The 72,089-nt window shown below is 42.3% G+C and overlaps 1 protein-coding gene across 1 annotated transcript; it reads right to left on the bottom strand.

Annotated features, from left to right (window-relative positions):
• Nucleotides 1-50,689: 50,689 nt before the first annotated feature.
• Nucleotides 50,690-60,899, bottom strand: LOC134285786 (uncharacterized). The gene is made up of 9 exons (XM_062847339.1): nucleotides 60,390-60,899; nucleotides 59,511-59,735; nucleotides 59,171-59,383; nucleotides 58,857-59,108; nucleotides 54,476-54,685; nucleotides 54,194-54,412; nucleotides 52,942-53,166; nucleotides 51,695-52,871; nucleotides 50,690-51,127 (listed from the first exon to the last, which is right to left on the bottom strand). Exons 1-9 carry the CDS (start codon nucleotides 60,897-60,899, stop codon nucleotides 50,874-50,876), a joined length of 3,285 nt encoding a protein of 1,094 aa, XP_062703323.1. The 3' UTR covers nucleotides 50,690-50,873.
• Nucleotides 60,900-72,089: the final 11,190 nt, after the last annotated feature.

Below are 72,089 nucleotides of genomic sequence, written 5' to 3'. Positions count from 1 at the left end.
AAGATAGTTGTCAAAGGTATGAAGTAAATAAAAACAGGATAGGAAGAAATTGAATGAGTTTGAAGATACCATTTTGCGATTGTGGATAATCAGTATATTAATAAAAGTAGAATTTGAGGATAGTTGTTTGGTGATTAAAAAGGAAGTGGAAATAGAGAAAGGCGTGCGAGTGATTTGTAGACGAGAGGTTTGGTCAAACGATCACAAGCAAACATAGTAAGCAAAACTTATGAACAACTAGATCGCATAGTAAGAAAACTGTAATCCGTAGTATTCTTCGGACCACGGGGACAAATTTGGAGAAATTGAGGCCCGACGGAACAAGACATATTGGACAGCAGACTAAGGAATCAGGTAAATGATTTGTAAGAGATAAACGGAAAGGACAGTAAACAAAATATTGATAACAGATATCAGATACGCACGACGAGGACGAGACAGTCGACACAGTGGTCCAAACTGAATTTGGTGAGGACAAAATTTGTAAGTTTAATTTTCTTTATTTGTTATCAATATGGACAAAACAAAAATGTAACATTTCAATATGTGATTGCGTCGCCTGAAACGGAAGGTAGAAGGAAAGCCGTTTAGAGAAATAAAGACAAACTAAAATTGTAAATGTATTCATGCGAATCAAGAAAATGCTAAATTGTAAGATTTTGACGAAATATTTCAATTTATTACTTACAGTTTGATCTGCCAAAAATAAACGGCCGATTCGCAAAAATTGTTTGTGCCGATCTTGATCCGATCAATGATGATGATAATGATGATTACGATGAAGAATGAAGAATCAAGTTTGTAGGATGAAAGACGGAAGATGAAGGATGATGATGACGACGATAGGACTGATGATAATTTTGATGAAGGATGAAGGGTAAAGGTTGAGGTATGGAGGATCCGGCAAGATGAGCATGAAGTATGATCATGATGATGATGATGATGATTGTGATGAAAGAATAAAGGATGAAGAATGTAGGATGAAGAATGATGATGATGTTTATGATTATGATGATGAAGGATGAATAATGAAGGAGAAAGGTTGAAGGTTGAAGGATGTAGTTTGGAAGATGAAGGATAATGATGACGATGATATTGATGATGAAGAATGAATGCAGTAGGATGAAGGATGAAGGAAGATGATGATGACGATGTTGAAGGATGAAGGTTAAATAAGGGCAAGGGATGAAGGATGAATGATGTAGGAATGAAGAATAAAGGATGAGAGAAGAAGAATATACCTAGGATGAAGAATGAAGGATGATGATAATATCAATAATGATGATGAATATGATAATGACGATGAAGGATGAAAGATGAAGGTAAAAGACTGAAGGATGGAGGTTCCGACGAGTCTAGCATGAATGATGGTGACGATGATTATTATGAAGGATGTAGGATGACGGAAGATGATGTTGAAAAGCTTACTTGGAAGGATCTGATCACCAAATGTTTTTTTGGAAAGCTAACTTTCCCTTAAATTTCAAATAGTTTATAAGAGATTTGCATGAAAATGTGGCCAAAATGGAAAGAATTTTTAGATTTAATAAAGGTGTCAAAGAAAGTGGATTCGGCTGGTGTGCTGGTAAGTGTCCATCCGGACACTACAGTAACGCTTGAAGAAACTGAAAAAATCTTTCTAGCGAAATCATTGAATGATCTGCTCATAGAGGGATTCCTGAATAAATTCTTAACCAAACCACCTACATTTGGTTAGCTTCTAAGAAATCTTTGGTAGGAATTATCAGAGAAAATTTTGGACAATTTTCTTGTTGCATTTCTGATCATGGAGGAATCCCAGAGTAGCCCAATATCAGTCTTGTCAGGTGACTACTGATATTGCACCATTGTCAGTATCACTCAAGGCCGTTCAAGATCAAAACGACAATGACAAGCAACGACTTGATAATGACTCGCACTCTAGATCACAATCATTGTAACTGATGTGATATTTTAGTGATTTTCGCCAAAACTCAATTTTTTTTTATGACCAACATGCAAAACTTGTTATTTTGTACCACATATTAAAATGTCATCTTGGTAAATCTTCATTTGGATTTTTAAACGAATTTCAAAGATGGCCTATCCACACACCATCATAGTCAGCTCAGATCTGATGGTACAAGGACAGTGACGGTGACTCAACAGAGCGCACGCTGACTTGGATCGCAGTCGGCCTTTCAAAATCAGCTATTTGCTTACCACTGACAGTGACAGAGTGCAACTCTGGGAATCACTTAAGAAACAGTTCCTAGAAGACGAAGGATGAAGGGAAATCTGGGGAACTCCAAAAAATATTCCTGAATGAAATCGACAAGCCTCGTGGGATAAAAATACGGCTTGTGCTGAAAAAAATATCATTTAGCATAGCCTGCTATCTCGTACTATCATGCAAGACGACACATGTTTACATTGATATATGTTATTTACACATTACACGCGAAAATGGCCTACCTTGTTAATGTTCTACACCGTAACGATAACGTGGCTTTTGAAAGGTGGCGTCAGGAAAAAGGTCGAACACTCAATTCGAAATTAACTTAAATCCCTATATGGGTTCGAAAAAGTCGCCAATCTAAGTGAGCCGGTTTCTATATAATCGTGGCCACCCTTTACGGGCCCAAACTAAATCAGAATCCGACTCGGGAGCCACCTTTAGCTTGTTCCGAAAGTGCGGCCGATGATGTTGTTATTGCGAAATCTAGTACCTCCCGCCGCCATTGCGCATCAACGGCAGCCATCAGTCCACGGAACGGCCGCGGCAGCGGTGCATCGCCAGCCAACAGCCAGCAGCGCGGCGGTTGCTCTCGATGTTATGCTGTGGCCTGCTACTTTTGATTTATGGTTTCGGCTTTCCCATTAACGATTCACGATTCCAACATTTTCTGGGAGAACCGACCTCCCCCCGACCAATCAAACCGAGAAACAAAACAAGATTATCGGCGCGAGGGAGCAAAACTAAACCATCCAGTCAACCGGGCGCAGTGCGCAGCGGCTTCAGAGGATCGTGGATTACCTTTTTAACGCTCGGCGAGTTACATTGCAACCGCGGCGCGCAGCCCATTTCCGAGAATTTATTAGCCTTCCTTATTTTAGAGCAACCGTCGCAAAGAGGTTGTGGATGGAGGTAGGGAGACAAAAAAACATCACGCAACAAGTCGATGATGAGTTCCGCGCTTGCTGTGATCCCTCCGGTCGCGGCGCCACCGCTTCATCAGCAGTACCACCAGGCTCACACGCGGTGATAAAACCATTAGCCGAAACAAAACGTCCGGGATGTCCTGGGGAGCCTACTGCGTCGCGTCGTCTTCGTCGTCGTCGCGATTCGGTGATTGCATTTCATCTGCGACTGGCTGGGAGAAAATTAGGTTCGCTCATTAATCCTACTGCTGCTGTAAGTTGTGAATTCGGCGCTTATCACGGGCCATGATCTTTCGATTGGGCTCATCACAATGAGCGTATGTGGTTCGAAAACTGCAAATTGGGAAAATATACGGTGGGAGGTTTATCGCACGGTGAAGATCACCCTCACTCGTCAAGAGCGAAGGGAACACGGTCTCGTAATAATTTGTAAACTGGGATTAATGGGCTGCATCCGATACAGATCGTTCAAGTATACATAGTTTTAAGTGGGTGGAAAGTTATTTTGAAAAACCAATTAAAAATTTCAACCCTCCTTGTACATTAGGGCCATTTTTGACCTAAATCATGCACTACGCTAGCGAACTGTTCCAACCGTGATGCACTATGAGGGTTGATAATGTTGCAATTTCATTGATGCAACTGTCTTCTACTACTACCTACTACTTGCAGTTCTTAGCGCCCATAGTGGTGTAGACTGTAGAGGGCCGACGTAAAACTTCTTAATCCTAGGCGATTGTCCTCCACCGGCTTTACTTGTTAGCCAGGTCAAATTAATTTCATTTTTTAGTTGAGCCTGCATTGCCATCACACTCTGGACGCTTTGCTGCGTTGTCCTACTGGGTTCCAGCAAAGAATAAGAATATCAAGAAAGCCCACTCCGCTGATGCTCGGGGGGACACTACCGCAGCCCTAACTGCGGATGAAAGTTCAACCTTTATGCGGTAGTGTGCGTTACTGATTGTATGCGAATACCAAAACATACGCACACCACCTTCTCTTATGACAAACCACGAACACTGTTACATAAAGCTTCCACCTTGAAACCACGGGGGAGAATCTTCGTCACGAAAAGCACTGCCCGTTTGATAGCTCAACACTAGCGAACCTGGTGGTGGAAGCCAAGCTTTTTCCTACAGCGAGCATAGGGAGACGACGTAGCACGCTTTGATGATTTTTTATTTTCCCATGGAAATTCATTCCAATCTAGTTCTCCAAGTGACAATTTCCCGACTTCCACCTCGAAACTTCAAATTTGCTCGAAGATACACATCTGTTCTGTGTTGAAACGCTTAGAGAGCGCCACTTGTCTTGTCGCTTGACGTTTATATAGAAAAAGACAAGAGAGGGCATTCTTTCTATTTTTATTCTTTGGTTCCAGTCTAATTCTTGCACGCAAAAAAATCCGTTCCGATATATGGGAGGTATGCACTTCAAACGGAATCGCTCAAGTAATTTTCGTTCAGTGCATTATTTTTCCGTGACCGGAAAGGCCAAGAAATTTCTTGCGATCAGCGTACTACCACAGACAAATAGACGTAACACCTTGAACGATTTTCATGGAAATCCATCGCCCAGTTCACACTATCATCACCTGGTGGAAAAGTTGCACGAATCACTGTGTTGTGCAATATTGTCAACAGAAGGCGCTAGTGTGAAACGTCAAACGCATAGAAAAACGATGGCACAAATGTCCCAAATGGAGTATAACGTGCCTCTGGAGCCGGCCTTCTGATGTACACCGTGAACTAGATGTCACGTTCTCAAGAACGCCCATATTGACAGCTGGAACTAGTTTCAGTTCACTATGTATATTTCCCAGACAACCAACTTGCACGTATAATGAAGTTTATGTTCATGTTATACGTACTTTTATGCGTTAAAGTTACATCGCATAAGATGCAGCAAAAGTGCCTTATGTGTACAAAAGTGGAGGCGCTATACGTTCATTGACGGAACAATAATAACGCTATATGACTTGAAGCGATATCTTATGCGATGCACCGTGTGCACTATTACGACGTTACTCAGCATCTTATGCGACATAATAATTTAAAAAAAAACAATTCTTGTCAGCTCGATATTGAACTAATGACCTCTGGATTGTCGAGCCACACTTCACACACAACACCAAACGCTACTTATGAAACAAGCTGATTAATTATCATGATATTGTAACTCACCTCAGTATTTGTTGGAATGCACTTGGATCACTTGCGCTGTGCGTGTTTGGCAGGCTAAAAACGGCAAAGCACCATTTCCCGTACAGTTTTCACTGCCCCACTCTGGCTAGCGACTCCCATTGTTGATTATCAAGTCAACAAAACAAATAATGACGGCTTTGCAACCATAATTACCATACATTCACTTTCTTGTAGCTTTTTGGCACTGCATCCACGGTACAACAGAAACTCTTATTGTTATCACATATCAAATCGCATAATGTCAACATAAATGCTTCTAGCTTATGCGAGTTTGTATGCACAGTTTACCGAGTTTATTTGTAATTTTATGCGATTTCATCCATACACCCATGCGAGGTAAAATGACACAACAAGAAAAGTACCAAGCGAAGTCGTATAATCATCGCAGTACGCAATTATGCGAATTCAATTAACACTTTGCGAGATCGCTCGCATGCTTTTGCGAATAAGTAAAGTTCATCGCACTACGATGTACTCATAGCTTATAAAAGTTGATTTGTATTCTTATACGACTTAACTTGATACATCGTAATAAGTTCAAAAAATAACCTCATTTGCGATGAAAATTTTCAGTCAGCCGTACATATATGCGATAGTGACTTAAAATAATACTTTATACTATGCCCTAATGTGTAGGGCCCATATAGCCGAGGCGGTAAACGCACGGGTATTCAGCATGACCATGCTGAGGGTGACGGGTTCGATTCCCGGTCGGTCCAGGATCTTTTCGTAAAGGAAATTTCCTTGACTTCCTTGGGCATAAAGTATCTTCGTGCCTGCCACACAATATACGCATGCAAAATGGTCATTGGCAGAGGAAGCTCTCAGTTAATAACTGTGGAAGTGCTCATAGAACACTAAGCTGAGAAGCAGGCTTTGTCCCAATGAGGACGTTACGCCAAGAAGAGAGAGAGAGAGAGACTATGTACAACGTGGTTTCTTATGCGACTCCTGGTTGTCTGGGGTTTATTCACGTTTATCAGAACGGATTTGTTCGCGTGTGCAAGTACATTTCTTCCCGCATAGAGTGTGCAGTTCCATTTCTTCACACTCCGCTTCTTCCAGGCGGCGCTTATTCTCCCAAAAGAGGCGGGTCTGCTGTTTCCGCTTCTGTTTGTAACATTCCACGTTCTGTCGGGTCCCTTGCTGCAGCATTACCGCCCGCGTTCTTTACCTCCAAAACCGTTGTGCACTCCTCGACGAACCATTCGTTCTGTCGATTCCGTTCCACGTACCCGATGGTACTCTCGGCCGTGTCGTTGATGGCTGCTTTCACTGTACTCCAGCAGTCCTCTGGAGGGGCCTCATCGAGCTCGCCCTCGTCTGGCAACGCGGCCTTGAGATTCTGCGCGTATGCTGAGGCGACATCTGGTTGCTTCGGTCGCTCTAGGTTGCACCGTGGCGGTCGCCGGTACCGTACATTGTTGATGACGGAGAGTTTTGGGCGCAGTTTGATCATCACCAGATAATGGTCGGAGTCGATGTTGGTGCCACGTCGATAATATCGGAGAAGTGCCGTCCGTCAATCAGAGCGTGTTCGATTTGAGATTCCGTCTGCTGTGGTGATCTCCAGGTGTAACGATAAGGGAGGCTGTGTTGGAAAAAGGTGCTACGTATGGCCATATTTTTGGAGGCGGCGAAATCAATGAGTCGTAGGCCGTTTTCGTTCGTCTGCTGGTGGGCGCTGAACTTACCAATCGTCGGTCTGAACTCCTCCTCCTGGCCTACCTGAGCGTTTAAATCTCCTATGATGATCTTGACGTCGTGGCTTGGACAGCGATCGTTCTCGCGTTCGAGCTGAGCGTAAAATACGTCCTTGTCATCATCATTACTTTCGGAGTGTGGGCTGTGCACGTTTATTATGCTGAAGTTGAAGTATCGGCCCTTGATCCTCAACCTGCACATTCTTTCGTCGATCGGCCACCAACCGATCACGCGCCTCTGCATGTCGCCCATCACTATAAAAGCTGTTCCCAGCTCACGTGTGATGCCGCAACTCTGGTAGATGGTATGATTACCTCTAAACGTTCGCACCATGGATCCTGCCAACACTCCTCCTGCAGCGGTACGATGCCGAACCCGCGGTCCTTCACTAGATCGGCGAGTATGCGGGTGCTCCCAATGAAGTTGAGAGATCGGCAGTTTCACGTACCGAGTTTCCAATCGCAAGTACTTTTTGTTCGCTGGGGTCGTTGCCATTAGTCTCGATTCGTATTATTCTGTTGCTGATTTTCCGTTACAATGTTTTTTACGGCTGGCTCGTAGGGCCTGACACCAACCCCCTACTTTCCGGAGGACCATAGTGCACAGTTGAGCTTAGAGTCCTTCCCTGGCACTCGGACGTAGATCAGCCGCCCCTGACATGGGGATCAGACGCTGTTGTGAGCCGCTCTTCCTGGAGAACAGACGCTCAGGTTTACCGAAGCAAACCCCCCCCCCCTTCCCTGTCAGCCTACGACCAAAGTTCCCATCGGGGTTGGTTACCCGATCTTCCCTTAGGTTGCTCGTAGTTTCCGGCCGGTACCACGAGGAGGTAGGGATAGGAGTTGCTGGGCAGAGGCTAGTAGATCACAATGGGATCTGAATTGCGCAGCATATCCAGCCTTTACCGTGCCAGGAGCTCTTGCTATATTTCAATAAATAAGCATAGCTGCGTATGGTACAAAAGATGTGCAATTTTCGAAGACAAAACATTGAATTGCCTATGTAAACGAACGAATTTCACCTTATCTCACCTAGCGCCGCTACAATTAGGGGTCATTCGAATGAGGCTGTTGGATATTGCAACCAAAGAGAAACAGAAACCAGCTGAATAGGAATATCCGGTGAGTTCATTTCTACTTATTCACTTTCTTGTTTGGGAGATTTTGGCTTTCTCAGTGTAGGGAATCCAAACGATTAAATTGGCATTGCCCGACGTTTCGGCCTAATTTATTTGGCCTTTTTTAAGGGTAAAGCTGTCTATCGATAGACAGCTTGAAAAAGGCCAAATAAATTAGGCCGAAACGTCGGGCAATGCCAATTTAATCGTTTGGATTCCCTAGACTGAGAAAGCCAAAATCTCCCAAACATTAAACTTCCAGTCGAAAATCTTACGCTTATTCACTTTCTTTTATAAACATGGCATATACTTGGGGATTTCGGGAGTGGCAGCCTAAGGAAGCTAAATGAACTGGTGTCCGGGCAAAAGTTCGTTGGGTGGTCAGGATTTTGTCACGAGATAACAACCATCATGTTGTATTCTGCCCAAGTAACATTTTTTAGTCAAATAGACTACAAGAAGTTCTAAGAACCATTATTAAACCAAAATAAAAGCTATGAGGTTTTATGACGGTTCTCAAAACCTCTACAAGACTGATTGGTCATCAAAACGTTACTTGGATGAAAGTCTCCTGTGAATTTAGCTCATAGGCGTTTTCAGAAGGTCTGATATGATTTCAGAGGGGTACCCGGTGATCTCAGGAGCGTTTCAGGGGTGCCCGTGCCAGGGGATATCAGTAGCGTTTCAGGGGCTCTGAGCGGGTTTCTGAGGGGTACCTGTAGGGCTCATGGTAGTCCAGAGTTTTTAGGTGGTACCAGGAGGTTCCCCGAGGGCTCCACTGGAACTCAGGGGCATTTCAGGGGTGTTCCAGTGTACTCAGAGGCATTTCAAGGGGTCTCAGAGACGCTCCAGGGGATTCCCAGGGTGTCTCAGAGGGATCCAGGGGTGTTTCAGTGGGTCGAAAGGGTGTTCCAGAGGCGTTTCATGGGGCTTCAGGGAGTACACGGATATCTCAGTGAAGTTTTTAGAAGGTCTCAGAGGATTTTAGGGGGTACCGAGAGGTCTAGGGGCGTTTAAAGGGTCTTAAGGAGTTCCAGTGGTTCGCAAGGTGTTTCAGCGGCGTTTCAGGGCTTCAGGGGGAACTAGGATATCTTAAACTTCACATACCCGACCACCAATTTTCAAAATGCTCGCATTTCGTCAATTTTCATCCGATTTTTTTGAAGTCGACCTCAATCGATAATAAATTGGTACTAGATTATTATACTCAAGTGGCCGTGTAATATCCGGAGCCATTCCGGAGATATTGTGGATTGTACTGGGGTCAGGGAATGGGGGAGGCGTTCCAACTGGAACTTGGCATGCCTCACTTCAACTTAGTGCTCTTTGAGCACTTCCACAGTTATTAATTGAAGGTCTTTCTTTGCCTGCCATTGCATGAATTTGTATATTGTGAGGCAAGTACAATGATACACTATGACCAGGGAGTCGAGAAAATTTTCCCGACCGAAACGGGAATCGAACCCGCCGTCTCCGGATTGGCAATCCACAACCTTAACCACTAGGCTAACTGGAGACCCATGGGGGAGGCGTCTGTTTTGACAAATGGCTAAAAGTGATTATTTTGTGTGCTATTGTGTTTGAGAGGCCCCCGCGGAACCTGTTCCAGGTGTTCCGGAACGGCCACATCAGTTGATGCATACTTCAGTCATTTTTTTCTGCCTCATTCTCTCGAAATCGAAATATGTCGCACGGCATGTTTAGGTTGAAAACCAGAAGTGTCCCCAATGGGGCTTCGCGGAACCTGTCACAGCGATCCGGATGGGTCAAATTATTCAAATCTGGTTATCGCAGTTGTTTTTACTGTTCGCAGTAAAAAAAATTGCTGAAAATCGATGGTTCAAACACAATAACACACAAAATAATCACTTTTAGCCATTTTGGCAAAGCTCCTGACCCCAGCACAATCCAGAAAATCCCCGGAATGGTTCCAGATATTGCAGGGCCACTTGAGCATAATAAACTAGCACCAATTTATGATTGATTGACGGTGACTTCAAAAAAAAACGGATGAAAATTGACAAAATGCCAGCATTTTAAAAATTAGTTGTCGGGGGTCAGGTACGTGAAGGTTAAAGGATACCGAGAGGTCACAGGGGCGTTTAAGGAGGTCAGGGAATTGACTCAGGAGGCTTCAGATTCTAGGGGGATTCAGGGGGTTCCAAGAGTACTTAAGAGTCCTTTGAAGAGGTTTCAGGGGTTTCAGGAAATCTTAGAGGCTCTTCAAGGGGACCAAGGGGGTTTCCGGGAGCTCCAGGAAACCCAGGGGGTTTCTGGGGCATTTCAGGTATTCTTAGGAGGTTTCAGGAGCGTTTTAGACGGTGTCAGGTGGTCGCAGAGGGTTCCAGGGGGGCCCAAGAGTGCTTCAAGAGGTCTCAAGGAATTTTCATGCGACGCGTGCTACACAGATAAAAAAAAAAATCGTGTGAATTTCAGAGATATATGATGTATATGGGCCCATATAGCCGAGGCGGTAAACGCACGGGTATTCAGCATGACCATGCTGAGGGTGACGGGTTCGATTCCCGGTCGGTCCAGGATCTTTTTGTAAAGGAAATTTCCTTGACTTCCTTGGGCATAGAGTATCTTCGTGCCTGCCACACGATATACGCATGCAAAATGGTCATTGGCAGAGGAAGCTCTCAGTTAATAACTGTGGAAGTGCTCATAGAACACTAAGCTGAGAAGCAGGCTTTGTCCCAGGAGGACGTTACGCCAAGAAGAGAAGAGGAGGAGGATGATGTACATAATTTGGACGTGAAATTTCATAGAAATGCTTTGCAAACTTCATAAAATATCATGTAAATTTTCGTTATATGTCATGTAACTCAGTATGACTCAGAGTGATTATAAAGCAAATGTTCATGGAATATCATGTAAACCATCACAGCTGGAAATTTACATGACTAAAATGAAGTATACATGACGTGTAATCCTCATAATTTTTATTTGTGAAAGGGTGATCTTCGGCTGTGTGCGGGAAAATGGTGTGTGACAGAGTAGGATAAACCACGAGATCGCTGCACTTAACGGCGAACCCAGCATCCAGAAGGTGGCCCAAGCCGGAAGGATACGGTAGGCAGGGCATGTTACAAGAAAGCCGGATAACAACCTTGCACCAACCAAGGGGTCTCAGAGGTTCCATGGGGTTTTCGGGAGGATACCTGGAGATATCAGGTATGTTTTAGGGGGTTTAGTGGCTTGAATTTCAACGTTTCATATGGTCTCAGTGGATTTAAGATGGTCCCACGGAGTATCAAGAGGGAACTCCTCATAATATTGAACCGCACTTAAAGTCCCCGCAATACCTTCGAAATTCCCCTGAACGCCCTTGAACTCGTGAAACCCCTTCAGAAAAACAATTGAACGCCCGTGAATTGCAATCAATCGTCCTAATTCCATTGATACGTCATTGAAATCCCCATAATCCATTTGAAATGCCTCTGTAAAACCCTTAAAAAGTTCTTGAGATCCACTGAAACAACTCTGGAAATCCCTTGAAGTGCCTCTGAACGCCCCTGAAACCTCCATAATCCCATTGAAATGTCCTGGAAATCAATTCGAAATGCCTCTGAAACCCCTTTGGAATGCCTTAAAAAGGCACCAGAAACCTTCTGAAACGCACCTGAAAACCACTTGAAACGTCCCTAAAATGCTATCAAGAGTCTTTAAACCTCTCGGAATGCCCCTTAAACGTCTCTGAAAGGTCTTGAAAGTATCTGAAATGCCTTGAAACGTCCCTGAAACTCTTTATAACGGCCTTTAAAGGCTCCTGAGTCCTGAGAACCCCCTAAATTGCCCTGAAAGTCCCTTGAATCGCTCTTAAAACTCCCGTAATGCTATTGAAGCACCCCAGAAATCCCATTGTAACGCCAATGAAAACTGTCGGAACACAAGACTCGTGATATCCCGAGAAACAGCCCCCTGAGATGCCCCTGAAACCCCTTGGAATCCCGTTTTTTTTGGCTCTGTGTGAATTTTTTGGAAACCCCCTTGGCCCCATCTCAATTGCTCAGGAACAAAATCTGTTCGTTCTGGAACGTTATCCTCCATTTGGGACATTTGTGACCTAAATCGCTCAAGTAATTTCCGTTCAGTGTATTGTTTTTTCTTCAGCGGAATTGTCAAGAGATATAACGCGATGGGCTTGGTGGACTAGTGGCTACCGCTTCTGATTCTCATGCAGATGTTCCTGGGTTCAATCCTTGGCCCGTCGCTTCCCTCCTACTTTGTGTTTTTCTATATACTTTCTCCATGCTCTCTACATATACAACTTATGTATATTCACATGTTCATAGCCATCACTAGAACCGAAACGGGTTGAAAAAGCCGTTTTTTTTTCTTCCAACTTTCACAGCACAGTGTCAATCTATCATATACAACGCATACGAGTTATGCAATCGAGCGAACTGTGCCGCATTCTCTTAAGAGTAACAAATGCACTAATCTATCATATTACGCCTGGCATCCATGCACCAATGTGTGAACTCATTGCCAATCATATCACACCAACACTCCGACATCCACATGAATTTGTGCAGAAGCAGAGGTATATTCTGTCTGCTGTGGATACAATCGATTGTTATCACTACTTCCTCCCCCTTCCTCATTTTGGACTGAAACCTGACGTGGCAGGCGCCATTGTCACCTAAAAATAGAAGATCACCAACACTCATACACATTTAGCAACACGACATTCGTCAATCGTCGATGGTCGTGTGGATAGGACACGAGCTCAGCGATCCCGACGTTCATGGATCGGTTCCAGTCTGCATCATTTCACGATTTTACTGTTCTTTTCGTAAATTGATCTTATATAATTAGTAATAATAGGCATGATCAATTTTCATAAGGTATTCTTATGGCAGTCACATTTTCCAGTTATGAGCGGTCAATCAAGCTCAAGCTCAAGCCCAAGCTCGGAATTGTCAAGAAATTTAACATTGCAAGCTTCATTTGATTTGATGTTTCTTCTCAGCTCCGTACTGGGGTCGAGAAAAATCAAATGCTTGCTCATTTCTTCCACGATTCCTTACCTTAATTTTCCACGCGTCCAGATAAGCCAAGAAATTTCTTGCGATCTGCGTACTGCCCATTAGGCTGGAATTCTTGAAGTTATTTTAGTACAATTCCGTTGAATAATCTCACATAGGGCCGATTTCTTCACCTCGGCTTAACCGGTAAGCCAGGCTTACCCATACAGTTAAACCTGGCTTAACGCTTAAGCCAGGATGAAGAAATCGCCCCATAGGTATTCTAAATTTTATTTAAACGTGACGATCTCCAAGGTCATCTTTGATTATTTCTTTCGCAATTTCACGAAACATTTAATCATGGCTTACGCGGTTATTTCATTTGTTTAATGAATCTTCTTAACATGACAGGAATGTTCTTAAAAATATTATTTCTACAAGTGAACGTTCCCATTGCCGATCAAATCAAACATTAAGTTCTTCGCAAAGCCATTCGCTGAATTGAAGAAATTTTGTCGAACATTTATCCCTTACAAAACCAAATCTAACGGAATACCGGGACACAGAGTATCAGCAATTATCTTAATAATTTCTTTACCTTTAATTCTTCAAACATCGAGCATCAAGTCGATCATTAGGTGTGGTCCAGAAAACTTCTGTTCCCGAGCACAAAATTGCCCGTTTGGCAGACATTGTCCAACAGAGGTCAGCAGACCCCGGCCGGATGGTCGGCGCTCATCTCCGATTATTGACACATGTGTTGCTGCTGCTGCCGCCACTGCAAAAAGAACGAGCGAACGAACGGGTTCTTCTGGAAATGAGAAGAAAAACGCATGCATTTATCAGAAAAAAATATTCATTTATTCCCTTCACGAAATGATGCACTGCGCAGTCTCTGTGTTCTGTTCCGCATTCGGGCGGTGGTTGGCCCAGTAGGCCCTGACGTGCATGCATGAGCAACAGAGTCCTGCCACGTCGATCGACCAACCGACCGACCGACAGCATCCATCGCAGTAAGCGGCTTCAGGGAGCGATAAAACGAGATGACAGAGGAAACTGCTTTCTGTCAGTCAGTCAGAGGCCACTTGATGTTATTACCTCGCCAACTGCGTGTATTTCTTTCCAGTCCCGCAGCAGTGATTTGCATTTCAAATGTTGCACTTTTCCACCAGCTGGCGGCGGCGTACCTCCCGACCCGACCCAAGAGCGACCCTAATTGAATTTTTATAGTCTATTATTGACGTTGACGTCACCCAAGTCTCTCACGCGGCCATCGCTAATAAAAGCCGCCCATCCAACACCGTCTCCGCCGGCCGGGCGGGTATCACTCAGGTCTAATTATATGCGACAGAATCGGGTGCCCTCGGGGGACCGAAAATTGATTATTAAGTGATTCACACCTGGATGCAAAAAGAAAAGGATCGCTTCTGGGTCCTTCCTCGGTCGGTCGGTCACAGAGGTAACCATGGTAACAACGCAACGCATCACCCTTTACGACACACTCATAAAAGATGCTCGCTAATTATAGTTCCATCCGCGCGCCGCTTGCTGTGATCATACACCGTCAGAAAAGAACCTTCTTCTTTCACCGTTTATCACCGACCGTGATGCTGCTGCGCTGCCTCCGAGCTCGCTCTTGGGCTGCTGGAAATTGATACCGCCCGGTTGTTAAATTGATAATTTATGGGTGGCAATGTTTTATTTATTTTGTATTTATTTTTAATTGAAGTCCTTTTTCTTGCACAATCAGTTCGGGCTCCCAGGTAGAAGTGTCCCCTGGGTATATCAGGTGGCCACACGGACGGGCAGAACAGATAGGTACAGAACGCCGGCCGGCCGCTTGGTGTGCGCGCGCTCTCCTTTGCATGGTCATTGATTTTGATTTACGTCGCTTTAGCCATCAGTGCGCGCGCACACACTTGGGTAACTAACATAGGGTCAATGTACTAGTTATGGATATGACTGATAAGACACGCGATGTCAATTAGGTCTCAGTTTATCTTTCTCTAATACACTTTGGAGTACTTGATACAAGTATTAGCACTAGCATTAATTAAGTCACACAAACTCGTAGGTGGTACACACTCAGACCGCTGTTATGAGAATTGCCTCCTTTCCGTCTGTAACCAAAGCACAGAGATTTGGGGCTAATTACTGACTCCAAACAAGATTGACGCAACTTTCCAACGGTCGAAATCTGTTCTGGCCACGTCCTCGCAAGGAAAAGAATGATTAGTTGGACACCTGAGAAAGATACACGTGCCAATTTTGAAAGGGCAGCCGCTCGCGCGCACAGCCTGCTACCATCTCCTACATCACGATTAAGGCGAAACTGGAAGCATTTTTTCATTTTTTTTGGTTTTTTATTTTTCATTAAATAACGAAGCAATATTTTCAAAATCGGTTTTCGTGCACATGTAGAGTATGGATCAAGGTATCTTCTGATTTTTTTTTGAGGTGGAAAATGTTTTCCATTTTTGCAGAAACCGTTTTTTCGTGGAATTTTGTTCAAAAATGGTTTCTGCAAAAACGAAAAACATTTTCCACTACAAAAAAAAAATCAGAAGATACCTTGATCCATACTCTACATGTGCACGAAAACCGATTTTGAAAATATTGCTTCGTTATTTAATAAAAAATCAAAAACCAAAAAGTGAGGAAATGCTTCCAGTTTCGCCTTAAACAAAGTGTACGAAAAACGCATTTTATTGTGGGTTCAACCCAAGCAACCAAAAGTTCGGATTCCACTTGAAGAACGAACTCAGAAGTTCAAGTTTGATTCAATTCCGGTTTCGTAGAACTCAATTCTTCAAAAAGTTACTTATGTATTGTTTATGAATTTGGAAGTACATGTACAAGCTTTTGACTTCTCTTCAAAACGACATTAAAGTAGAAAAAAGGTCCAGAAAAAACTTACTTTGAACTTTTGACTAGAGTTTAATTTAAATTTAACTGAACTCATGTTGAACTTTTGCGTGCCTCTAAAGCTCAAATAAAGTTCAGTTGGACATATTCCAACAACTTGAAAAGTTCCGTTTCGAACTTGTTTCGTACTTCTTTTGAGCGTACTACTCAAAGTTCAGATAAATATTAACCGTACTGTTGCGGACACTGGCAGCACTGCCATAAATGACCCCCCGATCGGACACGTCTACCGGCGGAACCGAGAAGTTCGTCTAATCTGACGTCTACCGTCAGAACTGTGATTATCATCTTGTCATTGTAAAATTGAACCTAAATATCAAAAAGTGAAGACACGTTTGTAACACGCTAGAATCTAAAATCATTATTACTTGTTGGGATCGATTATCTATAGAAATTTTTTGGACACCTTAACGTAAAAGGAATAAATGAATTATAACGTGAACATTATTGAATAAATATGCTCTTTCCACAGCTTGAAAAGACCAAAAACGGCTTTTACGAGGTGGATCCGAATCATCTTTCTTCGATCCAACAAATTCAAGGTTAAGTCCACGATCGGATTAACCATTCGCGATGCCCGAAACTGATCGCAATGACTGCAAAGTCTGCAAGCAGTCCAACAGCCTGGACAATATGGTCCAATGCTCGAGTTGTATGGAATGGATCCATTTCGGATGTGCGGGAGTGAGGAACTGGAAATGCGAGACATGCAATTCATCGATTGCCGATCAGCCTCCACCGTCAATCCTTCCCCTAACCACAACCGTCGGAATTTCTTCAACATCAGCGTTATCAATTGTAACCACTGGGCTGGCCAATGTGGCAAACTCTCCGCTGCGGCGGCAGTGATTGTCGGCGATAATGTTATCAGCCCCATCGGCAGCAGTTCTTCCCAACTCTGCGAGAAAACGAAAGCTACTCTACGACACCTGCAAGAGCAGCAGGCCATTCTGGAACAAGAGATGCAGGCGCAGCACATGCTGGAGTTGGCAAGAAAGAAGCAGCATCTGGAGTCGGCAATTTCGAAGGTGAGAGGTCAGATTCTGCAGAGCGGAGAGGCGGATATACCAACAATGACCACGATCGTGGAAGATTCTGGAGTAGGACGAGTAGAAGAATGTATGAAGAGGGTGGACAATCAGCTCACGAACCTGTCGCTAATACAGCCAGCTGTGTCGGAGGTCTGTGCATCGGCGGCCACCCCGTCCAATTCAACGTCTACGCCCATTTCCAGAACGTTCGTCGTAAACAGCTCGGCATCTTACGCCCCCGTCACGGTTCCTGCGCAACCGCCTATGGCCCAAATAGCTTCGATACCGATATCAGCAATACCATCCGTGTCATGCGCGATACCACCAGCAGTGGTGTCATATAGCTCCGTGCCATCCGTCTCGTTGTCGGCACCGGGGCTCGAGCGATATGTGAGCCAAGGAGCGATTCCGAGAAATCGAGTTATGACGTCACTTTCGATGAACATACCACCGGCTCCAATCCCAGCGTGCAGTACGGTTCCGATGATGACACAGCCCCAACAATATCATGGAGCAACGATGAGCGCAGTATCAATAAGCGCCACGATGCCCCCGCCTTCATCGGTATACCAACCACCAAGTCAAATATTCGGCATCCCGCCGATCCAAAGCCAACCGTATGTTCCTGTCCAGCTACCTCTCCCGGGCCAGCCATCAATACACGGTCAGCAACCTCTCTCAGGACAGCCATATCTCCAAGATCAACCGTCACTCGCCGGACAGCCCGGCGCCTTCGCGTAGCCGTATGCTCCAGTGGGACCTACACATCAGCAACTATTGGCTCGGCAGGTTATGCCGAAGGATTTGCCACCGTTCAGAGGCAACCCGGAGGATTGGCCTCTGTTCTACAGCGCCTACATCAACTCCACCACGGCATGTGGCTACACCGATGTCGAAAATCTGCCGCGACTGCAGCGGGCACTAGAAGGTAAGGCGTACGACGCAGTCAAAAGTCGGCTGCTTCTACCGGCATGTGTACCTCAGGTGTTGTCCACTTTGTATATGCTTTTCGGACGCCCTGAGCTCATTATCCATAATTTGCTAAATAAAGTAAAAGAGGTACCGGCTCCTAAGCCAGATAGGTTAGAAACAAATTTCCTTCGGGATGGCTGTGCAGAATCTCTGCGACCATCTAGAGGCTGTGGGTCAAGTGACACATTTGTGCAATCCAGTGTTACTCCAAGAGCTGGTCGAGAAAGTTCCAGGACAGTTGCGCCTGGATTGGGCACTGTACAAGCGCCATTTTCCAGCAGTGGACCTCCGTACGTTCTCGGCATACCTGTCTACACTCGTCGTAGCCGCTTCGGATGTCACGGTGATGTCGGATACCAAACCGCCGAGGTCGACCAGAAGTGAAAGCAGAAACGACAGGCCAAAGGAAATAAATTTTCTCAACGCTCATTCGACAGAGGAAACAGCGAAGAAATCCCATTCGTCGAAACAGGAGTCATCTTCATCGGTCTCGTGCCTAGCATGCCAAGACCCGCAGCACAAGGTAAAGGACTGCACGATCTACAAGAAGATGGATCCGGAACGTCGTTGGAAGGTCGCGCAAGACAATCATCTTTGCCGTACGTGTTTGGGAAAGCACGGTCGCAGACCGTGTAAAATGAAATCCAGCTGTGGCACAAAGGGATGTTCGATGCGCCATCATCCTCTTCTACACGCAGTTCTTCATAAGCAAAACAAGGCGGTCAACGAAGAAGCGAAAGAAACAGAGATGACAAAGCAACCAAGTGAACGGGTAAACGCACACCACTCCACGATGCAGTCTGCTCTATTCAAGTATCTTCCGTTGCGCCTGTACTGGAAGGGAAGGTCGGTGCAAACCTTTGCGTTTCTAGACGATGGTTCGTCCATGACACTAGTAGAAAATTGGGTGGTGGAGGAACTTGAAATCGACGATGGAGAAGATCTTGCGCTTTGTCTATCATGGACGAATAACGTTACACGGCATGAACCAAAATCTCAACGAATCCTGAATCAGCGAGGCCACGCATAGTTCGAGGTATGCCTTGAATGACACTCGTACGGTGAGGAACCTCAGTCTACCAGAACAGTCCTTGAACTACGAGGAGCTAGCTAAGCAGCATGCTCACCTACAAGGACTCCCTATCCAGAGTTATCGCTCAGTTTCGGCCGGAATCCTCATAGGTTCCAACAACGCTAGTCTGATTGCAGCGCTGATACGTGAGGGTCAACTAGGCGACCCCATCGCCAGCAAAACACGGTTAGGATGGACAATCTCAGGAATAGCGGCTGGCGCCATGCCATCGGCTAATGCTAGTTTCCACATCTGCGAATGTAAGAAGGACGGGGAGTTGCACGACCTGGTCAAAGACTTCTTTTCTGTCGAGAGCGTGGGAGTAGCAGATGTCCAGCGCCCAGAATCCGATGAAGATAAGCGAGCGCGGTCAATATTGGAGCGGACGACTCGGCGCGTAACGAAGGGGTTTGAAACGGGGCTTTTGTGGCGTTACGACCACTTCAAATTTCCAGATAGCTTCGCCATGGCTAAACGGAGATTGGAATGTTTCGAACGGCGCATGAATGCAGATCCAGAACTTCAGGACAGCGTACAACGGCAAATCAGCGAATATCAGGAGAGCGGGTACATACATCTAGCTACACCAGAAGAACTGAAATCAGCCGATCCAGCAAGAGTGTGGTACGTGCCGCTAGGGGCAGTGCTCAACCCCAAGAAGCCGGGCAAGATACGTCTCGTCTGGGACGCTACGGCGACGGTCAAAGGAGTCTCCTTCAATAGTATGCTCATAAAGGGCCCTGATCTCCTAACGCCGTTGCTGCGAGTACTATTCGGCTTCCGTGAACGCAAAATTGCGATCTGTGGTGATTTGAAACAAATGTTTCACCAGTTTCGCATTTTGCCCGAGGATACGCAATCACAGAGGTTTTTGTGTCGCAAGAATCCCACGCAGCCCATCCAAGTTTTCATCATGGACGTAGGGACCTTCGGGTCTACATGTTCACCACGTCAGGCCCAGCACATCAAAAACGTTAATGCCGAGGAGTACAGGAAAACCTTCCCTAGAGCAGCTTCAGCGATCGTGTTGAAGCACTACGTCGATGACTATTTGGACAGCTTCGGCAGTGAGGAAGAAGCCATCGAAGTCGCGCTGGAGGTGAAACAAGCTCACGCTAACGGAGGTTTCACTATCAGAAACTGGTTCTCTAGTTCTGCCACCGTTCTTCGACGGGTCGGGGACCCTGGCTTGCAGGATTCGAAGCAGATTGAGGCCACCAAAGAGAAGATTGTTGAGCGAGTTCTTGGGATGTCCTGGGTGCCAAGCGATGACCAGTTTACGTTCGTGGTGGACGCAAGTGTGGGTGACATGATGCCAACAAAACGCAACCTTATACGATGCGTCATGAGCATATTCGATCCTCTGGGACTGATGTCCCACTTTCTGATTCATGGACGGGTCATTATACAGAATGTTTGGAGGACGCAAACAGGCTGGGACGAGGAAGTTTCTGCAGATATTCAACCAAAATGGCAACGCTGCAGCGATCGCTGAGTTTGCAGAACTGTCGAAAATTCGTATCCACCGCTCATATTTTCCTGGATTTTCTTCGACTGACATCGGTGAGCTTCAACTCCACATATTTACCGATGCAAGCGAGGACGCGTACGCCGCCGTAGCATATCTTCGGGCAGAGATTGGGAATCAAGTCTACAGTGCCCTCGTGATGGCTAAGGCAAAAGTGGCGCCACTAAAGGCTCTATCTATCCCGCGATTGGAACTCCAGGGTGCTCTACTGGGCGCTAGGATGCTGCGGACCGTTATCGCAACCCACTCGTTACCCATTGCTCGACGAGTGTTGTGGACGGATTCGGAGACGGTGCTCGCCTGGATACGGTCTGACCATAGGCGCTACCGTCAGTTTGTAGCCTGCAGAGTGGGTGAAATAGTGTCAAAAACGAATCCAGAAGACTGGCGATGGATACCCTCGAGGCAAAACGTGGCCGATGAAGCGACTAAATGGGGAAAGGGTCCCTGCCTCAGCTCGGAGTCCCGATGGGTTCAAGGACCGGATTTCCTGCGATATTCTGAAGCAGAATGGCCGAAAAAGATGGAGGTGGAGTCTGCGGAAACTACAGAAGAACTGCGCGCTTGTTTGGTTCTTCGGGAAATTGTGATCGACCAGGTGTTAGACTTCAATCGATATTCCAAGTGGGAACGCTTGGTAAGGGCCTTGGCGTACGTGATCCGTTTCATCGATAATGGACGAAACCGTAGGCTAGATCAACCGAAGAAAACTGGCCGCCTATTGCAGGACGAAATTCAGCGGTCTGAAGTAGCTCTTTGGCGGAAGGTGCAAGCCTCAGCCTATCCTGATGAAGTAGTCGTGCTGCTCAGCAAGGACCAGACGAAGACGATCGACAAGTCAAGCGAGATCTACAAGCTTTCGCCGTTTGCAGATGAGCAGAGCGTTCAACGTGTGGACAGCCGTATTGGAGCAGCTCCGGACCTAGCGTACGACTGCAAATTTCAAATCATCCTCCCACGTAACCACCGGCTGACTGAACTTTTGGTTGATTGGTACCACCGGAAGTTCCTACATGCCAATAACGAAACAGTGATAAACGGCAACGCTTTCAGATATCGAATCTCCGCACAGTGGTACGTAGAACCGCCACGGACTGCCAGAGCTGTACGGTCAAAAAAGCATCCCCCGTTACACCTAAAATGGCTCCGTTACCCCTAGCAAGTCTGGAACAGTGCGGCCGACCGTTCACGTACGTCGGCCTCAACTATTTAGGGCCAGTAACGGTGAAACGTGGTCGTTCGATGGTGAAGAGGTGGGTCGCCTTGTTTACCTGCCTCTCGGTGAGGGCCATCCACCTTGAAGTTGTGCATTCTCTCTCAACCGAGTCGTGCAAGTCGGCTATTCGACGCTTCGTTGCAGTGCGAGGAACACCTAGCGAAATTTACACAGATAACGGGACGAATTTCCAGGGTGCTAGCCGGGAACTGATCCAGGAGATCCGGACGATCAACAACGGACTAGCCGACACCTTTACCGATGGCAATACTAAGTGGTTTTTCAACCCGCCATCGGCTCCACACTTCGGGGGTGTATGGGAGCGGCTTGTATGCTCCGTCAAGGTCGCTCTCGTATCGTTAACCAGCTTGAACAACCCCAATGACGAGACTCTGCTTACGATCATCGCTGAGGCGAGCGCAATTGTCAATTCGCGTCCATTGACCTTCATCCCTATCGAATCCGCAGAACAGGAGGCACTTACACCAAACCATTTCATCCACCTCAGTTCCAATGGCGTTGTGTGAGCCAAAAAGCCCTTGACAAAGTCAGAGGAAATGTGCCGCACTAACTGGAACTTGGCACGGCAGATGATCGATCGATTCTGGAAGAGATGGACATGCGAGTATCTACCTAGTATCTCGAGGCGGACGAAATGGTTCGAAGATGTGAAGACACCGGAAAAAGGGGACTTGGTTGTACTGGATGAGAAGATCGTACGCAACGGCTGGATTAGAGGCCGAGTAGTCTCGACAATAGCAGGACGCGATGGACGCGTGCGTCAAGCTGTCATTCAGACCTTCAACGGAATCCTTCGTCGTCCTGTTAGCAAGATTGCAGTGCTGGACGTGAAGCCAAGTAGTAAAGCTGCCTCGGATACGGACATGCAGCGTTACGGGTCGGGGAGTGTTGCGGGCACTGGCAGCACTGCCATGAATGCCCCTCGATCGGACACGTCTACCGGCGGAACCGAGGAGTTCGTCTAATCTGACGTCTATCGTCTGAACTATGATTATCATCTTGTCATTGTAAAATTGAACCTAAATATCAAAAAGTGAAGACACGTTTGTAACACGCTAGAATCTAAAATCATTATTACTTGTTGGAATCGATTATCTATAGAAATTATGGACACCTTAACATAAGTGGAATAAATTAATTGTAACGTGAACATTGTTGAATAAATATGCTCTTTCCACAGCTTGAAAAGACCAAAAAAAAACGGCTTTTACGAGGCGGATCCGAATCATCTTTCTTCGATCCAACACGTACCAAAACCCGGGTAGAGGTAAAATACTGACGATCAAAACATGATATTGGTTTGATTGATATAAGAGATAAAAGATCTGAAAATAATATCTGGAAAATGTTCCTGGAACATCTAAACAATATCAAAATTTGATATTTCAAGATCATACGAATAGCTCGCTGCTATTGGTTAGATCTTACCAAATCTAAATATGATTTGATGATGATGTACCAGTAGTAAATTTTTGATTTTATTTTTAGATATTTTATCTCTTATGTCAATCAAACCCATATAACTTTTTGATCTCCGTATCAAAATATGCTATTATTGAGCTCTTTTCCTCTACTCGGGAAGTGAACTTCACTTGAACTTCGGCGACAGCGGAGCTCGTGAGAAGTTCTCGTTAGATTAAATCACTTGGAAATCGAGCCCAGCAGCCACAGCTCGTGTTAATTTCACAAGTGCACTTTGTTTCCCTATAATATTTCAACGTACTTACTTGTAATCAACGCAAAGCATCCGTATTGTGTGGCTCAAAGGCTGCCCCCGCAGCGGACAACTGTTCCACCTCGGATTCCGCCGGAGTTTTTTTTTTTTTGGCTGTGCATATTTTTTTTCAGCTTTGCTGTATATTTCCAGCACCGTCTCACTTGTCGCTGCAGCGCGCCGGTAATCGACGCGATCGTAGTCACTGAAAACCAAACTGGAAACTTATAATCTTTTCTGAAAGTCGATACACTGGCCCAAATTTATTGCTTTGCACTGCGAACCACAACAAACTGAAAATGTCAAACTGTGTAAGTTCACAAGAAGTTCCACGTGAACTGCTTTCGAACTTTCGACTTCAAAAAGCATTCCAAGTTCAGAGAAAGTTCACACGCGAACCTGATTAAGCTCTACTATATGATATCAACGCATTGAGTAAAATCCCACAGTGCCTAACAACATATACATGGAGTATTGGTTAGGCACCGGCTTTCAACGAGGAGAACCCGAGTTCAGATCTCAGTAAGTAAAAAACATCAAAAAATATATCAAGGTATTAGTCAATTTGGATTCCACATGAACTAATGTCTCTTAATAATAAATTACTTTTGAGGACTAAACATTTTTTCTTTCATTTTTGCGAAGTTTATTTTTTAGCTGAATAGCGTTCCTTTCAGCGACATAAGTGTACTTTTTTGTGAACTCAAGTTCGGTTAATTACTTAAAAAGTGAGCTGAATAGAAGGCTATTCATGTTCCTTCGAATAGCTGATTAAGCCCAAACATGCTATTTTATCCGAACCTCTGGTTGCTTAGGAATAACACATCACGTGAATGTTCATTATGAACTAAACCCGAAAAAGACTAGAAGAGGTGCTAAGAACCATCACGAAGCTAAAATAAAATATATTAGATTTTATGACGAATCTGAAAAACTGACTGGTTGATCATCAAAATATTTCTTCGGTCATGTTTTGTGTTTGATTATTCCTGAAACACAAAATTGCTAGTCGAGTAAACTAATCCCGTTTTTTGAGAAATTTACATTTGTCCAATTGATTTGAAATACCGATACACAATACATCCGCAACTGCTGCATTCACCCTACTCGTACGGTAGATTTCCATCGAGGACCCAACAACGGCTACCAACCAACCCGGGCAGGGCAACATCAGGATTCGAGACCGTGGATCTCTCGCATACATAACTGTGTCGCTGTTTGTGCACATACAACAACCCAGAGTCCCAGAGTTGATAATCAGCTGCATCTACCCGTGTATAATTTTCGAGATTTTCACCGGCTATCAGTTCTTGGAATCTGCTGGCGGAACTTGCCCTTGCTCCGGACGGAGTCCGGTCCGGTTTGCGTCTTCCCATTTGTGCCAGTGCAGTGCAGCGTGGCTACTTGCGCGTCAGGTTCGAGGAGTTGTTTTTTTTTTCTACGTGCAAATTCGATGTTATGCAACGACGATGCAGGTTGGGGAGAATCATTTATCTGTGTTTACTGCGATGGGACCTTTTTTTTTCGGGACTCGGCTGTGCGATAACAATCATGAATCAAGTTGACCATGAGGGCGATGGCCATGAGTGTATTTTTTGTGATATCTTGCAAGAGCGGTGGTCTGGGCGAATCAACATGATTTAGATCATTACTATTTCATATGTATATTCCAATCAATTACACACATTTTTATAATTTAAATTGGAAGACAAAATTTGAAAAAAAAAAATGGCTAAATGATCTGAGAAAACAAGTAGACAATTCTTTTTGAGTAATTTCTCGGCTGTAAAATTCAAGGTTTACCCTCCATTCAAATGTGAATTCTTGAAATTCCAAATATGAGTAAAACTTAGTAGAAAAACTTTCAAGATTAAAAAAACACTAATATCAAGCAACGACTTTGAGATTGTCCACATCCACACTGCATAATACAATGTTTGTAAGTTGATTAAATTGTTTGCTTCATAATGGCCAGTCGTCGGTGGCCACCATTTCCTGCTCAACCATCCACCTCGAATTCGACGGGAAGATTACCTAGTCATTTGCCCAATGATAGAACAACAACAATCAACTGTTTCCAACTTTGTTCGATTCCTATAGATACCTATAGCCCAGTTCGAATGGAATCCAAGCAATAATGCCGTGTCATCGGTGGTAACAAGTTGTCTATTTGCTGCCAGCTTCCAGAACCAGAGCCTTCTTGAGTCAGAGGCAATCGATTGACGATTCCCAACTGCTGCCTACTCTTCTCTTTATTGATCGTTAGATTCCGATCTCTCTCCCTCTCGGTTCCAATTTCCTTCTCTTTCCTCTTCGTCGGCGCACCACATAGTGAGTGCGTTCGCCTTTTCGAACGATATTCAAATAATTCTCGATCCATCAGACGCGCATCAAATCGTGTCAATTAAAATGACAATGATACAACAACGCAGCAGCCAGCAGCGGCCCGGGGTGTGAGGCCACTGCCATCCCGCGGGACCACTATGGGCCAAGCTCCTGTGCGCACAATCCGTGAGTGAAGTCTTCGTATATGTATAATATTCGCTGGGCCTGCAATTAAGGGTGCAACTAGGCTCAGTGTACCAGTTGTTTCTTGGAAAGTCCCCAGATGTTCCTAGGAAATTGTTACATAATTTCCTTCGGAATTCCTCTTCAAGGTTTCCTCGGGAATACCTTCAGGAGGTTTCGGGCGATATTCGCCCCTTCTTCGCCCGTCTGGCGTTTCTTCAAGAGTTCCCCTGGATTTCTTCTAGAAAATGCTTGGGAAGTTCTCCATGAATCCTGTAGAAGTTCAACATGAATTCATTCAGAAGCTCCGCGGTAATATCTCCAGCAGTTCCTAAAAAAAATCTGCCAGGAGAACTCTTGGAAGTTTTTCTAAGGAATCTCCGAGAAACTCCTTGAGAAATTCCAAGGAACTGAATTCCCAAGGAAGATGTTCCGAGGAGTTCCTGGAGGAATTCTTGAGGAACTCCTGGAGATATTTCCGAGGAACTCCTGGGGGTATTCCCTGTTACTTTCGGGAGGAATTCTCGGAGAACTCCTGGAGGCCTTCTCGGGGAATTTTTGGAGGCATGTCTGGGGAACTCATGAAGCAATTTCCGGGGAAATCCTGAAGAAATTCCCGGGGAATTACTGAATTCCCGGGGATTTCTTGGAAGAATTCATGAAGGAATCCTGGAGGAATAATTTCCTGGGAACTCCAATAGAAATACCTGTAAAACTCCTGAAGGAATTCTTTGGTGATTTCAGGAGGAATTTTCGGGAAACTTTTTCGGAAATTCCTGGGGAACTCCTGGAGGTATTCTCGCAAAATTTGTAGAGGAATTCCTGTGGAACTCGTGAAGTAATTCTAGGAGAACTCCTGAAGAAATGCCCGGGGAACTCCTGGAGAAATTCCTAGAATACTCCCGGAAAAATCCCAGGGTACTCCTGGAGGTATTCCCGGAAAATTCTTAAAGGAATTACTGGGGAGCTCCTGGGGAAATTGCCGGGGAAATTCTAAAGGAATTCTCAGTACATTCCTGGAGGAGTTCTCGGATAACTCCTGGAGGAATTCCCTGGGAACTCAGAAGGATGTTTTTTGTGAGAAACTTGTGCAACTTTTTACGAGAACTGCTGGATGAGTTTCCGGGCATTATTACTAGAGGACTTCTTGGGGAAATCTTGAACTCCTAAAACAAACTTTCTTGCAAATCCTAGAGAGAATTTTATGATCATTTATGAAGGAATTACCGTAGCGGAATTACCTGGAAAATCCTGGAGGGGTTTGGCCAAAAATGCTGGAGCAATTCTCGGGATATTTCTAGGAACTCCTAGAGGAATTCCCGTGGAACTCCTGATGGACTTCCCGGGGTACTTCTGGAAGAAGTTCTGTGTTGGTAAACAACTAATTTTAGCAAAAAAATACGAAGCCTTGAAACCTTTCATGCTATGCTATGAATACCAATTTCGTCAACTTTCGCCTTTCTGGCTCAGGCTCAGACCGAGGAAACTCAAGAGACTGCCCTAACGTTTGCCTGCTGTGGAGGCTTCGTGGAGGTGGCCGACTACCTGATTAAGCATGGCGCCGACATCGAGCTGGGAGCTTTAACGCCGCTGATGGAGGCGGCCCAAGAAGGTCACATCGATCTGGTGCGCTTCCTGCTCGAGAACCGAGCGGACGTGCATGCCCAGACGCAGACCGGCGAAACGGCTCTGACCTATGCTTGCGAAAACGGTCACACCGAGGTGGCGGACATTTTGCTGTACTACGGAGCAGAGCTGGAGCACGAGTCGGAAGGTGGTCGATCACCGCGCTGATGAAGGCATGCCGTGCTGGCCATTGGTGTATTGTGAAGCTCCTTATCGAGAAGGGAGCGGACGTGAATCGGCATACAACCAACAACGATCACACTCCGCTGTCCTAGGCTTGTGCAGGAGGTCATCAGACCATCGTGGAACTACTGCTCAAGAATGGAGCAGATCCGTTCCATAAGCTGAAGGATAACAGTACGATGCTGATTGAGGCGGCCAAGTGTGGCCACATCGATGGCGTTCAGCTTCTGTTGGACTTCCCTCACTCGCTGATCAGTGTCAATACAGCAGGCCAGCAAAACCTTCTCAACAACGGAGAAATCCAGCTCAACAACAACTTCAGCAGCAAGCAGCCCAACAGCAGTTGATCATCGCCCAAACTCAACAGCAGCAACAACTGCTTGCGGCACCCCCAGGCCTGCATGAGGTTCCCGAATCGATCCGGGTGTCCAATAAGCAAATGTTCCAGCAACATTCAGTGTCTAAAGATGGCCTCGACCAGCAACAACAGCAAATCTTGGCCAACAATCAGATGCTGGCCAATTCGAACGTGTTCCGGCAACATTGCTGCTTCAACTGACCGCTCGATTCTCCACCAGATGCGAATGATCCAAATGCAGGGCTTCAAAGATGGCCTGGCGCATGGTTTATCGCGAGCACCTGGTCAACAGCAGCAACAACAACAGACTATCCTCTCGTAGCAAATCTCATCCCACTAAGCGGCTGCCCAGCAGCAACAGCAACGGCAAATTACTAGTAAGGTGCCGTATTTGCACGGAGGTATGTCTGGATTATGGTGGAATGGCCTCATTAACAATTTTGCTAAATTTATTCCCCATTAATGGGGGTTTTCACACTGTTCGACGTTCGGAATTTTGTACTTCGAACCTTTTCGGATGTTTCACCGTCGAAGGAAGTTGATTAACTTTGAGCCCTGAAGAAGATCCTAACCCGCGGATCGAAACGTCGGCGATGAACTAAAAATATCAACGCTAATTTCTGTGACTGCAAGCCGAAACCATTAAAAGTTCAACCAAAATCAGTCAACCTAGTAACAAATTCCTATACAAGTTCCGTCAGGGATTAGTCCAGGAGTTCCTTAAGGGATTCCCCAAAAGTTTTTCGTATTTTTTTAAAGGAGGGTTCTCTTCCTTGATGTAACTCCTGGGAGCCTCCAGGAGTTACATCAAAAATTTCTTCAGAAGTTCCTACGAGCATTTTGCTATAGCTATAATCAGTGTTACCGTTTCGGGTACTTTACCCTAAGATCCAACTCCGAGCCAATGCTATTTAAGAAGAGAGCCATAGGGTTTAGTTGATTAACTGCTCGTTTAGTTTGTAAGTCACTCATTTCTTGTAAGCAATATTGTGTGAAAGTCTATACATCAGCAATACCCAATTAGAATAACTATAAGACCCACTCCCCAACTGTTAGTTCAAATAGGAAGGAAAAATAACACCATACACATACACGTAAAGAGGTGGGAGGAATGAAGGAGTGACGATTGAAATGATCCGAGGGAGGGGCGGAGGAAGAATTAATAATGGTTAGGAAAAGGAAGGGGAGGTTTGGATTAAGGTTTGTCAAGAGAAAATCGGATTGCGGAGTGCTTTTCCACTCGAGACTTCAAGTGTTCAACATCGTTAGAAAAGTTTATTCTACACCGAGAGCTGCCTTTTAGGGCCACATGTTCAGTGAAGTGAACTAAAGTCAGAAGTAGCCACAGATATTGGCCATTTTGTGGAGAAAAAGAACCTAGTTAGAGCGAAATCCAATTGAGTCATGACCCGTGGAGTTCCGGCTGGGACCTGGTTCCTACCTCTGAGCCATAGCGTCCGCTCCGAAACAGCTAGGAGCAAGTAGCCAGTGAAAACCGTGAATAGTGACCCACGTGGAGTGTTCATCCTAAGGCCAGGTGTACTCAAACCCTGTCTGGCCGCTCACGTGGTGAGAACGTACTGCGACAGCCGTCTCGACCAACGGCCACGAATGAGAGTCATCCGAAGAACCGCCTACGCCATCCCCGATCACCCCGAACAGCCCACCTCCGCCGGCCGCCCCCCTACACACCCACATCGACGCAACAGTAAGTTAAATAAAGTGATTAGGAAAATCGAATATAGTGGTTTTGGACTTTTGATCAGTGCGAAGAGCCGAGCCTGTGACCCAGAGTTTGGGAACCCCTGGTGGCCAGGCCTGTTAGGTTTTGTCCCCAGCGAGCGTCTCGAGATCATCCCCTTTGAGTAATAACATCAGGCAAATCTCCACGATTTCATTGAATAATCTCTCAAGGAGTTCCTACGAGAAGAATTTCTCCAGGATTTCCTTCTGGGAATCCTCCAGAATGTGCTTCTGAAATTCCTCCAGGAATTCTTTCGGGGATTCCTCCTTGACATGCTCTGGGGCTTCCTCCTGAAAATCCTTCAGAGAATCTTCCAGGAAATCCTTCAAGGATTCGTCCTGGAAAGGCTATGGGAACGTCCATAAAATACGTCACGCTTTTAGGGTGGAGGGGGGGTGGGGGGTTCAGCAAAGTGTGACGACTCATACAAAAATTTCAGAGGTCTCATACAAAAAGTGTGACATGGGGGGAAGGGGGGGTTGAAAATGGACATTTTTTACGTGACGTAATTTATGGACGCTCCCTTTGGAGATTCATCTTGAAAAACCTTCGAGGATTCCTCTTGCAAATCCTTCGAAGAATCCGCCTGCAAATCCTTCAGGGGTTCTTCCTGAAAAACATCCAGAGATTCCTCCTGAAATTCTTTCGGGGATTCCTCTTGCAAACCATTTGGGGATTCCTCTTAAAAAAAACTTTTGGGGATTTCTTCCCAGAAACCCTTGGAGTGTTCCTGCTGGATATCCTCCGCAGATTCCTCCACCTATTCCTTCAGGGTTTTCTTCTGGAACTCCTTTACGGATTCCTCCTAGAAATCCTTCAGGGATACCTCCTCGAACTCCATTGTAGATTCTTGCTGGAATTTCTCTGAGATTTATACTAGAATTTCTTCACTCATTCCTGATGGAATTATTTCGGGAATTCCTTCTGGAATTTCTTCGAGGCTTCTTTCTGGAATACCTTCGGAGATACTTCCTGGAATTTCATTGGGATGAATACTGGAATTCCTTCAGGGATTTCTGCAGGAAAACCATCGGGAGTTTGTCTTACAGTTCCTTCGGGGATTCCTTCTGGAAATCCTTTGGGGATTCCAATTCCAACTCATTTGGGGATTCCTGTTGTATTTCCTTCGGAGATTCTTGCTGGTATTCTTTCGTCGATTCTTCCTAGAAATTCTTCTGGCATTTTTCTTGGAATCCCTTTGAGGAATCCTCTTTGAATTCCTTTGCTGATTCCTCCTGGATATTCTTCGATAATTCCTCCTGCAATTCCATCGGTGATTCCTTCAGTAATTCCTTGGAGGATTACTTAATTCTTTGAGGATTCTTCTTCTTTTTCCTTTGGGGTTTCTGCCGGAATACCATTGGGGATTTTAACTGAAATACTTATGGGGATTCCTCCTGGACTTCCTTCGAGCATTTCTGCTAGAATTCCTTTAGAGATTCTTCCCGGAAACACTTCGGAGATTCCCCTTGAAACACCTTCAGGGATACCTCTTGCAAATCCTTCGAAGAATCTGCCTGCAAATCCTTCTGGGAATCCTCATGGAAATCCTTCAGAGATCCTTCCCATAAATCCTTCTGGAATGCCTCCTGGAGTTCCTTCGGGGATTCCTCTTAAAAATCTTTTAGGGATTTCTTCACAGAAACCCTTGGAGATTCCTGCTGGATATCCTTCGATAATTCCTCCACCAATTCTTTCGGCGTTTTCATCTGGAATTCCTTGAAGGATTCCTTCTGGAAATCCTTCAGAGATACTTCCTCGAATTCTTTTGTAAATTCCCGCTGGAATTTCTCTGGGATTTCTTGCTGGAATTTCTTTAGGAAATCCTGCTGGAATCCTTCTGCAGATTTCTCCTGGAATTTTTTCGAGGGTTCTCTCTGGAATTCCACCGGGAATTAATCCTGGAATTCTTTCAGGGATTACTTTGGAAATTTCTCCTATAATTCCTTCGGAGATTCCTGTTGCATTTTCTTTGCAGATTCCGTAGGGATACCGTGAATTCCTGCTGGAGTTCTGTCAGGGATTCTTCGTAGAAATTCTTCCGGCAATCCTCCAGGATTTCATTTGGGGTTTCCTCCTGGATATCCTTCGATGATTCCTCCAGCGATTCCTTCAGTGATTTCTCCTGTAATTCCTTCTTTCTGTAGCTGCCTCCTACCAACACCCCGATATTTTCAAAGGAGACCTTGCTAACTCACTACTTGCGAAGGGGTTAACCTCGCCACTATCACTAGATTTTCGATTTTGATATACACAGGCACAGGCTCCGTTAACGATCGAGCATCTATTTCACCCTCTCGATCACTCATTTCTCGGCACGGGTCGTTTGATACCTTGAATTAGGGTTAGTAGTCCTATTTATAACCAGAAACTACACTGTACGAGGCTTAGAACAAAGCTTTTGTTCTTGTGCCCGTGGTCCGTCCATGCATATCCTGAATATTTCCAATGTTGGTGAAATAAGGGATAACCCTGGCTTCAACAAGCTAATAGGGGCATTTAGGTGTGGCTACAGGGGGGTTTGAGAAGGCAGTCGTTGGTTTCAAGGACTTTCTACTGCTTTTCAGGGGCATACCAGATGGAGTTTATTGGGTTTCAGGAGCCAGCGGTTTAAAGTGTTAAAGCGGTGTTTAGGGGGTTTTAAAGGCGTTTCAGGAGCATATCAAGCTACTCAAGAGCAGTTTTAGAGGGATTTAGCAAGCTTAAAGACTCTGAAAACCTCTAAAAACCTTCTAAAGAAACGTCCTGGAAACTGCTAGAAACTTTCTGAAACCCACTGAATCGCCTTCAAACGCCTCATGTAAACTCACTGAATAACTCTGAGATACCCATTTATCTTCTAAAACGTCAGAAGGGTCCTCTAAAACAACCCCATGAAACACCCTAAAACATCCCTGAAACCTCCTGTAACGTCTCTCAAACCCTCTGAGATCCCCTTAGATGTCCCTGAAACCCCTGAAACCTCCATAAACGAGTTTGAAACCAGCAAAAACTCTATTTAAGGCCCCGAAGCACTCTAAAACGTCCATTGAAGCCTTCCTGAAACCTCCATGAACCCCCAGTGTACGATTGGGCCTAGGATACGATTTTCTCCAGCTTTGCTAGTGAATAATCCTACGCTGCTGCTGCTTCTTTTTTGGATCAAAGATAAAGGAAAAATATATGTTCTTCTCCAGTGGCATCGAAAACGACACTTGCCCCCGCTGCATTTCCTCTTGATACCTCGAGTTGTGCTGATGGTAGCCCTGATAGAAGCTCGACAGAGAAAGACTGTCACAGAGTATCACTTGGTAAGAGTTACTCGCTCCTTTCTTTGGACTGATTCTACAAACTGCCATTTTGTGGATAAAATCCTATTCATGACGCTATCGGCAGTAATGTAGCATTAGGAGTTAACTATATTCTGAGTTTATCCTCGGTGAATAGCAGAATGGAGAAGGATCAGAACACGACAAAACGAAGTAAATGAAGCAACAGAATTGGTAGGTAGAAAGGGCCTTCTCTCAGACTCGTGAGTCGCTGGCATCGATGATCTGCATTTCTATACGACTGGATGGAGGAACAAGTGGAGACAATTGTCAGTTAACTAATGCAGAGCTGGAAGCTGCCTATGTCTGTCCACACTGCATCGTTCAATCGATATAGATAAAAATTGTATGGTGTTTGTATGTCACGAATAGGCTCGGGAACGGGCCAACGGATCTACACCATTCTTTCAGTGTTTCATTCGTACAGGGCTCCGACGTGTTCGTAGGAAAAAATATTTGGGAAAATCGACCGGGAACGCACCGAAAACGAGAAAATTTGAAATTTCATTTTGTGGGCGTTTTCTGTGTAAGATTGGATGTCAAAAAAACACAGTAGGCAGGCAGTACGACGTTTGCCGGGACAGCTAGTTAACAATAAAAATGAAGCATTTATTTCAAAATTTGAATACCTGAGGAGATATATTGCATATCATAAATAACAATCGCAGTAATATACATAATGCTGCTTGTCGTAATCCTCGAAATATTGGAACTGAATTGAGCCGTAAAGAATTGCTAGAAGCGGAATAATCAATATGGATTCTGTGCAATTGGAAAGTTTTCCTGAATCTTTATGAAGAAACAGCAATCAACTCGGGACAAAGATGAAAGCATTGGAGAGCTCCAGAATAGCCACCAATGAAGACGATCAGCTAGTGCTACGTGTCGATAAACGGATTACCGCTGCAGAATATTTACATTTCAATGCAAGTTGTCAAATTATAGTGCCTCGAGAACATCATGCGCCGGCTTTTATTGAACTGGTGAGGATGGTGGCTCCAAAGAGGATGAGATACTGACGAAACCAAGTGCGACATGTGAGGGAGGTTGTAACTTGCAAGCTTGTAAAAAGCCGCTCTTAAGTTTGATTTAGAAAATTTTTGCTGAACAAGCTGTTATACAGCTGTCATTGTTACTTGGGAACGAAACGGAAACCGAAACGTTACTGGTTTGGGCAGTATAAATAATAACATACTTTTGGGCTGAATCGCACAATAATGATGACAATGTCGTAACTTGCATTTTTTTTTGTTGGGACAATCCACCAAATGTGAAGTTTTTTCCACCTTGAACAGTATAGAGTACCGAGCCACTTGGGCAGTGGCTTCTATTTTGGGCACTTTCCGCTTCAACTCAGTCAATTTTGAAGCAATTGACACAATTTTCGGAACGCGGAGAGATAGGTATAGTTTCTAGCCGTGTACAAAATTTCAAGTCAATTGGTTGAAATTTTACTGAGTTATAGCGCAAAAGTGCCCAAAATAGAAGCCATTGCCCAAATACCCTATGATTTACATTGTACACCACGAGTATTAGAATTTTTGAGCCTTGTATTGCGATGTTCGAGGAGTTAGTCGAAAAACATTGCAACACTGTTGAAGCACCACCATCAAACAGTCTTGATTTTGGGTTCATAATAATTGATTATTCACAATTTGAAAAGTACGCAACAAATTTAGATTCTGTTATGGAACAAACAAAAGTTTTCGAGATCATGTCATTATCTTCAAAACTTGAGACAAAGGATAAACTCTGCGCCATCTTTGTCATTTGTTTTGTTTCTCTTCTATCCGGAAATTCCATTCTCTGTTTCAGCCCGATGTTGCTCCATATTAATTTTTAACTAGTCAATGTGCGTTGAAAGATCATGCTCCATACATTGTTGACTACTATCTAGCCCACAGTCGCACTGGACGAACGCATTGATGATACTCAGCCCAATAAAAGGAAAAAGAGAAGCTCTGGCAGTTTGAACCACGCGGTAGGAATTTCACACGCACCCCCTGATACTCTTTTGCATCTAATTAGGTGAGATATAATTAACTGAAAATTTGATTCTACCGCCGCATCGTTGTTGTCGTGGCCCACACTACTGCCCTGAACTAAACATTCCATTCCGATGAATGGATTGCTCGATACGCGTTACAATAAACCAATTCGCGTGTGTTTGTGAATCTCCAATTGAGACAGGCTCGTTCGTCTCTCATTCCGGTGCTCTAATCAGGCTCGCACCTCGCGACGGAGTGTAGTCTGAGCCATTTCCTGTGGCCTGCTGCTGCTGCCGCAGTCCGGGGGGAAAAGGTCATCACATCGTCTCTGATCTTCGTCATCACATTGCGCCTGCCTAGTCATCCATTGCACAGCATCCTTTGATCCATACACGATCGCTGGCTGGTAGGTTAGGGAATCGCGCGCGATTGCCATCTGTGCAGCAACAACGACCAAAGCAACCGAGGCGTTGTCAGTTTTAATTTTCGTTTTAAATCTGCCTACTTTGGTGTCTGCCCCGGCGCGGCGTGGAGGAGAGACCCACCCAACCGAGAGCACGATCAGAGATAGATGAGGAGAAGAGGAGGTAATTAGAAGTCAAAGGTCGAACTTGGCTAATTCTTCGATTTTTCAAACCATTCAGCGAAGACAACGGCGCGGTGCGATGGCGGCGAATAAGGAGTATGGTTGGCTGTTGTTAATTCATTCATTGGTTCGGTTCTAATGGATGAGCAACGTCCGTCAGCGTGAAGATTGCGATAATTAATGGTTTGCCACTCTTGTCAGATGGAATCTCTTAAAGGGGTGAACAAAAGCCACAACAGTAACCAGAAAAACGGCGGATTGAAGAAGATGTGCTAAATAAAAGAAAATCGGGTTAAGTACGGTTCCTTTGAATTCCACTAAGAATTTGCTGATGTGCTGTTTTTTGGAGTCGTTTTGCTACAGCGTATGAAGGGTTTAGCAAGTCTGACTTACACAGTGGAAGTGACGAATATTTTATTCAAAGTTAGTCCAAGTCCACTACGATATGTTTATCCTGCGTTACTGCGCTAGACTATCGATTTCTATCCAACACCAATACTCATTATTGCGCATTTCCCACCCCACTGGACCCCTTTCGCAGTTAGTATAAGTGCGGGATCTTAAAAAAAACTGCGATTTTGCTTCAAAACGTGTCGGTATCTTCTGCGCACTTATGCATTACAATGTGCTGAATAAGTACGCCAGAAGACGCCGAAACGATTCGATACAAAATCGCAGTTTTATTCACGATCCCGCACTTATACTAACTGTGAAAGGGGCCCAGTGGGGTGGGAATTGCGTAATACTCAACCTTAGAATCCTAGTTTGGATCTTTGCATCTCTTGGTGAACAAGCCTACTACCTGTTCAGTTGTTAAAATGTACTTGATTTTTAACGATCCATCGCACACTGGTTCCAGCCCCATGTGAGGACGGTCATATTTAAATATGATGTTCTCTAGTTTCATGATGAAACCGCTCAATTTGATGCATATTTGTATCCCATATGTTTTTTGTAAGGTTTATTAAAAATGGGCTCAATTGAGTTTTAGCTTTTCGAAGGCGAAGTTCATTATTTTGCAGTTTCGGATACCAACTGATTTGTAGGGTGGATGTACCAATTATGGCACTACCTTAGGAAAACTATTCGTACAAAAATAACGAGAAGACCAACGAATGTCATCAATATGTTAAAAGATAGATAAGTTTCCATACTTTACAGGAAAAATGTAGAAACGGAGCCAAAACTACTTTTAGTGTTCATTACAGCGTGTGCCAATGATAGGAACCCTGCTCCATTTATGGATACACTTTAACTCAGGTTCCTTTTCGCACTATTTGCATGCGTTCCTCATGGGATTAGCCATAACAGGTACACTATGACGATAAAGGGTGCAAGGAAGCCGAAATTTTAAGGAAAATAATTTATTTCTACTATAATTTGAGCAAAATGTGGAGTTTAAATGAGTGCAACCATCTTTTGTGAACGTGACCTGTTGTTCACAATTTTTTTCATGTTGATTTACATCGTTAAAGCGTGAAAATCAACTATGGCGGATAATTGGTACTATAGCCATCATTGGAACACTTACCCTATATAATAATGTTAATTTAGGTGGTCCACGGTAGTCAAAAATGCGCAAAAATAGTGAAACACTTACATATAATGTGATGGATAGAGAGCGTAAAAGCTAGGAAAAAGAGTTACCAGCAATGCAATACGGTAGGTATTTGTTAGTTTTTGAGTATATTGAAGGTCCGACACTTAAGTGACTACCGCCAATCTGGTTGAAAACGGTCGCAGATGAATTCGCCAGTAAATCATTGTTTAAGATTATAGGGAAGTTTTATAGAAGCACGACCGAAGAGTGGTGAATGCATAGGACTGAAATTAGAAAAGTTCGATTGAAATGTCTTCTCAAAAACATCTACTTTCATGAGCTCTACGGAAAAGTTTCTGCATGCATTTGATAAAAGTAATGATTGACCCTGGTTATTGAAGCATTAAACCACAGAACAGATGTGTATCTTCGAACAAATTTGAAGTTTCGAGGTGGAAGTCGTGAAATTGTCACTTGGAGAACTAGATTGGAATGAATTTCCATGGGAAAATAAAATATCATCAAAGCGTGCTGCGTCGTCTCCCTATGCTCGCTGTAGGAAAAAGCTTGACTTCCACCACCAGGTTCGCTAGTGTTGAGCTACCAAACGAGCAGTGCTTTTCGTGACGAAGATTCACCCCCGTGATTAAACTTTATGCTACCGCAATGATATCACAGTTTCTTGTGGTCAAATTTTTGGATTAATTACTTATAGCGGAACCAATGTGCATCGTGAAACTTCTCACAAATGAAATTATAGTGGGGTCTATGACTCTATGTGGTTCATCCTTTTATGGTCTCGTGACTCCTGAGCAATGCAGATGATAGACGACTTCATACAGAACTATGTAACTAGTGTGATTCCGAGCTCGAATATGAGATTCCTTAGCCAGATTGCTTCACATACCGCATGACGTACCCCGCGTCGGTAGTGCCACGGTGTTCTGTTTGCGGATCATCCAGGAAGCAGTAGCCCCGAATAGTCAGCGTCGGCGTACTAGTAGCGGATCCATTTAATTCGTACAAAATTCAAGCCATGGTTCGTTGTTCGGAGAATGCACTTCAGATGACTTCAGTAATTGGTATCTTTTGAAGAAGTTGATGGTCGCACTAATATCCTGTCCAAATACCAGAACCAAATACGTTGAACAGCTTATCAGCTCGCGATACGGTTCGGTGGTTCATGCTTGCACAGGCTTATACAACCAAGTACAGTCAAGTCCTTAGTCAAGTCAAGTGTTTAAAATCTCCAAGAGCTCCCTTGAGTAAAGATCATAGAATCTGCACGAGGAATTAGTCTTAAACATCTTGAATTCATTCTGCAACTACCTGAAATACCCATCAACGCCTCCGGAACTCTCTGAACATCCTCTGAAACTTCCTGAAATACCTCCGATAACTCTCTGAAACCTTCTCAGACCCTCTGTAACGCACACCCTTAAAAATCCCCGAAACGTCCTTGAAGCCCCCTGTATCGCCTCTAGAACATGTCTTTATCGGTGTGAAGAATTAGCAATAAGTTAAAATTCACAAATACAAAGAAATTTAAAAAAAAATGTCTTTATCGAACAGGCGGGCTTTATAGCGATCGATATTACCGGATTCATCTCTCTTGACCTTGAATGTCCACTTGCAGTCGACTATTGTGTTTCCTTTTGCTTCCGGAAGAAACTCCCATGTTTTGTTTTTCCGCAGCGATTCTAGCTCGATTGCGATGGCCGCCTCCCAGTGCATTCAATCTTTTCGCTGGCGTAACCCATCGATAGCCCTAGTTCTCCACGAATGATTCGGCATTCATCGCAAACGAACGCAATGCAACGAATGGTCATGGTCCTCGGGGTTTCCTACAGAACATTCAGCAACAGTAGCACTCCCGTCCGCTTCGCCTCGTGATAACTTCTGTTGATCAATTGACACGTTCTGGTTGCGGAGGGAGTGCGGTTCCAGCATCGTCATCTTCGTCAGGTGACAGACAGTCTTCCCGTACATCTGGTACTGCCTCGTCATGCGGAACATCGTCCGCTACCGGGACGAATTTGGAGGATTCCTGCCTGGACGAATGCCACTGTTCTATAGTAGAGTTGAGTCTATGACAAAAGGTCGAAAGACATAAGGTCGAAGGACAAAAGGTCGAAGGACAAAAGGTCGAATGGACAAAAGGTCGAATGGACAAAAGGTCGAATGGACAAAAGGTCGAATGGACAAAAGGTCGAATGGACAAAAGGTCGAATGGACAAAAGGTCGAATGGACAAAAGGTCTAATGGGACAAAAGGTCGAATGGACAAAAGGACGAATGTACAAAAGGTCGAATGGACAAAAGGTCTAAAAGGGTAAAGAGGTTAAATAGACTAAAGACAAATTGGAAGACATGAAAAAGTGATCAGCATTCGACAGAAAAACGACGATTAAAAAATAGAACGAGTGATAGCAACATTATTCAACAACTTTAAAACAATCATTATTGGAGAATAGGAAAGTGTCTTCTAAAACTTGCAATAGCTTATATGCAGCAATTTTTACCGCATTGCAATTCGAAATAGATGCCCATAAATGATGAAAAGTAATGTTATTCATTAAGGTTAAATATGGAAAATAATATTCCTTGCATGGCATGTCACGCAGAAATTGTGCCCATTTACGCTCATCTTTCACTGAACTTCTCAGTTTCATTTACCTTACAAAAGAGAAAGAGAAAAAAAAACGCACAATAAAATGTACATAATTTCTCTCACGCAGAGTTTTTGTGCGAGTGATTAGAGTGCAGCGTGAGAGCAATGAGAGCCCGCAGATCATAATCCCAGTGCGCAATTTCTGCGCGCACGCAGAAAAAACAGAACTCAGTGCACACGCAGTGTGTTTAAAGGGGTCAGTGTTGTTTGAGCATTTGATGAACCGAAAGCATGCCAGTAAGTCCAAAACCTGCTAAGGGGTATCAAATCCTGTGATATCAGAGACAAGCAGACGTCTTAAGCTGGTCAAGGACTTACAGTTGATGAATATTTTGGTTCCAAATTCCACCAACAGGTGGTGCTAGTGAGCTAACAAATTTTGTTTTTCATATATATCAGGAAAACTTGCAAAAAATTGCAACTAGCGCCACCTAGCTGCAGAAACTCGAACCAAACGACAATTATCCTGAAAGCCCTTGATCTACCAAACAATTTTGCCGAAGACACCATCTTTTTAAAGAATCAGAATGCTGAGATATGTGACATGTAAAACTTGTACGCTATTTAGCGCCGCCTAGCGGTGGAATCACAATTCACACGGCCCATATTCTGAAAGCCCTTGACCCGCTGAACAACTTTGCCGAAGAAACCAACTCTCTAAGTAATCAGGTTCCTGAGATATATGGGATGGAAATTTTGTCAGTGTTGCATCTGCTTGTCTAAGATATCACATAAATCACAGACAAGTAGATGTGATACTAGCGAAATTTCAATCTCATATATCTCTTGATCCTGATTACTTCGAGAGTTGGTGTCTTCGGCAAAGTTGTTTGGCTGGTCAAGGGCTAACCGATAATAAGACTTAAGATTCAAAATTCTACCACTAGGTGGCGCTAGAGAGCAAACAAATTTTAAATTTCGCATATCTCAGCATCCTCATTTTGTAGAAAGATGGTGTCTTCGGCAATATGGTTTGGTAGATCAAGGGCTTTCAGAATAATTACCGTTTGCTTCAAGTTTCAACAGCTACGCGGCGCTAGTTGCATTTTTTGGCAAATTTTCCTGATATTTATGAAAAACAAATTTTTTTAGCTCACTAGCACCGCCTAGCGGTGGAATTTTGAATCTTAAATCTTATTATCGGTTAGTCCTTGACCAGCCAAACAACTTTGCCGAAGACACCAACTTTCTAAGTGATCAGGATCATGAGATATATGAGATTGAAATTTCGTTAGTGTCACATCTATTTGTCTGTGATTTATGTGATATCTTAGCATGCCATCTCTGTCCTTGAAAGAACAGCCTATAGGTTGAAGAAGGATGAATCATAGATCGGAATATTCTCATTCGAAATTCCAATCATTAATGCCATTAAATAAAGTCAAGCAGTCTATAAATTAGAAAAGGACAAATCTCTGGGTATTATAGGGGTGATCCATGAAGTACGTCACGATTATAGGGGGAGGGTGGTTTGCAAAAGTGTAACAAGCAATATAGTTAGTATAGGACAGGGAGAGGGGGATCGAAAATTCTCAATTTTTGGCGTAACGCCTGTATGAGCAAACAAAATGTTTTTTTTTACTTATACAGTATAATTATTTGGATCTACCTATCAATCCAAGAGGGGATGATCACTAAGCACAAGTAGTTAATGAATGTTTCTGCAGTACAATTAGAAAGAACAGATATTGAAAAGAAGAAGGCAAAATTTCTGATTGAAAAATAAGTCCCTAAGGAGTCAATAATTATTTCACTAACAAAAGTTAAAAGAACAGCCTATAAATTTAAGAAGGAAAAATTCCTGAACAAAAAACCAAACTAAATTGCCATTAAATAAATACTACATTAACAGAACTTTAAAGAACAGCCTACAAACAAAAGAAGGAAAAATTTCCTATGGAAATGTTAGTGACTGAAATGCATATGATTTCTATAACAGCACTACAATGTTTCTTTCAATGAGCGGCAACAAAGACTTCTCAAAAATGTTTGTCTTATAAGCGAGAAATACCAGCTGGTAAATTGGTCTACTAAAATTCGACCTTTTGTCCCATTCGACCTTTTGTCCCATTCGACCTTTTGTCCCATTCGACCTTTTGTCCCATTCGACCTTTTGTCCCTTCGACCTTTTGTCCATTCGACCTTTTGTCCATTCGACCTTTTGTCCTTCGACCTTCTGTCCCAAAGCCGTAGAGTTCACCTTATTCTCTCTGACATCCCATTTTGCTGGGGCTGTACGGGGCGGTTGCTTCCACGCTGATGCCTGGAGACAAAACTAACGGAAGTAATCCCCGGTGTACTCTCCGCCATTGTCGCACCGCAGTCGGGCCACTCGATTACCAAAGAATGAGGTCACTAAAGGACAGTATTCTTCAAACTTCGATTGCACCTCTTCCTTGGACTCCAGAAGATAGACGACCATGAATAAGGTAAAAGCTGTTTACTATTCCATTGAATGCTTCCAGTTGGCGCCAGCAGTGAAAATTGCATGCAAGAACTTTTATAGCATCAAGTTTCCAGCGCTGACAGCCCGGCGGCGACACCATCACTTGTATTCAATGCATCGTCTGTGCGTCTGTGCTACTCTCGGTTATCAACTTTCTCAAATTCTCACCTCAAGCTCACGGAAGCATGGTAGTCAAGAACTGTCAAATCGTATGGCAAAATCGCGAAAAACATTAATTCGACACTGATTTTTCATAAGGGCCAATGTCACAACTAGCTCCAATGGAGAAAATTGGAATTGAATATTTGCAGGTGGTTTTTCAAATTTAGCTTTCTCGAAAAAACTAAAACTAACATGTACGTATTTTTTATAGTTGTTTCAAGTTTCCAACAATACAGTAATGAGTAGCGAAATTTAAAAATCTGTTTTATTTTTACGGTAGAAAATAAAATATGCAATGCGCCCATTGATTATATTGTTTATGATTAAGCCCTTCAGAAACTCGCCGTAATGTTTTTTGACAAGCTGATTTCGCCCAAATAATTTCGCCGTTCTTTTGTTTTCCGCCCAAATGTTTACATCTTATTTTGATTCATTTTGTTTGAATCGCCCTTTTACCGTGCAGTATTTCTGTGACTAAGGGTGCTATTACACTCTTTGCCCAGACGCCAAATATTTGACCACTTTTGACAGATAAATTTTGGCAGGTTGTTTGGCTCTGTTTGTCCCTATTCGTTTTTCGAGAGTGACAAATATTTTTGTTTGCCAGGTACACCTTGGTCAAAATTTAACTGTCAAAAGTGGTCAAATATTTGGCATTGGTCAAAGAGTGTCATACTAGCTTAAAACACATTACGAAGCAAGTTCCCTGCTGATGGAACGTCTCTCGGTTGACTACGGCAAGAAGTCCAAGCTCGAATTCGCATCTACCCTGCTCCTCAGGTTTCGACGGCCGTCGTTGAGCCATACAACTCGATTCTGACGACCCACACCACCCTGGAACATTCCGACTGCGCTTTCATGGTCGACAACGAAGCCATCCGGAGCTATGGAAAGATTGGACAGTACATCTTTTTGGCGCAAGGAACAGCTTACGGAGTTAATGAAAAACTCCCCCGGGACCACGAATGTTGGCTGCACACATCACCTCCAAAACGGATGCCAAAAAAGTTGCGGATACGATTCAGGAGAACGGCATCGACTGTGACTGACTGCTTTCGGTAGATGTCCGCCAGGAGGAGCGACCAGATTGGGTTTTGAAACGGACGGAAGACGTGTGTGGAGCTGAGACGGATCGAAGGATCGGCAGGATGAATGTTTTGCATAGGGAAGTCCGTGAATAGCTGGAAGTGAGGGAAACTCAACGATTGAAAATCAGGAGGCTTGGCGACTCCAGAAGAAAACGTTAAAAGTTAGCAGAATCTAGCAAAGAACCTCAATGGAACTCAGACCATTTAGAAGGAGTTTTTCAGATAGTAACTGTTACTTGTTGAACAATTGGATTACCGGAGGGTATATACATTAAATGTACCCTCAACAAATTTTGTTGACAAATTAAAAGGAAACCACAAAACTGAAAACCCCGTAGTTTCTATTTTATTCTTTTTTAATATTCTTGGTTTTAAAAATATTAAAAATACTATTTAAAAGAAATTCACTACTATTTATTGCGGTTTATTACAAATTCTTTCTTTCATCTTTGCGTAAAGTCCCAAAGGACTTGATCTAATAGTAAACAAGGTTGAGACGCAGGCTATAGTCATTCGGGACGTGCTGATCTAATAGAACACTAATCTGAGGCCAATGACCATTTTTGCTTATGAGGAATTCCACGGAGTCATGTCAGTCGATCCTGAGCGACCATTTCAAAAATATCTGAAACTTTGCACAGTTTTTCAATTTCATATAAATCGCCATTTTTTGATATTAAACCTTCATATTCACTCACGACTAACTTTTCAAAAGGGTGTATGCGAAAATAGTTCTAAAATATTCTAAAAGCTGTACAGCAAAAACGGATTGTTCGATTGTTATAAATTTTTCAGCAAAGTTAGATAACTAAATGATGATTCCTTAGAAAATATACACTGTAAAAAATTTCTTTTTCTACTTTGAAAAAATATGATATTTGTCACAAAAACTCAAATATCTCAAAACCCTATCTTTTTACCAACTTCAATTTTTTAGGGGAAATGGCCCATTATATCAGCTATCTACCATAAAATTTTGGTGATGGTAAACTGATAAACAAAAAAGTTATGACATTTCAAACATTTCACAATTTTTACATTTAGTAACAAAAAAAAATTTTTTTCTGTGTAAATTATTTCGAGAATTATATTTTGATGCTGATTTTATTGTAAAGGCTACCGCCTGAATTAAACAAGTTGTTTTCATGATACTTTAGTTTGATTATTCGTAATTACTATAGTATCTATTTGAAACTTAGACGCGATCCAGTGTTGTGATCAAAAATATTGAGATTGTCATACTTTTTATTGTACGTGACTGGTGAAAAAATCCCTTGATAGTGTTGAAAAGCTGTTGATTATAAGAAAAATGGAATTGAATTTATTTTTAAGACAAAAGCTGTATAATAAAAGTTTTTTTTATACGCGTATACGTCTAGTTTATCCGCAAAAAAAATCCCTCTTACACACTTATTTCTGAATTGCCTGTTCGGTACTTTTTTGACGAGATTATAACAGCAGTACGATCTCGGTAGTTTCGGTAATCGATTTTACTGAGGCTCAGTAAAACAACTGTCAAAATCGTATGGAAAAGGTAAACAATGCATTTTTGCTGAACGAGTTCGGTGCTCAGCAGTTTTAATCTCGTCAAAAAATTACCGAACTCGGTACACGGCGTGTGTATGGGAAAGGTTTATAACAAAAAATTGGGCATCGCCAAATTTTTCGCTACTCAAAAATAGAGACTTCCAGCTTTCATTTGCACGGTCCCTCAAAAAAAATCCACCGAGGGATCTCGAACAACTTTTTCAGAATACTGTTTTTCCCCATACAAAATGAACGGTTCCAAATTAATCCCTATTTCTACTTAACAAACATACCCAATTTTTGTATGAAAAAGTTCCCCCGATGGAATATTTCGATGTTGGGCTTGAATGAAAGCTAGTAGCAGCGGCGTCATGGTCGCAATTTTTTCCGCAGTCAAGTTCGCAGATTGTGAACAATCCTCGGTACTCACTTTACGTAATTTATGTTGAGTCCCTTGCTGTCAGAGCTGTCAGATCAGTGTAACACGCTAAATAAAATTTACACAAAAGGCAATTTACACGGAAAAAAATACACGGTTATGAATATTTATTGGGTACCGGACTGGTCACCGAAAATTTGATCGTTTTCTTTGGTACATCGAGGTCTTGAAATTAGTCTATGCTAGTAGCGTCAACTTTCACGTAACGTAAAAATTAGCGATGCCTATTTTTTTGTAATAAATTTCTTATACCAGACACACCGTGCGGTAATCAAAATTAAGTGTGTAGAGAACAGACTTTATGATCGGAAGAATGCGAGTAACTTCAACAACAACAAATGCATAAGAGGTACATACCACAGACAAACAGACGAAACGCCTAGAACAATTTTAGTGAAAATTCATCGCCCAGTTCACACTATCACCACCTGGTGGAAATGTTTCACGAAACACTGCGTTGTGCAATATCGTCATCAGAAGGCGCTAGTGTGAAACGTCAAACGCAAAGAAAAACGATGGGCGCTCTTCTTGTTATGAAAGCCACAACCAAGATTCAAAATGATCGTTGAAGGCGTGGTCAATGAAAATTTCGCCAGTGTTACGTTTGTTTGTCTGTATACATACCTGACAATGCTCACGAAAAAAACAAAAAAATACTACCGCTATGAATATTAAAAATTGTATAGTATTTTTTTTCTTCAGCCACCAACACCAAACAAGTAAGTTAAAATTAATAAGTGATTTTGTTTATTATAATCTAACGAACAAGATGAACAGTCGCTTTCTCAAAGGTCTTCAACTCAACGCTCTCTTGTAGACCGTTTGATGAAAAAAAATGTTCAAAAGAGTCACGAAATCTCACCGAAAGCACCATAGATAAACTGAAAGAGACTGGTTATGCCCAAATGTCCACATTGTGTACAAAATTACGCATTTGCACGTCCTGCCGTCTAGAATTTGACAAACGAGCCATCTGTATATCATCGGTAAAGCAGGGCGCAGGAAGTTCGAAAACGACAACAACTGAGAAATTGCCATCAGCGACATCTGTTTAAACAATTTAATTACGCCCCTTTTCAAAAATGCCCTGTAATATTCTTCAACATCTATACCCATTTCAATATTTTTAACGTTGCAAAACACGCTTTCAACATTCATCTTGAAGAAGAGGGAAAACACTTGTCCTCAAATGTAACAGCAAATTAATGAATAAACGACTAATGCGCGGAGGGCGTGATAAAATCGGAACATTACGGTACATAGTATATTATATTATATGTATATATAATATATAATAAAAACAACTTGTTTTACTCACGCAAGGCCATTAACAATAAAATCAGCATCAAACTTCAATTTCCGGCCGAAATAATTTACACTAAGAAAAATTATTACTAAATGTGAAAATTGTGAAATGTTTGAATTGTCATAACTTTTTTGTTTATTTTCATGGTAGATTGCTAATACAATGGACCGTTTTCTCTAAAAAATTACGTTGGTAAAAAGATAGGGTTTTGAGATATTTGAGTTTTTGTGACAAAAATGATATTTTTAATGTTAAAAAAGATTTTTTTCACAGTGTATATTTTCTTAGGAATCGCCATTTAGTTATCTAACTTTGCTGAACAATAAAATCAGCATCAAATCGCGATTCCCGGCCGAAATAATTTACACAGAAAAATTTTTTTTACTAAATGTAAAAATTGTGAAATTTTTGAAATGTTATAACTTTTTTGTTTATTAGTTTACCATCACCAAATTTTTATGGTAGATTGCTAATACAATGGACCGTTTTCCCTAAAAAATTCAAGTTGGTAAAAAGATAGGGTTTTGAGATATTTGAGTTTTTGTGACAAAAATGATGTTTTTCAATGATAAAATAGATTTTTTTTCACAGTGTATATTTTCTTAGAAATCACCATTTAGCTATCTAACTTTGCTGAAAAATTCATAGCAATCGAACAATCCGTTTTTGCTGTGCATATTTTTGAATATTTTTGAACCATTTTCACATACACCCTTTTGAAAAGTTAGTCGTGGCTCTAAATAAAAATTTGATATCGAAAAATGGCGATTTAGATGGAACTGAAAAACTGTGCAAAGTTTCAGTTCAATAGAAAATCATGAATTAAAAATTTTCCTTAATTTTGATGCTGTTGCTTGGAATCGCTCTTATGATTATTTTGCATTCGTATATCGTGTGGCAGGCACGAGCATACTCTACCCAAGGAAGTCAAGGAAATTGCCTTCTGAAAACGCCTTCTTGAGCGATTCAGACAAGGAATTTCCCTATCAAGATAGGCTGAAAAATTCCTTCTGAACTGCAAACAGCCCTTAAAACATTATCCAACAATAATTAAAAGTTGAATTTACCTGGACAAGAGCCCCAAGCCTAATAGTAGTGTCCTAGATTGTAGTCAGGCTCGTGTTCATGGCGATGGCACAAATTTCCCAAATGAAGGAGAACGTGCCTCTGTAGCCGACCTTCTGATACCTGATACCGTGGTTGTAGTTAGTTACTATGCGACTATATTGGGATCTTTTCCGACTTTTATTCAACTCAAATTGTACATACAGGATCATGCTTGATTTATACACTCTTTGTATGCATGTTTTACGGTTTGAACTGCAGGGTTACTTGGATATTAGTATGCAGCGACCTACGTAATAAGGTACACCGGGCAAGCTGAAACGAGTGGTGTAGGAAAATAATGGGTTAATATGATGCTATCAATTCATAAGCAATTGGAATGGCATTACACAGTTTTTGAATCAAATTTCAATAACCTTTTGGTGAAGGATAGATTTTTAAATTGTAACGAAATTTTGTTCAGTTTCTCGTTTTTCCTGTCCCACCCATTTCAACTTACCCCAGTGTACCTTACGTAAAGTCTGCCGCTTGAATTAAGAGGAAATTCAGTTTATCATAATATGAATTGCACTTTTCATACGTATTGATAACGCGAACAAAAGATAAAACAAGTAATGTATAAGTGGTGATATTGTAAAATAAAAAAAAATGATTCAATGAAACGATAACAACTTTTATTTCGCTTATACACTTATTACCCGGCCTATCTCTATTGACTATCCCTGCGTCAGCTCTTCCGCCATGAGATCTTGGTCCAGATCGGCCTCAAAGTGGTCCTCAACTTCGATTTTTGAGCGCCGCCCACGCTTTTTCGGTACTAGCTGCTTCAGAAGCGTCTCATAGAAAGCCTTATTGGAGACAAATTCCATCAACTTTCGCAGATCTTCCAATTTTTCCTGAGGAATGGGGATCGGCTCATCACTTATTGCCGACGGCAAAACGATAGGTATGTTGAGATCTCGGTTCATGGTGAACTGCCGATATTCTTCGTCGCGCAAATCGTACTTAAAATACACAGTCCCCAAATCACCGGTTGTGTATTTGAATGCAGCGATTTCTTTGAATCTTACAATTTCACCTTCTGTATCCGTTTTTGACCGTTTGTAATATGAATCCAGGCCTTTCAGCGCTAAGAAGCTTCTTTGTTCCAATTCAATAACTTTGAATGGCACTTTTCTGCTTATGGCCGAAATAAAAACCGCCCAATCGCGAGGGGTTTCTATGTTCATAGAACACCTTTTCTTGGCAATTTCTATTGCGCCGTGCACAGAGTCCACCTGCATGTGGCTGTGACCGGATACCATGAACTTATGTTCAATGGTTAGTGTGCGTCCAGCGCGAGCACAGCTTTCGATAAAGTATAGAAAGAGCATACAGATTATAACATTATGGTTTTGGCCGGCACAGCGGTCTGAATAGTACACCATAGTTTCCATTCTCTCATCTAAGTCTTGCAGATCCTTTAATAGACATGACCCTATTTCCTGCGACCCTCTTCTTGCTTTCGATTCATCCCAGAGGAAGCACTGCACAGAGTTTGCTGAAAGATGACTGGCAAATATGGTCAGGTTGTACGGATACAACTGGCGTTTGTAGAACGCGATACCAGTGCTTAAATACGGAGTTGGTAGACATTTTTGTAGGTCGAATGTCGCCGTCCTATACCGAATATCCGATTTTGCTTTCAGCACGTCACGTTTTTTTTGGAGGTATGGCTCGTCGGCCTCAGCGTGGTGCCTTTCTCGCGCTTTTTTTTTCAATACTTGGCCTCTCATCTTCTGTTGCCAGTTTGAGACTGATAGCAAACTTGTCACATTTACAACACGTGTCAACCTTCAATTTCCTAAAAGAAATGTTCAACTTTTTGAACATCTTACGATAAGTATTGTACTGCACAGGCTGCTTATTGTCTTCCAGGCATTTTATTTTATATAGCTCATGCATACGACTTATGGATAAGTCAGAGCTCAAATAGAGCTTATCTGACCTTTCACGAGCATAGTGCGAGGTGTATGCAGGAAATGAGCGTATATGCTGCTCGATATAAATCAAATCGCTTTCATGCAGTGCTTTTTGTGACCTATTGTTGGACCTCAGATCGTCTGCAGTGATACCCAATCCAACAACCTTTTTATCAGCCAGCACGCGAATCTTTTAATCCTTAACATCCAATGTGTGGCTGAACATTTCTTTGCAAACATGAATACGGCCGTTGACAGCGGGAAGAAAGTAAGATCTGGTGAACACTCTCCGTGAATGACCTAGGCCCTGCAATAAAAAAACGCATTAAGGCTTGTTCATACCACAGACAAACAGACGTAACACTCTGATAATTCCCATCGTACTTCGATTTAACGATCTTTTTCAAAATTTGATAGTTGGCCAACTACCCACCTGTAGCGCTCACATCGTTTTTGTTCGAGTTGGACGTTTGCTCACTACCGCCGCCCAGTTGATGGTCGGCCAAACTTAGTCATGATTTGAATCAAAAAATGTTCGAAGTGTTACGTCTGTTTGTCTGTGTTCATACGCTACGTAGATTCCAAGGGGGGAGAGGTGGGGGGGTCCGTTCAAAGTCGTGGGAAGGAAAGGGTTAAATTTCTTTTAAAGTCCCAATCATATTTTTACCTTAGGCCGAGCAGTGGTCCGGATTGAAAAGTGATTGCTTATGAACTGGTTCTGACCGGATGTCGTCAACTTCAAAAGGTTTTTCAACAGTTTTTGTCGTATTTCTTCGCTGTATTTTTCGTAACATTTATACTTGCTGAACTGCACGGAGGCTTAACGCTCCGAGCAGGGATGACAACACCGTCAGCTCGCGTGTACTGCAAACCGCGCATTCGCGAGTTTCGAATAGCAATTCGAAGATTTTTTTTCTTTGGCGGAGAGTTTGTATTCAGCTCTTCAAATCCGAGGTCACCGTTGTTTAACTCGACATCAGCAGGAGAATGTGTTGGTGACGATTCTGTGGAATGGTAATATGAATTAATTATATTTGACATTGAAAAACAGACTGTCTGTGATTGAAGAATCGGTTGTATAGATCCCTGAAAATATAAGTGCGATTTCAATATATAAAATGGGGTCTTGCACGGTACATTCCCTTATTAATTTGAAGTTCTAATCGTGAAGTGATGAAAAAGAAATTATTCCGCACTGTTTACATGTTAATATCAGGATTTTTAGTCACATGTCTTAGAATGTCATTATGTGTGAACTGTGCTTATACTTTCCTGAATGAAAATATTGTGGATTTGCCAGCTATTTGTATTCCACCGGTTACTTAAGTAGCCGTTACAAAGTAGCCGTTTTCATATTAAACTCAACTTAATTGTTAAAAAATGAATGTTATTGAGTAGCTAGTGGCAACGAGGAATTGAACGCATTCAATAACAATGTTTATAAAACGGCTACTTTGGAGGCCATACTGAAGCGACCGGTAGAATACAAGTAGCCGATAAACCCACAATAAACAACAAAAATGTAGACTGAACATTACTTCCATAATTGATAAGCACATAACATTACATACCTTGGTGTTCCTTTTCGCCTTCATCGTCGTCATTGATGAGTGTTTGATTAGCATATTTTTCAAAATATTCGTCAACTATGAACTCATTCAATAAAGTAAGATCACCAATTTGAATCTCATGAGCGTTATCGTCCAAGTCTTCATGCTCTGAATCGGAATCATCATTCCTCTCACTGTTCTCATCACAATTCTGTCGTGCATTATTTGCAAATTCCTCTGAATCGGAATCATCATTCCTCTTACTGTTCTCATCGCAGTTCTGTCGTGCATTATTTGCAAATTCCTGATTCGAACTAATCTGCAATTGAGAACAAATGGCTATCTGCTCATTCGCCAACTCAGTAGGTTTAGGGAACAGCTGTTCGCTCGTTTCGAAAATTGTGGCATCAGTTGTACACTTTTGTTGCATAACCGGTTCAGCTGCTATTATGTCGAACGGCTTAGCGTGATCGTTTGTTAGTTTCGTTATCGATGTGTTTAGTCGGGTAGGAGTAGTCGGAACACCAATTTCGGTTTGTTCCTCGACGTGGGCTTCATTTGTAGACATGTTTTCATCATCTGGTAGAATCAAGCTATATTTAGCCACCAGCTGTCTACCATGTGCTGGTGGGTCGCATAACGTTTTCTCCACTAAAACTGGCGGTTCTGCATCAATGATCGTATCGGCAGCAAGTTTGCTTGAAGCATGCGAGACAGAATCGATACATGCTGAACGGTGGTTCAAATGTAGAACTGCTTTGAAAACATCCGGCTCTCCGTTTCGCACCAGTGATCCTATTCCATCTGATCCAACATGTTCCAATATCTCCGGAAGACTTGGCTTAGTGATTCCTGCTGGTTGGCACCGCAGGTCTAGGCCGATCAAATCCTGCGACATGTTTGCTTTTTGCTTGGCCATCTCCTTGGCCAATTCTTGCCTTGGGTGACGACTTGAGCGAGATAAGTCGATAATAGCTTCCTGTCCATCTGTTCCATTGCTATGACGAGCGGAATCATACGATGTACTGTGAATCTCTCTATGAATGCTGAATTCACCGTGCTGCTTGTGCCGTGGATTTACGCCAATGTTTTCTCGTGACCAAATAGGATTGAAGAGGTTTCGTGAAACATTCCGGTAGAGTTTGCCAATCCGCAATTTTCTCGATGATTCATCGTACGCGTACGAGAAATTAGGATCCTGAGATAGAATATGAACAATTTATTTTATTATAATAATTGGGGATGCTCTCAGAAATAAAAAAAAATACCTGAACTGTATCGACTGTCGTATTCGAGGTGTTGTATGCATAGTACATCCTAGAAGTACGCGGACTGTCCATTTTATGTCTCTGTCTGTCATCTTTTAACAACCCAAGGTTGCTGGAGTTCCTCGACTGTGAAAATGGGTCTACAAATCGACGCAATGGTGATCGATCCTGGTGTTTTCTCATTTGTGACCATGATAGATTGCTAACATCTGAATTGATGGACATCTGAAAATCAAAGTTATACGTATTATACTATAATCATCATTATACAAGATTTAATATTTTTGCCAGAACTATGCGGCACGCCAATGACGATTCCTGTTTTTTTTGTCTATACGATTCCTGGCAGAATTTTTCTACAGTGCTATTTAAACAGTAAATTTCTTACAACTGCGTAATTCCTGAGAAATTTCTTCTGAACTGCCCATAACCGTATAACAGTAACATTGTACGAAAGTAGGCATTGGAGAAAATGGATGCCAAAGGTAGCAACTTTCGCTAGAATAGAAAATGACCGGAATTTCCAGGGGAACGACACTAGTTTTGTCAAGCCAAAAAACCTAAAAAAAACTGAAAAAAGCCCAAAAAATCGCTTAAACCCGCAACAGTTTTCCCCCGGGAATTTCAAAAAATTTCCAATAAATAATTGACAATGAAATCGTCTATAGCATTTCTTGTGTGCTGGATCAATAGCAGGAACATTATTTAGACCTATTATATGTCATCAATCAACGCTTTGAACTCTTGTTCTCAGTGTGACTGTTATACATTTGGTAATGAGATAAAATGACTTGGCATTTATTTTATAAATTCTAGAACAAACTTTAAAAATTTCATTCAGGTAATCGAAAGTAGGGTCTGGGACCATTTGGGCAGGAGGACCTATTTTGGGCACTTGCTGCTACATATAACTCAGTCAATTTCAAACCAATCGACATGCATTTTTGAACACGGCTAGATACTCGTATATCACCTTATTCCGAAAACCAAATAAATTGGTTCAAAAATGACTAAGATACAGCAGCAAGTGTCCAAAATAGGTCCCCCTGCCCAAATGGTCTCAGACCCTACTTGTAATTTGGTGATCATCCTTGGTATTGGGTGAATGCCAGCAGAAAAATACAAATATTACAAATATGCAGTTATGGGCAGTGCAATTGGGAGAAAAAAGGATTTTCACGTTTCAAAAGTTTCAGTTCTCATCTACGCTAACAATGTCTAAGAATTTTGCTAACAATATCGCTAGAATTACCTGAGATGCGTCAATTGCGTCATCCGACCTATCTAGCAAAGGCAACTCCAAACCTCTCATTTTCTTGACTACCGTCCTGTGGCTATCAATTTCCTGAGCCGACCTGTAATGTTGATCATATCTGCTTTCGAATCTTTGCGAATTACTGCGTGAAGTTGCACAGACACACTGATGGGAAGAATTTGCTCGTTCCCGGTGAAGCCCATTCTCAGAAGATAGCTGCAAAAAATATATATATGCTGGTTTAATGTTTGATCTAAAAATGAAATCGCTTCAATTTACTTGTAATAAATCGATTGCAGGAAATCGTCCGTTAAGCAACGACGAATTATTCGAAGCCTGTAACTTGTATGACCGGATGATTCGCCTATCTGCTTCAGATTTCAATCCGCGGTGTAGATCATTGCCGTTGATATCTTTTAATGGGTTCCTGGATAACAGTTGAGCTCTTCGTTCTTGATGTCTTCCTACCACTGATGACAAATCGGATAGCTGTAAAAAGCGCAAAATTTTTTTTTTAAAGAAAACAAATTATTACATTAGTAGAAACAAAAATCACAGACAAACAGACGTAACACTCTGATAATTCCCATCGTACTTCGATTTAACGATCTTTTTCAAAATTTGATAGTTGGTCAACTACCCACCTGTGGCGCTCACATCGTTTTTGTTCGAGTTTGACGTTCGCTCACTACCGCCACCTAGTTGATGGTCGGCCAAACTTAGTCATTTTAGCATTGGGCGAATATGTTTCCGTGACAATGATTTGAACCGAAAAATGTCCGAAGTGTTACGTCTGTTTGTCTGTGCTAAAATGTTTAACCCTTTGAGACCCTATTTTTTTAATGTATTAACCCTAGCCCAGCACTTGGCCCAGCAGGGTAAACTGGCACAACTAGCCAATGAGGCATTCCGTATGAAGCTTAAGATCTTAGGACTGAGCGAAGTTCGTTGATCAAACTTTTAAGAATACAGATTGGCGTTGGGTCAAATTCTGCTATAGTCTAGTGAACACGCTCATTGTTACCGTGGAGTTGGTTCCCTGCTCGCTGCTCACGCCCACGCTGCGCTTATGAAGTGGGAACCTATTTTTTGACAACATGATTTCAAGTACACCCATATAAAATTTTGGTGAAATGATAGTTTTTGAATGTGACAACATATTACATTCATTTTTGTTAAGGTACCCCGGGGCAAGTGAGACCTAAAAAAATGCTAGTTTGGTTTTGTGAAGCCAAAAAATTCTAAACATAAATCATTTTATAATTCCAATGGTTCTAAAAGACATATTTGGTATATTTCTTCCTAATAACGGGCATTAAAACTGTTTCAAAAATTTTAAATTCTGTATATTATGCATATAATGAAAAGTGGAGCAGATCTTCATTTACACCGTATCCCGGGGCAAGTGGGACCTATTCGGATTTCTCGTACTAATGGCTTAATATAGCTGCTGCATAGATGTAAGGTAGCATAAATTATAAATATCTTATGCGAATAACTATGTTTAGAGATTTATGTTGGAAAAGTTTTGTGGTATCGTGCATAAATTACGTAACACATATAATAACGAATCAATGAGAAAAAAAAATGATTTAACTCTAGCAGCTCGTGTAAAACACATTGATTTTATTTATACAAAAAGCGTCCTAAGGTTAAATGGCGAAAGATTTCTAAACTTACTTTTCATAGTACGTAGTTGATGAGTCTCGCCAAAAGATTTTTCAACATTTACTGATGTTATGTTTTCCCTTACATAATTTTAAGATCATTAAATAAAGATTTTCAAATCGTGAACTCCGAATAAGTCGTTTTCCAATTTTTTCATACTTTATGGCCGGTTCTTTAACATTCAGAAAAACTCATTATGCATCGAAAAACAAAAAATAATTGAATTTGCTTGTTCAAAAATATGAAAAAAAAGATAACTTCGAAAAAATATATCTTCTATCAAAGACTTTACCATTTCAAACAACAGCTTCATCATCAAAATAGAAGTAATTAAGTATAATTCAACGATTGATTACTTATTTCGCCGATTTTTACTTCACTTTTTTGTGAATTTCGACTTTGGCTGAAGAAAGCGAGATCAAACTATGAAATTGTGTTTGTTTACTCTCATAGGTCTCACTTGCCCCCAGATGCTGAAATGCACTGGGGCAAGTGAGAGCAGTTAACAAAAGGTAATAAATGAGAATAAATTACAGCTTTTTCGCTTAAAATAATTTGCAAGCACTCCAAATATTATCCTGAAACCGAAAAAGTTTTACTTTATTTGTTATTCTATTTATAAAAGACGAATGTAGTAGAGTACGTTAAACTCACTTAGTGAATTGAAAATTACATATGAACAACAATTACATGTATGGTCTCTTTATGGTGAGAACAATAACAATTTTTAAATTCAAAGTATCCGTTGGAGTGATACCTATGTTTTCTATGAAGAATGTTTCTATTCTATTCTATTCTATTCTAGTGCTTGCACAGCCAGTATTGAAAAGCATCCTGGAAATATCAAAATTTCTTCCGATATTTTCTTGTCAGCATTAATATTTGTAGCATATCATAGATGTGCTATGATATGATACAAATATTAAAATGGCCAGGCCCACTGTGCAGACTAATGGGTTGGAAGATAATTCAAAAACATAAGTCAATCAGGTTATCCACTTATGAATGACATGATTGACAAACCTTTTTGAATTGAATTAAGGAAGAAACGGGGACAACCGTACCAACCGTTTCGTTTAAGGGTAATGGTGTTTGAACGTAAAATCGTTGGGAGTGGTGCTGCTAAGAAGGTTGCACACTCCGTTTTAGTTGGCGTCTCTTCTCCTGGGATGGGGCACAGGCATTTCTCCTTGTGCCCTGGCTTAAAAGCCTAGGCTTAAGCGCCATTACTCGCTCTCTGAAACGAAAAAAAGGATGATCCCTTACCCGAATAAAAAAAAAAATAAAATTAAGCCCACATAGTAAGCACAACAAAAAACGCGAAATTGTTACAAATATGTCATTCTATCAAAAAAATTGGAAGAATAATCTCCGAAAATGATATTATGTCCTACAAATGCTGAAACGAAGTCTTCATTCTGCGTTATGTGAATAAGCTCTCCACGGAATTGTATGTCAAAAAATAAAGTAGGCAGTCCGATGTTTGTCGGGAATACTAATTAAAAATGGTTTGATCTCACCAATTTGAATCCATTCCACGTAGTTAACTAGGCAACTCAACAATACTTAACACTCCGCAGGCCGCCCACAGGAATTTTCTTAAGGCAGTATCATCCATAAACTACTGGTCCACGTAATTCTTCAGTGCTGTAACATACACCACAAACTATTCTTCCATACCTTCTATTTCATACATTTTCACCAGGTTTCAAACAGAAAAAAACGCGTTATCTCCCGGATTTAAAACGAGCGCGTCAGTAACTTCACACTTGATGATCACACACAAGTCATGAATTATTTTCCACAAATCGATACCGATTCTTCTCTGCTGGGAAATATTGTTCTTGAAAACCATCGTCACAGGACAGATTTTTTCTGATATTTGCCGGAAGGCATAGCGCCACCAGCAATTTAACTTTTCATCCGAAAACAGGGAGAAATTCTGGAACACTATGCCCTGGGGAAGGAGATAGCTCTTTGTTGATGCACCTTCCGGATGAGATACTTCTTAAGTTTTTCTTCTCAGCCACACACTAAGCAAATCTTCTCCAAATTCTTCTAGCACCGTTGATCACTGTTGAATGCTTGGCACTTAGCAAAGCAATATTTTTCTCAAATAAACTTCGAGGTTGGCTACCAATAACTTCACTTTGCAGCTGTTGACTTCTTCGGACCAGCATAAAACACCATCACTTATCACTATAATGTAGGTATAGGTTTCCAAAGAACTAGTTGAATGCCTGTTTGAGCCGTAGCCAATTATTTTTAACGTTCCTTCACTTCCTTCACCAGCAGTTTCCAGTGGAACGACCACGACACTAACACGACGGAACACGGCGGAGCTCGACGACGACGACGGCGGCAGTAGGGATTTGGAATGTTACTTTCCGTAGCTCATTTTCTCCAAAATACGACCGAATGACTGCCTGTTTGCGATCACAACAGGAAGTTATACTTATATCTCACTAAAATACAAAATCACCAGCCGAATTGAAAGAAAAATCACGAGAAAAAATCTGACAGGAAAAAAATTGCGACCAGATGCTGGCAGAGCACACTACGATCTCTCTATGTTTTCTATGAAGAATGTTTGCCTCAAAACTAACAAATAAAAAATATTATAGCTGTAGGTCTCACTTGCCCCGGATTCTCACTTGCCCCGGGGTACCTTACAATAGATCAATAGCTTTTGATAATTATTGTGTGATAGACAAAAAATGAATGGTGAATGGCGACCTCACGGTACAAACACTCTTCAATAATTACAATAACCAAACCCTGTACAGAATAGAATAGGAAAGTTAAAAAAAGCATACTTTAACTGATCAACAAATCAAATAACGTTGTTTTTATACAAGTTGTAGGGTGGTTACAAACAACGTAAACCCATTTTACAACAATCAAACACTTCTTTCTAAAAGCATGTTTGACAAATAGTTTTGGATCCGTATGTCAACCCACCGTTGCAAGTTTGATCATAGTTGGAAATTACCTTTGAAACGTTTCCTGCAGTATACGATTCATTTCGCCAATATGATTCACTCAAACGTCGCGATAACTTCACTTCTTTTCTCTGCTGCTCTACTTCTCGCGTTGGTCTACAACTCAGGTCGATGGCCGTGGTGTCTCGAATCAAATTGTTACTTGAATATGCATGGGTAATTGAAAGCGGAGGGCCCTTGCTATCACTGCGTCGAGCAACAGACGATAATGAATCATTATTTTTATCAAGAACGACGGGTACCTGCGGAAAAACAATCATGAAAGAATTATCAATAATTTAGAAAGATATTTTGTACAAATTACCTGGGATAAGTCGATTGCAGCACACCGTCCGTTGAGCAGCGATGAGTTATTCGAAATCTGCGAGATATCCGGCCTGATTATCTGTTTGCCTACTTCAGAGTTTATTCCACGGTGTAAGCGGTCACTGTTGTCTCTCAACGAGTTGCAAAAGGACTTTGCTTTTAGGTCTTGGTGTTGTCCTACTGCCAATGACAAATAATCTTTGACGGACACCTGCAATGAAAATTACATTGTTCGTTTCTCCGTGGGGTTTCAAGTTCGTTGCGTAATTAAATGTAGTGTTCGTTCGATTTTGACAAATTTTATGTAAAAATCAAACGAGCAACGTAGTCAATCTTACCTGAGATTTGTCGTTTGCAGAATATGATTGATTTTTGAGCTTTTCTTCGCCTTTTCGGTGCTCTCCATCTCGGACTGATGTACGATGTAGATGTAGGTCTCTGATCGAGTTGTTACTCTTTCCATACCTGTATCGTTCATTATTCGTAACCGCATCAACGGATACATGCAACGACGAATCACGGCGCCGTCCCGATACTGAAAATGATCTGTTTTCGCCGGATACCTGTACCAATAATTCAAAACGTTTATATAACCATAACCATACATATGAAAATGAACATTAATAAAACAATGATATTAGATAATCACCAAAATCAAGAACAACAATTTTGTGCTCAATCATAAATTATATATTCAATAAATCTAAATGATTAATCGAACACATTGATTGATTGATTTATCTTTATTTGAGAGACTTTCAGCCCTAATCGAATACAATATATAGGGCCCATATAGTCACAGCTGAAAAGACGTGAGTATTCAGCATGACCATGCTGAGAGTGACGTGTTCGATTCCCGGTCAGTCCAGGGACATTTTCGTAATGGAAATATTATTGACTTCCTTGGGCATAGAGTGGCAGGTAACTGCTTTCTCTGCCAATCTGCATTTTGCCTGAAGTTAATGGGCCGTCCGATAATCTAACCCGTCATTCTCAGCATTTTCTTGCTGAATACTCGCGCGTTTATTGTTTCGACTATTTGGGCCCCTTATCACACTTACTAAGCGTACTAAAAATAATGGGATAGTTCGGTTTGGGGTAAAATCTGCAATAGCTACTGCGAGTGCTTAAATACTAAGTTGAAGAAAGTAAGGTCAAGTTCCAGTAGGAACGAACAACCAGAGAGAAGTTTTTCAAATAAAGTACTTTTATATTACCTGTGATTTGCGTATTGTGCCAAGCGATCTGTCCAGCAATGGCAGCCTTCTAGAGCTTCGCTCTATTTCCATTTTGTGACGGTTTGAATCTGCAGTCTGTAGCTCATTTCTTTGCTTTTCTATTTTAACGGAAAACGGATATCTGGGTAGCAGTGGGTCAGCAGAATGATTGAACTCTCGTAAATGCCTGTTTCGGAGAGGAGGGTTGACGAATCCACGATATGCATCGATTTCAGGTAGCGTTTGGATAGGCATAGATTTGCTAAGAGACAATCTGGTTCGCAACGGGGGATCGATGAAGGAATTTGAGTTCGATGGGTGCAAACGACTATGCTTATTGGATTTACTCGCATCGTTCGACTTCCGTTTTGGTGTCGACGTTTCAACGTTGCGGAAAGAGAGCTCAGTTTCGTTTTCATTGCTGGTCGTCACTACCTCCTCGTAGCATCCTACAGACGGCGTTGCTTGCACTGACCCTGCGAAAAAATCCGGATCTGGTCCAGGAAGCATTGCGGCACCATCTGTGTGATAAGCATTAACCATTAATAATTTTAGTTTTTGATCTTAAAACAGTAACAAACTTGTTTACTCTCCAGTAACGTGGGTAGATCAGAAGCGACAGCAGTCTTCCACATAAGAGATTCATTTTATTTTTGGAGCCATCCATTATGAACTTTACGTAAAACGCGTAAAACTTAATAAAACTCGCGATTTGCAAAAATACATTTGGGCCAAGCTGTAAACAGCGCTGAAAAAATGTCGTGATAAACAGGCGAAACTGATTGTTTTGAACGCAAAGAGGCTAGGTAATCAGGCGAAAATGAAGATTGGTTTTCTAATTAGACTCAGTATACAGGCGAAAACGATTTTCTCTTTGATAGATGGCGAATATTCTGAAGGGCGCAAAAAAGTACTGCTTTCAATAAGGGCGTGTTGAAAAATGATGGAAATTGTTCAAAAGACCGAATATTACTCATTTTTTTCAATGTTTGATGAGTTGCACAACTAAATACATGCAGTTGGATATAAAAATACTAATTATACATTTTCAAAACAATTGAATTCAGTTGAAATTATTGAAAAAACCATTACTGGCCATAGTGCAGAAAAAATGTCGGTTTCGCCTTTATACCGCCGAAGAATAATAAAGGCGTATATAACAAATTGAAAATTATACAAAAAATATACGTTACGCCTTTTTGTTTTCTTTCAATTTCAAATGAAAAAAAAAAGTTTTTTTTTACATTTTTACCGTTTTTTAAAGTATTTTTAGCGCTGAATTGAATACCAGCGAAAACTTGATTTGTTTATATTTGCGACTTAGGCCCTTATGAAAAATCAGTGTCGAATTGTTAGAAAACGGAATAGTTTTGTGAAAAGTTAGTGAATAGAAGTCAAGAATGGTTTGAAAAGGAAACGTTTTGTGTTTACTTCATGTTCCGGAACAGTTTCTTCATCGAGAAAATTTGATTTTACTACTACACAAAAAAGAACCATCTGTGATATTTTTAGCTTGGAATGTCGATCTACTGTCCTCCGCGTAAGCGTACCGCATTACCCCGAATGGATTATTTCTAGCGGCCAAGGCACACGACTCCCTACAAACATCATCGAACGGTTTGCTTCCCTTGGAAGAGACACACTTTACAGATGCATATAGGCCAATCTAAGATCCTCACCATTCCGTTGTTTCCATCTTTCCCGCTTCAACGGAGTTTTCATATTAGCCAGTCCTAGGTGGCCAAATCGCCGGTGACACAAATCGTAGACGATATCTTTTGTTGCCATAACTCCACTGGAAGTTTCGTCGATGCCTCACCAGATGTCGTATCTTGAACAGAGCTGCCAAATATCAGTCATGTCAGTTGACTACTGATTTTGCACCATCGTCACTATCACTGTAGGCCGATCAATATCAAAACGATAGTGACCGGCAACGACTTGATACTGACCCACACTCCAGAGCACTATCATAGCAACTGAACTGATATTTTTGCGATTTTAGCCAAAACTCAAAATGTTTTATGATCATCATACAAAACTTTTTATTCTATACCACATATTTAAATTTCATCACTTTAAGTGTTTATTTTGATTTTTAAACGAATTTTAAAGATGGTCTATCAGGGATATCTACCCGCCATCGCAATCAGTCCAGTTGTGATCTGCCGTTCTATGCATAATTGTCCCATGTTATATGGGATTCCCATATAACATGGGACAATCGGGCGTAGAACGGCAGTGATGGGAAAAGAAAGTGACGGTGACTCAACAGAGCCCACGCTGACTTGGATCGCAGTCAGCCTATCAAAATCGGCAGTTTGCCTACCATTGATAGTGACAGAGAGCAACTCTGATCTTGAAAATCGATGTCAGCACGGGATGTAGTAGACACTGCTCAAAAACCACCGAGGAACGGATGATTTTACGAGGAGTGCCAGAGAGTAACGGACGAGAAAAATGTTGCCAGAAGTCGTATACACCTAAACCTCATTTTACGTCCACTATTGGCTTAGCCAAATAAAATTCTACAGCCAAAATAATAATTAAAATAAACATTTTTATATTTTTGTACACTTCTCCTAATCACGGAGATGTTTTAAAAAATATAAAAATGTTGAGTTTGCTCATTTTCTTGGCGGCAGAATTTTTTTCATGCATGGACGTAAAAAAAGGACAAGGTGTATTTATATATTTAATGTGCGAATTATAGAGGAATAACACTTCTCAATTCAGCGTTCAATATTGTGTCCGGAATTCTGTTCAACAGGCTGATGTCGTTTAAGGAGTCCTTTGTTAACGAATATCAGACCGGTTTCCGTGAGAGCTCATCAACGATGAATCAAATGTTTACTTTGTGGCATATTCTCGATAAATTTCGAGAGTAGACCTATCATCTGTTTATTGCTTTCAAGGAGGCGTAAGATTCTGTGAATAAAAACAAGTTAGGATCCATCCGTGAACTTCATAGACTTCAAGGGGGAGGGATGAATCTGGCCAAAGTGAACGCTCCATACAAATTAAGAAAATTTTGTATGGACAATAGTCCATGAGGGGAAAGAGGGTCTGAGATGGTCAAAAATGAGTCTACGTAGCTTACGTACTGCGCCTTATGGCAGATTTTAATCGAACATGGTTTGCCGGCGAAGAAAATTAGACTGATTCGTACAACACTTGACGGATCGAAATCAAGTTTACGTGTGCCGGATTAAATTTCGTCATCGTACTTAATCATAGACGGACTGAGGCGGGGCGTTGCTCTTTCGAAATTACTGTTCATCGCGTTGTGCAAGACTCTAATTCTTCCATGATTTTACGGCCATGAACCGTAAACGTTGAGAGAAGTTTGTCAGAGAGCCCTTGGAGTCTTCGAACATAAAGTGCTGCGAACAAACTCGGCGGTAAACTGGAGAACGGCATCTGGCAACGTCACATAAACTACGAATTTTCCCAATTGTATAAAGAGTTGGATATTGTAAAGCGAGTAAAACACGGCAGAGTGCGGTGGGCTGGGCACGTACCTCGTATGCTGGAGAAACGATAAACTAAAATCATATTCAAAAAAATAGTGAGGAAGAGCGTCGACTTCGTGGAAGACCGTGCACACAAGCATTTTTTTTACGGCTAGTTCGCAGGCCGGAAACCAACCGCCAAACTTTCCGGACAAGCATGGTGCATGGTTGAGCATGAGCACAGAGTCTTAAACTGGCACTCGAACGTTGATCAACCACGTCTAACATGGCGAACCAGTGCTGTTGTGAGCCGCTCCTCCTGGAGAACATACGATCAGGCTTGCAGTAGCAAACTTCCCCTTCCCTGCGGGACAAACAAGAGTCGCAAAAGGATGTACGCATTACATTGTAGCCCATATGATGTTTTTTTTACTTATTGCAATGTATCTGGTAAAGTCGTATAAGAATACAAATTATCTTTTATAAGGTATGGTAACGTCGCAATGAACGACATTCTATTGGACTACTACGATGAACACAACTAAGGTGCTGTCTATAAACTATGTAGACTCAATTAATGGCTATTGGCTCCCCCTCGTAGGCTTTTGTTCATACAAAATTTGTATGAACCGTAGACTTTGGCCAAGAACCAACTCCCCCCCCCTCCCCCCCCCCCCCGCCATAAAAGTCTACGTAGTTTATGGACAGGCCCTAATTCGTATAAGCGTGCGAGCGAACTAGCTGTCAAAAAAATTCTGCATAATGGCTCACTGCGGTGATAATACGACTTCACTTGGTACTTTATCTCATTATATCAGATGAACTCGCTTTGGTGTACGAAAAACGTCACCTAAATGCAAACATAAACTCGGTAAAGTAATTAAATAACCCGTTTCATAAGTAGTATCTGTTGTTCAGTGTAAAGTGTGGCTCTTCAATTCAAAGATCATTAGTTCGACCAAAGAATTTTAAGTATTTGGTTCGACACTGGTGTGACAAGGATTGTTTTTTATTTACATCATTAAGTCGTATAAAATGCTGCATAACATCGCAATAGTAAACACCGTAAATCGCATAAGACATCACTTCAAGTCATAAAGCGTTGTCCCCGCAAATGCAGGTATATCGCCTCCATTTGTCTACGCAGAAGGCACTTTAGCAGCTATTATGCGGCACGCATAACAAGGTATTAAACTTTATTATAATTGTAAACAGGTTGTCTGGACTGTCAACTTACAACCAAAATGTCTACGCGGGGTTGGTTATCCGATCATCTCTAAGATTTAGGAATTTGCAAAGTATAGGAGTTGCTGAGAAAATGTTAATGACCTTAACGGGGTCTGTATTATGCGTTACCAAACCAACCAACGTTGCCAGCCTTCCAGATTTATCTGAATTTTTTCAGATTTTTTAGGTCTCAGTAAAATCCACACATATTTTCCCAAAATTGTAAGGTCTTGCCTGGAATTTGTAAGGTTTTCCACACGATCTAGGCTTTTCCAGACAAAACTTCTCAAATCATCCAGATTTTCCGGAAATTGACTTGGCACCCCTGCGTTCAACTATGTAGTAGCTAGCTCTTAATATTTGCACTAGAAATATTTGAATCTAAATTAAGAGCGTGGTTAGAGTTCTACGTTGCGATACAAGCCGTAAAAATGGCAACTACAGCTGAGGTCGCATAATTTTATCCAACTCCCCAAACTAGTAACTTACTTAAACGCAACTCCGCGATAGTGCAATCTCAACTGACATACTCTCTCAATTCAAAAGCCTCCCTTGATCGAAGTCGATCCGCGCGCGAAATAGTAGTAATGCAGTAGATTAACCAACATCGTGATCCGGTGCAAGATGCTGGGAAAATCCTAGCCCAAAGGCTCGAACTCGTGCCGCTCGAAAGCGCTCGCTCACCCAGATGCACTGGGAAGGAGGCACGCGGCACGGGTGGCTATGAGCGATGCTTAAGGCGAGGTCATTACATGGCTTAGTACCAACAAAGAAGAGAACCAAACATAAACGGAGCATAAACCGCGTTCGCTGCAGCTCCTCGTCGTCGTCGATGTCGACGTCGACCGGTGTGGTGATCGATGGCGTGATTCAGATCGCGATGAAAATATTATTGGAAATCGTTCAGTTTTTACCTGGCTTGCGCAAAACAGAAAAAAAACGCGCGGAGATGGTGAACAAGGTTTTCCTCGCTTGCTAAGTTGTGTTTCGGAGAGCGGTGGTGATTGCAAAGCATGCTACGATCCATACCTCTACTCTATAAATAATAATTTAGCTCGACGTTGCGGATTTTTGCTAGGACAGATCATGGCTCTACGGTGAGGGTGCAATCATCCATTCGTGAACAGATTTGTACAAAGGTTTCATTTTCCGCACCGTCTGACCGTTGTTCGTTCAGCTGAGGCTGCGAGTACCATGGCACCCGATGTGAACTGTCGTGTTTCGGATTTGTTGCATTTAATTTTCATAGAGTTCGTTTTCGCCTCCACGCCACGGACGGGTAAACTACCGTGCTGATTGGCTCCCCTTTTTAACCTCACAGCTATAAAGCATTGAATGCCTGTGAATCGCCTGTGACTTTTTCAATGGGCTTGGCTCCAAAGGCGGTTCAACGCCTCCGATTGGTCCGTTAGAAAATGCTCTATAAATATTTAACCAGTTCCATTTTTCGTCTCGCAGCACAAAGCATGCTGCGATTGGTGACCCACCACACACACCGTGAAGATCATTGAAGCGCAGCACCCAGTCTACTATGTTGCAAACCGAAGGAAGAAAACATCGGATCCATTCGCTCGCGTCTGATTTACGACTGCCCCATTGACATCCTGAGTGAACCGATCGCCGCCGATCCTGTCACGATCTGCTGGTGATCCGAATCGGATCCAAGCACAGGGATGACCTATTTTCCCACAGGCAGCAGCGGCTTGAACACCGGTCAATACCCGGGAGTATTCCTTATTGGTCGCACTGGTATTTGCCACCCCGCTTGTCGCCGCCACCCATACCCATCCCCGAAGGGGCAGGACACTCGCCGCCAAGGGGGTTCGGTTCATTGTTTTTGGCGGAGATTTCAACTCCATATTCGTGTCTCCGATGATGCCGTCGAATCGGGAACAGAATGCGAAGACACCAAAAGGAAGTTCGCAGCAGTTGCTGCTGCTGCTGCTGGCTGGCTAGGTCCTTATATGGAACCACTACTGACTGCACTGCACTGCCCTGCTCGAGTTTGAAGCGCAGCCAAGTGCAACCTGGCTGGGAAGAGTAGTGCATCGTCATCATTTGTTATTCGCTTCCTTCTTGTTCCGCGATGTGATGTAGTAGTTCTGTGCTGCACGGCACGATCATCATCGTCGCCGAAGACCATAAATCATACATTCGCACCAAATGTGAGAGAACGGACGAAACCCGAGATGCCGCAGTTTGGAGTGTGAAAGTATAAGCGGTTGAATGAAACGAATGTCCGGTCGGTTAGATAGCTATGCGTGAAGATAAAAGTTTATCATTACATCGAAAACATGGACTCCGTCTGGTGTCTTGGCGATGTGAGAAGCAGTAGGCTCCGGTGTGAAATTTATTGCGCGAGGATGTTACGTACACACCAACACGCTTTCAGCTAAATTTTGCTGAATTTTGCCGAGCTAAACGGTTCAGCAATTTTGTTTGCTAAACTTTCGGCAAAATTTGCTGAATTAAGCAAAAAAATATTTAAGGTGTATGCTTTGGTGTGAGTAAACCATAACCATGATCTCGATAAAACATACATTTCAGTAATATTAATAAAGCTTTGAGCTAATCAAAGCTATACGTATTTCATTGGTTCTACCGATTCAATAAGTTATCGATAAGATTTAGAAGGCTTTCAAGGAAGGTTTAGCGGATTTCAGGTGATAAATATTATGCATATATCACCTGAAACACCCTTGGAACGCTTCTGAAACTCTAAAAATGTCCTGGGACGCCCCTGAAATCCTGAATTTACCGAAGGAATAGGTGGAAGGTATCGTGTGTCCCATCTACAAAAAAAGGTGACAAGTTGGATTGCGGGAACTATCGCGCGATCACACCACTGAGCGCTGGCTACAAGATACTCTCTCAAATTTTATGCCGCAGTCTATCACCGATTGCAAGAGAGTTCGTGGGGATCAGATGGTCGCCATCCGCCAGGTGTTGCAGAAATGCCGCGAATACAACGTGCCCACACATCACCTGTTCATCGAATTCTAATAGGCGTTTGATACAATCGAGCTTGTTGTTCAGCATTGCTTTAGAGGGTGTAATAAGGAGAGCGGAGATAAACACGAGTGGGACGATTTTCACGAAGATTTACATAAAAATAAATACAAGCTTCGCCATTCTACCACTAGGAGGTGCTAGTAAACATGCAAATTTTAGAAATCTTATAGCTCAGAATCCTGATAACTTAGAAAGTTGGTGTCTTCGGCAAAGCAGATCAGTATGACATAGATTTACGGAAAATGGGATCCTTGATTCGAAATTTTGCCACTGGGCGGCGCTAGTGAGCATGTAGATTTTATTAAATTCATAGCTCAGAACCTTGATTTTTTTGTCGAATCGCGGATAATTGAGTCTCGAATAATCGAGATCATCTATGTCATAGTGATCAACTTCGTCGAAGACACCAACTTTCTAAGCTATCAGGGTTCTGTGTTATGAGATTTCTAAAATTCGCATGTTCACTAGCGCCGCCCAGTGGCAGAATTCCGAAACAAGTGTTTATTTTTTATGTAAGTCTAGATATGTCATACTGTGCCAAAGACATCAACTTTCTAAGTTATCGGGATTCTGAGATATGAGGTTTTGAAAATTAACATGCTTACTAGCGCCGCCCAGTGGAGGAATTTCGAAATTCGCAGCTCATCATCTGTAAGTTATTGGCGTACCCAACAACTTTCCCGAAGACACTACTATCGTTCTAAATAATCAGGGTTTTGAGCTGTCGCATATCGTAACGTTTGCTTAGCAACCTGATATGGTTCCTGTAGTGCAATTCAGCATCAAACTGTTGATGGTACCTCTAGCGGCCAAGTTGCCAACTAATCATATGAACCAAAGTTCTAAATGGTAGATCTTTTCAAGCCCTAAATCTTTGCCGAAGAAATTATTGCGCTATGTCTTAACACACCCGAGATAATAGGCCACACCCCCAAAAAGCCGAATTCCCATAAGCTCTTAGTCTCCTATAACGCTCACCCCTGTCTAGTAGGAGTCCGTTTAGTAGGAGTTCGTTTAATAGAAATTCGTTTAGTAAGAGACTCGACTGTAGCTTTTTTATGCAATTTTTAACACCCCCCTCCCCTTCGTCACAAATTCGGAAACCCCCTTCCAAAAATGACGCAGCTTTTGAACAACCCTTCCACCCATTTCAACAAAATTTTCATGTCAAAAAGCAAAAAAACTCGAAACTTAGTTTTGATTTCAATTTCAATTGATATGTTTACCGAAACATAGGCTACCGAGCCTCTTGGGCAGTGGCTAGTATTTTAGGCACTTTTCTGCTATAACTCAGTCAATTTGAAAGCGGCTAGATATTATGCGTATCAGAAGGCCAACTCCAGAGGCACGTTATCCTCCATTTGGGACATTTAGTTTCTGTTAAGAATATCAAGTTGGTTTCATTTGAATAAAATTCCTCATGCCATTTGGAGGATTATGCAGGAACTTTTTTCTGAAATTATTCCAGCAGTTCATTCTCAGATTCCTTAAGGAGTTCCTTTTCCCATTTTTGAGAATTCCTCTCTTTTTGAATTCTTTCAGCACTTCCTTCTGGGATTTCTTCAAGGATTTCTTTTAGGATTCTATTTGAGAACTCCTTTTTGTATTCCTTCAGAGGTTCCTTTCGAGATCCATCTAAGAATTCCTTCCGGAGTGCTCCTTCTAAGATTCCTCCAAAGGTTTCTTCTTAGATTTCTCCAGGAGTTTTTTCTAAGGTTCGTCTATGAGTAAATCCAGAAGTTCCTACAGGAGTTCTTTCAAGATTTTCTTTTCCTCTTTTTCCCCAGGAGTTTCTTCGGACATCTCCCCGGGGACTTCAACCGGAATTTCTTTTGAGATTCGATCAGAGCTTCTTTCTGGGTTTCCGAAAGAAATTACTTCCTGGGTTCCTACAGGAGAACCTCCTGGGTTACCTTCAGGAATTCCTTCCGGAATTCACTCAGATAATCATTCCGAGATCTCTGCAAGAATTTCTTCCGGCTTTCTTTCAAACCCCCATCAGGAGTTGCTCCTGGGATTCCTCCAGGAGTTCTTTTTTGGATTCCTTCAGAAATTACTTCCTGGATTCTACTAGGATTTTCTTCTGGGATTCCTCGAAGAGTTCCTTATGGGATTTATCCAGGATTTCTTTTCCAGGACTGCTCCAGAAACTTCTTCCGGTATCCCTCCATTCACTCCTACCAGGATTTCTCCAGAATTTCTTAGAATTCCGCGGGAAATCCCTCCCCTCCCATAGTTCCTTCTGGAATTCCTCCAGAATTTTATTTCTCAGATTTCACCAGGAGTGTTAGCTGGATATTGTTATAGCGTAATACTTGCGGTGTAATGAGTAAACCCACTGCAAGGGTTCTCATAACATGTTGTTAAGAGCACTGAGTGCAATAGAAGAATAAACGTTTAGTTTTATGATGACTACCAACTTACACGGTTCACTTGTACGTCACGAAAGAACGTCTTTATCATATGTTTACCGGTTATAACAGATATCTTCCGGGATTCCTCAAAAGTTATGTTCTCCAAACTGTGGAGTTTGGTGTTTCACTGGGAAGGAATCACCCGACACATGCAGCACGCACAACTTACCCAGGCTGACGTCGGTTCACAAGTGGCAAGCGTGAACGCGGTTGGGTGACGCCTGGAGTTGTTGCTACGCAAGCAGGGATGCTAACATTGTCTGCTTGACAGTTCGTATCACATTCAAATGCTCTATATCGCCTGCTGTGATCAATCTCCTTTCCACAGCTTTATGCAGTACATCTTATATCTCACATCCTCCTTCTACTCTAAAGAAGTTTTACACATTTTTAACAAAAAAAAATGAATTTCCGTATCTCAATTTGGAGTGTTTACTTACAACGATTTAACATATTGCGGAGATTCCACCTGTTTAGACTTCTGCGCGAAAATTATATGCGTGGGCCCACAGATATAAAACCAGACCGCGTCCTGGTGAATATTTTACGCTGTGTTGCTAGGTACACATTTGGTGATAGTTTTGCATTGTAAGCAAACATTTATAACGCACCTACGCTGAAAATGAGCCTAATCATTTGCGTCGGAATCTATAAATCATCACAACGGGCAATAAGTTACTGTTATATTACATCATCGCATACGTTGCAACTGCTGCCATGAAGCTACCGAATACAGTTTCATTGTGAGGTACCATTCTGACTATGCTGCCGCTACTTTTTCAAAATAGCTCGAACATTTTAGTGCTTAATTGTGGGAGTGATATTTTCCGACGAGCAATAGGAGCTTGCACAGTGACGTCATCATCTCTCTCTCTCTCTCTTTCTCGTTCGGGGTCGCTCGATACAGCCGTCCTTGCTCGCGAAATAATTTTGAGGGCAATGCTTACAAATTGTATCTCATTTCGTTAGTTATGTTGGTCATGCAAGCCTCTATACTTGAAGTATTTAAAAGAAATTACCGTTTTGGTACTGGGTGATCCAGAAAAAAAAATCTTATTCTTCGAGTCTTTATTTAATCTTATACCCAAATTTATCCCATTGCTCCGTTGTTCAAATTCGAGATATCTTATAAAATACATTATAGATAAAGTTTATTGCCTTGCCATTCATTGGAACACTAGTCACAGAAAACAAACTGCATGACCATAATCCTTCTGGCCAGCCAACATTGACGACACTCTTTGATAAATAATATATTGTAACCATTCGATACCACATTTGCACGAATCAAAACTACGTGATTTTTCTAATATTTTTTTCGTACATTGCCAATGTTTATCTGCCATGACAAACAACACGATGCAAACTTCCGATCCGACATTTGCGCGAAGCAAAACAACAGGATCTTTCTAACCTAGCTTTTCGTAAGCGGACATTGCCGGGAGTCTTCCTCCACGACAAACAACACGCTGTAAGCTTCCGATCCTACATTTGCGCGAAGCAAAACAACAGGATCTTTCTAACCTAGCTTTTCGTAAGCGGACATTGCCGGGAGTCTTCCTCCACGACAAACAACACGCTGTAAGCACAAAACA

The sequence above is a fragment of the Aedes albopictus genome, chromosome 1, assembly GCF_035046485.1.
Source record: "Aedes albopictus strain Foshan chromosome 1, AalbF5, whole genome shotgun sequence".
In the NCBI taxonomy this organism is placed as follows: domain Eukaryota; kingdom Metazoa; phylum Arthropoda; class Insecta; order Diptera; family Culicidae; genus Aedes; species Aedes albopictus.
The sequence above is the reverse complement of the archived record's forward strand: the minus strand, read 5'-3'. Positions and strand labels throughout refer to the sequence as shown.

Bases quoted from the DNA above. Each gene is read 5' to 3' on its own strand.
- LOC134285786 (XM_062847339.1), bottom strand. From the start codon at position 60,899: ATGCTTCCTGGACCAGATCCGGATTTTTTCGCAGGGTCAGTGCAAGCA. The intron at 59,736-60,389 runs GTAATATAAAAG...TTATTGGTACAG, and splicing joins GCACAATACGCAAATCACAG to GTATCCGGCGAAAACAGATC. The intron at 54,413-54,475 runs GTAAATTGAAGC...TATTTTTTGCAG, and splicing joins CTGCAATCGATTTATTACAA to CTATCTTCTGAGAATGGGCT.